At 32.4% G+C, this 72089-nt stretch overlaps 2 protein-coding genes and 1 non-coding gene across 4 annotated transcripts; 2 read left to right on the plus strand and 1 right to left on the minus strand.

Annotated features, from left to right (window-relative positions):
• Positions 1-9853: 9853 nt before the first annotated feature.
• Positions 9854-15471, plus strand: LOC114720838 (ethylene receptor 2). Of its 2 annotated transcripts, XM_028906560.1 has the most exons (4): positions 9854-10451; positions 10861-12749; positions 13471-14025; positions 14813-15471. In XM_028906560.1, the coding sequence occupies exons 2-3, from the start codon at positions 11013-11015 to the stop codon at positions 14005-14007; spliced, it is 2274 nt and encodes a 757-aa protein (XP_028762393.1). In that variant the 5' UTR covers positions 9854-10451; positions 10861-11012; the 3' UTR covers positions 14008-14025; positions 14813-15471. The 2 variants fall into 2 exon arrangements, with proteins under 2 accessions (XP_028762393.1, XP_028762392.1); XM_028906559.1 differs by lacking the exon at positions 14813-15471 and having other exon boundaries at positions 9855-10451; positions 13471-14429.
• A 24496-nt stretch (positions 15472-39967) lies between these two features.
• On the plus strand, positions 39968-40038 carry TRNAG-GCC (transfer RNA glycine (anticodon GCC)). Its single transcript has one exon. It is a non-coding gene; the product is annotated as a tRNA-Gly (tRNA).
• A 24167-nt stretch (positions 40039-64205) lies between these two features.
• LOC114720819 (AT-hook motif nuclear-localized protein 20-like) lies at positions 64206-70531 on the minus strand. Its single transcript, XM_028906538.1, has 2 exons — positions 70453-70531; positions 64206-65662 (listed from the first exon to the last, which is right to left on the minus strand). The coding sequence occupies exons 1-2, from the start codon at positions 70529-70531 to the stop codon at positions 64587-64589; spliced, it is 1155 nt and encodes a 384-aa protein (XP_028762371.1). The 3' UTR covers positions 64206-64586.
• Positions 70532-72089: the final 1558 nt, after the last annotated feature.

A 72089-nucleotide genomic window follows, 5' to 3' on the forward strand; every position in this document is an offset into this window, starting at 1 on the left:
TATTTAATGTAGGACTTAACTGGGAAGTTGATGTTGAAACTACATGTAAGACCTATTTCACAACTTTATTAATTATTTTTTCCAAATTAACCCAATGATATTCCCCTAACAATAATCAAATAGGAAAGGAAAGGAATAAATTAAGAAAGATACTTAAAGTATTTAAAAAAAATCATATTAACTAATTTAACTAATATCATTAATCTATTAAAATTAATTAATTAGGTCTTACATTCAGGATGGGAAGAGTATATAAAAAAGGGGAAAGGTATACTTAACACATTGATCTTACTTCTCAGCGGGACCTAGCACCCATTTTTTCGTTATTTATGTATTAAAATTTAGTTACTTTGTATGAAAATTGTATGTTAACAATTTGATAAAACAACAGGAACTAAAATTGTTAATTTTAACTATTCAAATGAATTAAAGGAAAAATAGCAATTTTAAATAAATAGAGGAAGGGTGAGATTGCACCAAATTTAGAAGATCATGAGTAAAATTTACCACTAAAAAGATTGAGATACTAAGCACATTTAAAAAAGAAAAAAACGGTGTTGGATACTACTTTACTTGGCATATATAAAAATATAACTATTTCTTCAAAATACTACTCCTCCGGTCTTTAATATAGGACCTAATTGTTGAGTTAGTTTTGGTCCTAAATATAAGACCTATTTCTCATATTTATCAATTTTCTCAAAATTACCCTTATAGATACTCCCTTAACCATAATTAAATAGAAGAGGAAGAGAGGATATTAAGAAAGTTGATTATGGTATTTTAGGAAAAATGTGTCACATCTCTTATAATTAACTAACTTACCTAACTTTTTTAACCTAATCAAATTAATTAAATAGGTCTTGTATTAAGGATCGGAGGAGTATTACTTATAGAGAAGACAGCATAGAAAAAGAATTTATCTAAACAATTTACCTAGATAATAAATTTCATACTATTAAAATATTAAAACGAGTAATTAAATAGAGACAAAATAGTAAATAAACAAAAAATATTTTTTTCTTATAAATCACTGCCAGCTAAAACTCATATGCCACAATTTAACTGGTTCAAAACTATTAATTATTATTTTTTAAAATTACTTTTACCATTTTAGACCTAAAGAACCAGTCTAGAATATATTTAAAATATTTTTTTTTACACCAGTTTCATGGACAAGCGGTCTAGAAAATTTCTTTTAGAGCTTATAAATGATGAACTGATTTATTAAAAAGTATTCTATATGTACAAAAATATCACCAGTCACATTTTTGAAATATTTTACTCCGTGACCGCTTTGGAAGGATGGTCTAGATATTTACTTATTTTGTACTCCCTCCGTTCCTTATTATAAGAGACACTTGATGCTTATGCCATGTCCTATATATAAGAGACACTTACAAGTTGTCTCTACTTTTTTGTGTTGATTACTATTTTACCCATATTTATTATCTCCAACTCACACTCTCTCTCCCTCCCACTTCTCTTTCTTTTAATAATTAATTGTTCTCTCTCCTTATTAATGAGGGCATTTTGGAAAAAAATTATACTTTTTATACATTAATTGTTCTTAACTAACTTTAACTATTTTTTTGATCAACGTACTTCGGTTATTTGTCTCTTATAATAAGGAACGGAGGGAGTATTAGTGAAAGCTAATCAATACTCCATTTTTTTTAATGCTGAACAACTAATATGTAGGGTTATGTAGAATTATTCTAGAGGATAATTAATATATAAGATCAAAGGGAAATTTAAGAGTTGAAGCCTTGGGGGGAGTATAATTAATTCCATCCCTAATCAAAAGGGCCTCATTAATCCTTCCTTTCCCTACAGAGATACGGATCATTAAATGAGTTTAATTTGTTTAAAATGATACATTATTTAAGATTTGAACATTTTCCCCTAATTTGGGCAACTTGTCTTAAAGCTTGATTTTTCTCTTTTTTTCTTTTCCAATTTCACAAGACATTTCGTCCAATGATCAAGATCTTCCTGCCAAAGTTTAATTAATTATTGATTAATTATGCTTATCCAGGGTATCTTTTATATATATATATATATATATATATATATATAACCAGTTGCAAGCCAAGATTGGATTCATTGTACATTTCAAAGTTTTATTTGAATCATAGACATAGATCGGATCCACTTTGAATTATTTTAATATTTTTATTCATAATTTAATGTATTTTGTTTTGAAAGAAAAATAATATGAAAAGAATGCCATTTTAACTAACATTAGTTAAATTTGTAGTATTAATGTAGTCGTTAATAGTAATAAATGACTTAAATCTGATTATTAAAGCTCTGTATGGGATGTACTCATGTACGATAATAATACTCATTTAATATATTTTTTTATTGTGGATTTTATTTTTTTATTTATTTTCAATAAATTAAAAATCCTAAAATAATTTATCATGATGCATTCGTCCAAAAAAAATTATTTTTTCTCCACATAAGAAAATTTAGGTGAATTGATTTTTCAAGGCTTAACAGGATCATGATAAGCCTTAAAGCTTAGGATGCTTAGCAAATCCTTAAAAAAATGATACAGCCCCTTATCCTTAATATAAATATTATATAATTAATTTGTAATATTAAAAAAATAGTAAGTTAACCATTTATAATAAATGTATATTGGTTTCGTAAAATAATTTTTCAATCATGCATATTGTAAGATGCAATGTAACTATCTCTTATGAAACCTCCCTTATTAATTATTATGTGTAATTAATATAGATATTTTAAAAACTAAAATAGAAGGGCAAAATAGATTGTTATCTTATATCTAGAATAAAAATAAACTTTTTATCTGCGTTCTATATTTAGGGTGGGAGGTAGTAATAATTTACCTACCAATTAGTACTTGCATGAACAACGTTTAGAATATGAATTACATCTTACTGATTAAATTAAATTTTGTTGAAAAGTTTATTTTAATATTATCTTTTTCTGATAAATTTTATCTTTTCAAAATCGATTCTTTCAGTTTTAATTAATTAATCAACTAAAAATTTGCAAAATTATTCTTTTCTATTATTTTCACCTAAAAATTATCATCAGACATCGTAATTGATAAATTAGGATATTAATTATTTGTTTATCCGAATATTTACCTAGCTGGGCATTGAATCTTCATCAAAAATTAAATTTTCAAAACAATATTTGTGAAGGATTTAATAAAACATGGGTAATTCTTTCACTTTAAACGACACTGGCTAGGTAGGAGAAGTCACATTAGAACGAAGGTCAGGAAAGAGTAGATGCCATACAAGGTGGCATCATATGTGAAATTCAATAGTGTTTCTAATTAATTCATTTTATTCTTATTTTTATGTACTTTTATTATTTAAAAGAATCTTTTAGGAATTAGTGGGTAAAGGATTTTTTCAGATATTTTGAATCATTCAAAGAGCCTTTTAAATTTATGAAAAAAGTGGTGAAAATCTCCCTTTAAAAATTTTATTTACCAGAAGGACCTGATATATTTTTATGTTAGGCATAAGTATTCTCCTAATGGAGACAATCATGTTCGAAGTACTGTCAAATAGGAAGTGTGGACACTTTTCTCAATAGAAATTTCAACCTAATATATTTTTATACATAAAAAGTATCCGTACTTGAATTTAGGCTGTTTGAGCTAATAAAATTTATAATGAAGGACTTTTAACCCTTTCTTCCTTAATTTCTTAATAATTCATCTTATTTTAAATTAAGATATCGTGTAGATATCAAATAGAGTCATTTATGTTTTAGAATTTTAAGATGAATTTTATTTATTTTAGTTGGCCATCAACTAAGTGGGTTTTGTGAGCTTAGGTAGTCAGATTAAGGTTTTATTTAGAATTTTTTGAAGAAAAAAAGCAGAGAACAAAAAATCAGATCAGACACTAAACCAATTGAGGCAGTGATTCAATGATCAATAGGTCAGATTAGAGTCAACTCAAGATCAAACCAGTAATATTAAAATAATATAATTTAATAAAAAATAACAAAATACAATAACATTAGTAATCACTAATAATAAAATACAAGGAAATATAACAAAAGTTTGATTATAACAATAATAAAATACAACAAAATTGAGAATTTTAATTTTTACTATTCCTCAATAACTAAAATCAATAATTATTGATACAAAAATCATCATTAAAATTCATTCAAGTCTATAGTCATTAAGATATTAGGAAGTTGAATGAGCAAAAAAAGGACCAATAACAATATAATTATCCAGACCGGTTCATACTAATTTGATCAGGTTGATAAAAGTTTGACCCTTAAACCAAATAGAACCACAGACCAGTTCTTTTTTTTTTTTGGGCTATGAAAAAGAGTATTACTTAGGTTACAATTATTCATTGCCTATTTGAGATACATATTGTTAATCTGTATTTTGATGCATGAATGAATTTTTTTTTTTGCAAATCAAATTATTGTGTGATTGTGTTCATGGTGGTATACAATTAAAACCTGAATTAAGAGATTAATAACTTATCATGGTGTCATTCTTATAATTAGGAATTTAAATACAAGTTTTCTTAAAATCCTAATTCTTTTATTAACAATCTTACTTGTTTTTGAGTGTGACTTTCAAATTTATTTTTTTGGATTCCTGAAATAGGTTACCAGATGAGTCTACATCATTATTTATCCAAAATTAAAAGAAGAATTTAATCTAAAAAAATTATGTATGTATATATATATATATGTATATAAATGCAACTGACCTTTAAAAAAAGTAGCAAAAATAGTATTTCACAACCAAACTCTGTGTGACCCAATGTCAAAAACAATGGGAAGCTGGATTCCCATATCCCTAGTTTTGAATTGGAAAAGGCATTGGTCCCCCACTCACACAAAAACCAAAAGAAAAAAAGGTACTACCAAACAGAAAGTTGACCAGCAAATGAAAACACCTTAAGAGAATGAATTGCATGCTTCCTATAAATTGAAAAGTTAACAGTGTTATGATTAAGAGTTATTTATTAGAAAAATAGCAAAAAAAGACCTTAGAAAGTAAAAAATTACCTATAGTGACCTGTTTATAAAAAATTGTTATTATTTGCTTATCAATTATTGTCAAAACTAATACTAATATTGTAATGGGTCCTTATTTGCAATTTTTTTATTTTTAAAGTCTTTTTTTACTATTTTTCCTATTTATTATTTTTGATAGATTAAAAAAAACTCAATAAATTACTTAATTTTAATAAATGTGATATGATTTTCTTAAAATACTCTTATGTAACATTATATTATATATAGGTTTATTAGTTAGATCCATTAATTTAAGAAAATCATAATTATAAGAGATAAAACAGACTAAGATATTATATTTAGAATCAAAATCAACTCTCTAACTTGCTTGTATGTTTAGGATGAGAGGAGCATTTTATAACTTATTAATAATGTCTTTCCTAAATATAAGATTTATTTTTATAGTGTAAATTATACTATAAATGAGTCTTATATTTAGGATCGGATGAGTAATATTTTTATTGACTTTAAATTATATGGTGTTTTTGTGAATATCAAATATTTATTACGAAATTTAAATATATAATTAGAGATGTAATAATAAGAATAGGGAAATAAGTATTACTCTTCCGGTCCTTAATATTGGACTTATTTAACTAATTTGATTAGATTAAGAAAGTTAAATAAGTTAGTTAATTATAAAAAATATGACATATTTTTTCTAAAATATCATAATTATTTTTCTTAATATCTTCTTTCACTCTTCTACTTGATTATGGTTGAGGGAGATTCATAGGAGTAATTTAGGAAAAATTGATAAATACAAGAAAGATGTTTTATATTTAGGATCAAAATTAACTTAACAGTTAGGTCTTATATTAAGAACCGGAGGAGTATTAAATAATGATGACAAACACATGATAGATATTGCATATCTTAATTTGATACACGCACCATGAAAAGTAATCCATTTTCATAGATTAAGCCAACCATAGGCCTGCCTGTTTTAAAGGTAGGAATGCCTATTTAGATTCAAGTTTCAAGTACTTGTCCTATCTTGTATTTTTTTTCTTTTTTGAAATAGGTATGTCACCATTTGATCTATCTTCTCCCACCTCAATCCTATTCCATTTAGGAATTTTTATTCTTTAAAAGAGTTTTCTTTATTTTGATAAAAAAATGTTAGAAACACTATATAAATAAAACCAAAGAGATTATATAGCATATGATAATCGATAATGTCATCTTAGATTCGATCACTATCAAGTCCAGACAAAGAAAATTCTCTTAAATACACCATTCCGTTCTTATTATAAAAACCTTCTAACCATTACCAATAAAAATCGTTAAAAAGTATTAAATTTATCATAAAATTCAAGTAATGATACAATTAACTTGACTCAAGTATTTTTCTAATTAAAAATTAAATGCGGGCCACTAATGATGGAGCATTTGTAGTCTGAGATTGTAACTGAGAGGAAAAACTGGATTAAACCAGGCAGCTTCCTGTGTGATTTCTAGGGAAGAGTGAAGAGATAGATGATCATGACTCTTGGTCCCAATGGAAGGTTCCAATTTGTTTCTCATGTCTCACAATATAGTTTTTTTTTTTTAACAAACTCACAATATAGTTTTGAGAAATTAAAGACACATCTAATGACTCCAATTTTATAAAATTTTGATAAAAAAATAAAAAGCTCAAATTATCATTTCTAATGCTCTTTAAGGATCTTAACTTGTCACAAGTGAACAAAAATATCCTTGATTATTTTCCCACGTAATGTTATGATCCCAAAAAGAAAAAAGGCTTGGGGGGGGGGGAAGATCTATTTATCAGCTCTATTGTCACATTTTCATTCAATTAATTATTTTTAGTTAATATTATAATTATAACATCACTGATCAAACCAAAGGGAGAGAATGAGTTAAACATCTGGGCTAACTCTATGGAGATATTCATTAAATTAAGAAAAAAATATATAAAAATTTTCTTCTGTCGAAATTCTATATTTTATTTTGAAAAATGACACGATCCTTATGAATTTTACCCAAATTAAACAAAATGTTCCTTCTATGATTGTGGGTTCAGCTGAAAAACTAATACTTTATATATAAATGTTCATATATTATAAGTGTTCCTTCTACTTTAAAGCATATATGAATATAATAAGAATTTTGGAGTAATTAAAAAAGGTACCCATAAAAGTAATCTCAATTTAAAAAAAAAATAAAAAGAAAACATAAATAAAAAACAAGGACGTAAAGTTTTGTACAGTTTAAAGCATGAAATCACAACCTAAAAATCATATGCTATGGAGTGGGAAAGATAATTAGAAAGAAGGAAAATTTAATTTGAAGTGACCATATAAGATGTCTAACTCACATGAAGAATAATATTTCGTCTTGAATTAAATAACTAATTTATAGAAATTAAAAAAATTAATAAAGTTAATTATTTATAAAAAAATCTGCGTTGATTTTTGTAAGATAATATCATTAATGATTATTTGCATTGGAACTGCTCGTTAATAGAAAATTTATTTATTTTACCCAAAAAAAAGAGACAGAAACTTATTTAATATGTACAATTAATAGAAACAGAATAAAAAAATTCTGTTAATTAACTCTTATATTAAAAACATGAAAAGCTTTCTTTAATTTATGTCTTGACATACATTACCACTAGATTATCATGAGGAGAGATACATTTGTTAGATGCACCCATAAAAATATTATAGTTTTTTGTTTTTATTATATATTTTATGTGATTTGATTTTTTAATTTTTAAAATAATTTTAAAATTTAAGTTAATTAATAGAGATGTATTTGGTTTGGTTCAAAGATCTTAGGTTATAATATATTAAAGTTTAACATATAGTTAAGGTTAAATCATACAAAAATTATAACGTTGATATTTTTGTAAGTGGATTGCGGGTCATACACTTAAAAGAATTTGAAACAAGGGCTTGTACTATTTTCATGACAAAAATATTACTCCATGGCAAAAAGAATTACTCTTGACCTGAAAATTGGTAATAATTTTTGTTATAAATTTTGAATTTTTTTCCACATAAAACATATTATATTCAAATTTTTAATTTTTATTTTATTAACAGAATATAACACATTAAGAAAAATTATTCATCTGTATGTATTTTTTTTCAATATATAACTATATTCTCGAAAAACTTATTAAATTTGAAGGCAGCATGGATGATTCTTAACAATTAACGGGATTATTATTCCTTTTTTGGAATCAAAAGATTAATGATCAGCCATGATGCATAGATGCAAGGCATGGATAATGGGCATGACCCCAAATGATAGTTGAATTGTAAGAAAACACACACACACACGCACATATTGTGTATTTATTCAACAAATTAATTGATCAATGGTTAATATTATTATTAGTTCTTACAATTTGATAATTTTAATTTTAGCCTCTATAGTTTTAAATAATGATTTTAATTCCCATAGTTCTATGAGAATTTTATTTGAGTTAATGCCGTTAAGTATATGAATTTAAACTAAAACTCATTTGGTTATTATATTTTTAGTGAGTTTTAATTTTCTTCTTTATATCTGAAGTTAAAGTATGGGGACAAAAAAAAGCATGATTTTAAACAACAGGCGCCAGCACTAAAACTTGACCAAACTGCAAGGATAAACAATAATACTCCTCTGGTCCTTATTATAAGACCCAATTTAACTTTTTATTTGGTCCTAATTATAAGACCCAATCCATTTTCTCTTTTATATTTATGCATTTTTTCCCAAGATAATCCTTTTAATAATGATAGTTTTAGCCAATATACTTAATTAGCAAGGATATTTTAGGAATAACAACACTTATTTATTATAATAACCAACTTAACTTACTTCCTTAATCTCCTCAAATAAGTCATTGGGTCTTATAATTAGGACCGAGGAGTATTAACTTTTGATGAAAATGAATACTATAAAAAAATTAGTTTTCAATGATTATTTTACAATACTGTAAAAAATTAGTTAAGTTAATTATTTATAATAAATATATGTTGTTTTTTTTTTAATATTCTTATTAATCATGTGTATTGCTAAAACTATGTTTGATGAAACATTTAATAGATGCAATTACTATAAAGACTACCTTAACAAAATAGATAAATATGATAGATAAAGTGAACTGATGTATTATATTTAGAACTAAATTGAATATCAAATTAGTTTTTATACTAAGAAACGGAGATATATAAGAGTAAATTGAGAATTAGATTCGTTTATTAATTATATTAGTATTACTAATATTTTTTTAAGAAAATAGTTTGAGTTTGTTTAGATGTGTATGTGCATGTGCATATACTCTCTCTGTCCCTTTTTATAAGATTTAATTTTTTGAATGGATTTATTTCTTTTTATAAGATTTATTTTGAGTTTTTCTGAACATTTAATGCATTATTATCTACTTTATCTTTAGTTTAATTGATTAAATACATTCTCTTTTTTTATTTGCCTCACTATTACTCTCTTACATTTACTCATTTATATATAGAGATATATTTAAAAAATTATATTTATTACATATTAATTATTTAAATTAATTTTAACTACTTTCTTAAACCGCATAATTTAATTAAAAAAATTTTATAATAAAAAACGGAGTAGAATATGTATAATTGTGTGTACATATATGTAAAAGATTTCTGACACATTATTCAAAGCTTAATCCAGCATACAATGGATATTTATTTATTAGTGTGACGGGGACGTTTGATTCAAAAGCGTCTAAGTTCTCTTCATGTAAGGATGTGGGTCCCTTCTCTCTCATCCGTCCTTTATTTTTCCCCTGCTACTCAAAAACAACGGCGCTCTCTCTCCCTCCCTCTCTCTGTGCCCCCTCTTCTCTCTCTCTTTCCGTTTATGGTTTTCGGTTTCGTATTTCGAAATCGATACAATAGAATAATACGACCAACTGGTAGCAGCAAGCAATAATAATGTAGAAAAAGTTGCGAAAAGAAATTCTGTAATCCGCTCACCAAATAGCAAGAGAGAGAAGAAGCCTGGTGTAGTGGTGCGGTGGTGGTGCTCGAAAAAGTCGAGCCCAGAACCAGAAGTGCTTCCGCACCAAAAGCTTCGAACGCGGTTCGTGCTCCCAGCTGTGGTTTGCAACGTTTTACGCGCTCGTGGAAGCCGGATTCGTGCTTAGTTTGATGAGTTTTCCTTAATCGGTATTGGGATTTGTTTCTTGTGCAAGTGGGCTCATTTCTGTTCTTCCCAATGAAGGAGGTGGTGCAGGATGATATGGGGTTACACTGGTATTTGAAGCTTGCTCTGTTGTAAAATATTAGAATAATGGGCTGTTTGTAATGCATATTGATTCTTGAACAAAGGTTTTAGTCTTCTGGGTCAAGAATAAGATCTGATGAAGACGGAGTATTGATTGCAATCTAGGTTTTGCTTCCTACTTGGCGCTTTTTCTGCAGGTACATTTGGTCTGCATTACTGGTTTTCTGTTTTCTATTTTTCTTCTTTTAGTATACGTTGGTGGACTTCGATTCTTTAAATAATATTTCTGCTGGTATGGGGTGGGGGAAAGCAACGCTTGGGTTTTTATTATTTAACTGTTTTCTTTATCAATTTTTTTAATATATATATTTTGGTTGTGGAAAATGTCTTCTTCATTGGGGCTGTTATTCACTAGTTTATTCTATTCCACCCCCAAAGGGTATGTGAATTGAAAAAGGTTTAAACCTTACAACTAAACGTACGGCAGTGGAGAGGAATAGTTTTGGTCTTTTCATTAAGCCTATTGTTTTGTTGGATCTCATATTGTTATGTTGCATTCGATTCAGATCTTACTCATTTTTCAATCCTGTTGAACTGTTTTAACAGGACATAAGCATAAATCACTGAGGTGTTCCGGAGTTGCATGCAGAAATTTTTGTGATCTTTTTTTGGCTTTTGATAACGTTATTGTTCAAGGGGTGTGAGCTGCTATGTTGTATCTTTGGATGGATTAAAGAAAAGAAAAACGTATTGGATCAATGTTAAAAACAGTGGCGTCGGGACTTTCAATTTTTTTCCTCCTCAAATGTGTATCTGCAACAGACAATGAATTTCCCAGATGTAACTGTGATGATGAGGCCAGCTTGTGGACTATTGAGAGTATTCTGGAGTGCCAGAGAGTCAGCGATTTGTTGATTGCGGTGGCCTACTTCTCCATACCCATTGAGCTGCTTTGTTTTATCAGTTGCGCGAATGTCCCATTCAAATGGGTTCTCGTTCAGTTTATTGCCTTCATTGTACTATGTGGATTGACACATTTGCTGAATGCATGGACTTATGGTCGTCATTCTTTCCAACTTATGGTGGCACTTACAGTATTCAAAACTCTTACGGCTTTGGTATCATGTGCCACCGCGATTACTCTCATGACTCTCATTCCTTTACTTCTTAAAGTGAAGGTCAGAGAATTAATGCTGAGGAAAAAGACCTCCGAACTTGGACGAGAGGTTGGTCTTATTATGAGGCAGAAGGAAGCTGCAAAACATGTAAGGATGCTCACTCGACAGATTCGCAAGTCTCTTGATAGGCATACTATTTTGTACACCACCCTTGTGGAGCTGTCTGAAACTCTTGGTTTGCAAAATTGTGCAGTCTGGATGCCTAATTTCGATAAAACAGAGATGAACCTCACTCATGAATTGAATGAGAGGAATCTTAGTTCTTCTATACCCATTACAGATCCAGATGTTGTGAGAATTAAGGCAAGCGATGGAGTAAATATTCTTAGCCCTGTCTCAGCACTTGCTGCTGCCAGCAGTGGAAATTCTTCTGAGGTAGGACCAGTGGCTGCAATTCGGATGCCGATGCTTCGGATTTGCAATTTCAAAGGTGGAACACCTGAGTTAAGGCAGGCATGTTATGCAATATTGGTTCTGATTCTTCCCGGTGGAGAGCCAAGATCTTGGGGCAATCAGGAGCTGGAAATAGTTAAAACAGTTGCTGATCAGGTTGCTGTAGCTCTCTCTCATGCTGCAATTCTTGAAGAGTCCCAACTCATGAGAGAGAAATTGGAGGAGCAAAATCGAATTCTACAACAGGCACAAAGAAATGCTTTGATGGCGAGTCAGGCAAGAAACTTATCTCAGAAGGTCATGAGTGATGGAATGAGAAGACCGATGCACTCAATTTTGGGTTTGCTTTCAATTATACAAGATGAGAGTTTGAAAAGTGAACAGAAACTCATTGTGGATTCAATGCTGAGAACCAGCAATGTCCTATCAAACTGGATAAATGATGCCATGAACATTTCAGCGAAGGATGATGGGGGATTTCCATTGGAGATGAGATCTTTTGGGTTACATGCTATAATAAAAGAAGCAGCATGCCTTGCCAAGTGTCTTTGTGTTTATAGGGGCTTTGGTTTTAAAATTGAGTGTGAGAAGTCTTTGCCTGACAATGTTATGGGTGATGAGAGGAGGGTTTTTCAGGTGATTCTACATATGGTTGGGAACTTATTGGATGGAAATAACAGGGGAGGGATTCTTGTACTTCGTGTTCTTGCAGAAAGAGGAAGTCAGGAAAGAAATGACCATGGGTGGACAACTTGGAGACCAAGCTCATCTAGTGGGGATGTACATATTAGATTTGAGATAGGGATCAACAGAAGCAATTATGAATTGGAGAGTTCACGTTCTTTAGGAGTGGGCAGTAGGACATATTCTGGTTGTAGAGATGAGGTCAGGTTGAGCTTCAGCATTTGCAAGAGGATCGTTCAGGTGAGGATCGTGAAATCTTTTGTTTGTTTGTGCATCAGATGATTTTTATTATTACACGAATGCATCTTAGTTCATTTAAATAACACTTCATTATACCTAGCGGAATGCTCATTTTTCCAGTTATTCAGTTGCAATGGACTTAAAACAGCTAAAATCTCTCATGGCCAACTCCTAACGATTTTTAAGGGAGGATATTTGCACACGTTTTTTCCTCACATTTGGAGCAACACTGCAGTTGCTTTATTTTGTTTTGCCTGATTCTAGAGAAGGAAAAATGGAAGCTCAAAGAATTAGTATGTTTTAGGTGTTAGGCATAGTAATTATAATAAATTGAATATGCCATAGTTCTAAGGTCCTTAACTAGCACTTTCACGCATAAAAGGAGTGAGGGTGTGGTTCACCCTTTGTGCAGGAGCTGAAGTTGTTTTATGCACTCGGAGTGTTGATTTGCATGTTATAAGAACAACTCATCTAACAGAAGCATGAGAAGACAATTTTCTATTGTTAGTTTTTATTCACGGGATTTTTTTGATTTGATTGATTATTCTTTCTTTTGACATTCTCTGGGTTGATTTGTACTGATTTTATCTTAATTTGTTCAAGGCGTTTTACATTCCGGTGATGTTCATTTGATGTTAAAACTGTGAAGTGGCAGTTTCTGCGCCATGCATATTTTTCTCCCTTGTCTTGCATTGATTTTGATTTCTTATGCTTTTGGCAGTTGATGCAAGGGAACATATGGTTTGTACCAAATACCTTAGGTTATCCTCAAACCATGGCCCTTGTTCTTCGGTTTCACTTACGACAGTCTATTTCCATTTTCATCTCTGAGCCTGGTGAACCCTCTGAGCGCACAGATTCTAATTCTTTGTTCAGAGGTCTGCAAGTCTTGTTGGCTGACAATGATGATATAAATAGAGCTGTGACCCAAAAGTTGCTTCAGAAGCTAGGTTGTGTCGTAACTTCAGTTTCTTCAGGATTTGAATGCCTTGCTGTCATTGGATCTGCTGGATCTTCTATTCAAGTCGTTCTTTTGGATCTTCATATGCCCGAGTTAGATGGCTTTGAAGTTGCTACAAGGATTCGGAAATTTAGAAGCCGAAATTGGCCAATGATTGTTGCCTTGACTGCAAGTGCCGATGAAGATTTGCATGAAAGACGTATGCAAATTTGTATCAATGGAGTTATAAGAAAGCCCGTTATGTTGAAGGAAATTTCCAGTGAACTTAGGAGGATCCTGACGCATGCACGGAAGTGAAGTCCTGTTAGAGGAGAGGTTGTAAATTTTAAAACCGCAGCATCAACAAGATGAGTTGTTTTGAGCAAGTGTTGGTAGAACTATACACCACCTTTTGCTCATCCCTGCAATACTTCATCCTAGAGATTTTATACCCATAAAATTTTTATGAGGGAGTTATATACAGATTAGTTCAATGTGTTCTCTGTATGTATATCATATATGTAGTTTCAAACATAAAATAGAAGCATCTTCAGGGACATCAATACAGTCAGAATTGAAGGAGGAAAAGGCCAAAAAAATAACACTAGTTCAGGATTACAGGATTAATTCAGATTTATGTTACTCACTTCATGTGCCAACAACATGAACCTTTTATTTGTCAAAACATGATGGTACGGCTATTTTCTTCTTTGTGAGATTTGTTTTCCAGTGGAACAAAATTTTAGGTTTAAATGTGTTCTCAGTATGTATATCATATATGTAGTTTCAAACATAAAATAGAAGCATCATCAGGGACATCTACACAGTCAGAATTGAAGGATGAAAAGACGGAAAAAGAAGAGTAGTTCCGGATTACAGGATTAATTCAGATTTATGTTACTCACTTCATGTGCCCACAATATGAACGTTTTAGTTGTCAAAGCATGATGGTATGGCGATTTTCTTGTTTATGAGATTTGTTTTCCAATGGAACAAAATTTTAGGTTTTAAATGATGAACAAATTAGTTATGCAAAGTGTGAAATAATAATTGAAGTGGATACTTCTAACAGAGACCAATGGCGGACCTAATTTGATAAGCTTCTACTGTCTTCTCGTCACAGGTAGTGTAAGATTCTCTCACTACAAATTGTTTGCCTGGCTTGATTGAGTGCTCCGCTATCCTCCTCTATCACATGCACTCGTTAATGATGAACATTAGTGAGCATGCTGCACAAGGCTTTTACTGTTTTTGTATCTCTGCTGCAACTTTTCTTCTTATTGAGTAATCCGTATGTTTGCAGAAATTCACACTTCCTATGCAGGATCCATATAATTGTATCAAAAGACCTTCACTGATGAGCTGAACTGAAATTTAATTGCATAATCTGAATAAACATTGTCATGCCTGATGAAAAACGCGCACACATGAAAACCAGTGGCATGCTGCACTTGCCCAATGCTTTTACCTTTATTATATTTTTTATTCCTGCTGGAACTTATAACACTTGGGCAATCAGTATATGTAGACTACTCCACAAATTGGTGCATTTGTATGGTTTAAGGATCCTATAGATTTCTTGATCATAAAGTTCTAGGAGAGAGAGAGAGTAACCTAAAGACTGGAGATTTGTATGAGATCTACTTCCTGTTTTCTGTCCGACATAATTTCTCTTTACAAAAACTTCATTATTCACATTTTCGGAGGATCCAATCTCTTGTATTGAACACTAGTGTTGATAAGCTGATTCCATGATCTGAATGAAATATTATTTTGACTGAAGTAGCAGTGGTCCCTCCCTCGGAGGGTTGTCAGTTTCCTCCCCTGTGAAAGTCCCAAATCTATATATCGAGTAAGCCGTACTGTTTGCAATCTGTTTGCCAATCTTAAATAATATAGTTTGTTTTTCAATTGCATGGGGTGCAGAATCTAGTTTTGATATTAAAGCTGTGAACTTAGTGGAGGTACATATGCCAAGTGGGGAAAATTGTGTTGGGTCGAAACACCTAGGGGTGTTTGTATGTTGGGGGGAAAAAAACATGGGGGGCTCATTTTCTTGCTCGCAACCCCCTTTTTTTTTATACAATTTGAACATATACATGCACACAAACATGTCAACACCAGGTTGTGTAGTGCTGATACTATGTCAAACATGTCATCTCAAGTTTTAAACACGCAAGAAAGCTTGCATGAATCTCTGTAGTCTGTACGCATATAGAGCTTCTGTTATTTTCTTGTGTGCCCTTTTGCTTTTTGTTGGAAGTGGGCCCAATAAAGGCCCAATTACAGCAAACCCTAGCTTATTTAGTAACTGCCTGCAATTATATTTTTAGTATTTGCATAATTTTAGGATTAGTTAGATAATTTATCTGATTCATTATCCTATCATTATCCTAGTTTAGATTTGATCAGATTCGGTCAAACTCTTTCTTCCCTCTATATGTATCAATTGATTCCATGAAATAAAACAAGCATTCAGCGCCAAACGCTGTCATGGTATCAGAGCAATCATGACCTTCAAAGCGGCGCTGATGGGTACTCCACGAGCCTTCACTGCCGGCGGTCCGGAAAACACATCCTCGGCTGCGACTGGTGATGGCTTGAACAGTGGGACCAACTCTGCAGTGAATCGACCCTCGAATCAATCTTCATCTCTGAGTTCAGCGTCGGATTCACTATCGCAAATCACCATCTCCCACAGACTCAACGGGAACAACTACCTACAATGGTCCAGGAATGTGCTGATGTTTGTTCGAGGACGACACAAGGAGAAATACCTCACGTGGGATCCCAGACCACCATCAACCGAGGATTCCCAATTCGATACATGGCGGGCTGAAGATAATTTGGTAATGACCTGGTTAGTGCACTCGATGACTCCAGAAATCAGCGAAAATTACCTGCTTGCTAGTTCGGCTCGTGAAATCTGGGAATCGGCCAGGAGAACGTACTCAGTTAAGGAAAATTCTGCCGCTATAATTCAGGTAAAACGACTCCTACGTAGTCTGGTTCAGGGGGAGCAAACCATAACCCAGTACTTCAGTGCACTCATGCGACTCTGGTTGCAAATCGATTTGTATGATGTTCATCAATGGACCTGTCACGCCGATGAAACATACTACAAACAAGTGGTTGATCGGGATCGCTGTTATGACTTTCTATTGGGACTTAACGACACCTATGAGGACATACGAGGCAGAATTATGGGGATAAAGCCTCTCCCTTCGCTTGAAGAAGCCTTTAATATGGTCAAGAACGAGGAGAGTCGTAAGGCATTACTCCAATTAACACCTCGAGCTCTACCTTCCGCTGATGCCTCAGCCATGGTCATCCGTGGCAATCCTGAGAATGAATCTAGAGGAAAGAAATTTCTAATGTGTGATCATTGCAATAAAAATGGTCATACACGAGACACTTGCTGGAAGATTCATGGAAAACCAGCTCATTATAGACACCGAACAAAAGGGGACAGGGACAGTAAAGGTATGACAGTGAGCAACATGCAGGACGGTGAGTTTCTGAACCAGGAAGAGGTTTCTATTCTCCGAAAAATCCTAGACAAATATACACCGGATAAAACAAGTGATAAAACGACCCCTCAAGTTACTCTAGCACATGCAGGTATGATTTTCTTGGCTACTCACAAAATAAAAAATACCTGGGTAGTTGACTCTAGAGCCACAGATCATATAACCGGATTTCGTGAATTGTTCTCTGATTTTAAGCCCGATTCTGAATACTCCCGAGTTCAAGTGGCCAATGATACATATGCAAAGGTCATGGGGTCCGGCACTGTTACTATCTCAGCCTCTATTACATTATATAATGTTCTTTTTGTACCTGAGATCAAGTGTAATTTAATGTCTGTTAAAAGTGTCACTTGCCAATTAAATTTCCGTGCAATATTTGACAAATTTCACTGTGATTTTCAGGACTTAGCCTTGGGGAGGGTGATTGGCAAAGCTAAGGAGTGTCATGGACTCTACTATCTAGAAGGCGACTCTAAGACTTCTGTGGTTGATTCTTCTGTTTCAAGTTCAGTTTTTTCTGCCATGTCTCATGATGACATAATGCTATGGCATTCTAGGTTAGGTTATCCAAATCTTAGTTACATGAAAATTCTGTTTCCCAACTCCATCAATAAAGATTTTCAGTTTCATTGTGATACTTGTCATCGAGCAAAGCAAACTCGCTCATCTTATTTGCCAACTCCGTACATACCTACACATCCTTTTGCCCTGATTCACAGTGATGTTTGGGGTCCATCTAGGACTGAAAATATCTCTAATGCAAAATGGTTTGTTACATTCATTGATGATCATACTCGCCTAACATGGGTATTTTTAATGAAAGAAAAATCAAAGGTCTTCTCTATCTTCAAGAACTTTCATGCTTTTATTCAAAATCAATTTCAAACTTCAATAAAAATTCTTCGAAGTGATAATGGCAGAGAATATATTAATATGGATTTTCAAAAATTTCTTGCTGAAAATGGAATTCACCATCAAACTTCTTGTGTGCATACACCACAACAAAATGGTGTAGCAGAACGGAAAAATAGACACCTTTTAGAAGTGGCAAGGGCTCTTTTGATTGATAAAAATGTTCCTATCAAATTTTGGGGAGATGCCATTCTTACTTTGCGTATTTGATCAACAGAATGCCTTCCAAAGTACTAAAATTTCAGACTCCTGTTCAAAAATTCTTAGAGCATTATCCTCATTCTCATCTTCTCAACTCTCTTCCCAAACGTGTATTTGGATGCACAGTTTATGTTTTTGATAATCAGGGAGGAAAACTAGGCTCTAGATCTGAAAAATGTGTTTTTCTGGGTTATTCCTCCACTAAAAAGGGGTATAAATGTTATTCTCCTGCTTCCAAACGTTTTTATATCACTCTTAATGTTAAATTTGTGGAATCTCTTCCTTTTTACTCCAAATCACCCATTCAGGGGGAGAGTGATAGAGAATGGCTAATTTGTGTTGGTGATGAGGGTCATATCAGTGAAACCAATTGCGAAAATCAATCATTACCTAGCTATGGCCCCCAAACAGCACCTTTGTCCACTATCCCAGTCGACACTAATCAACTTTCCACCTATGATGAGCCGGTTCAGTCTATCCTCACCATTGACCAGCCTAATGTTGAACCTGAACAGTCTATCACCGATTCTGTACAGCCACCTTCAAACCTTGACAATAGACCTCCCCATGATCCTAGACTTGAGTCTCAAGTTCATGAAACAGAAGAGGGGACAACAGTTAACAGAGAAGAGTCCATTGCACCACCAAGGCCGAGTCATGAAACTCAACCTGAGTCTATTTCCAAAGATCTACAGTGGCCCATTGCACTAAGAAAAGGAAAGAGAAGTTGTACCAGGTATCCTATTAACAGGTATGTCTCCTATGACAAGCTCAACCCATCCTTTAAGGCATTTGTTGCCAATATTGACAAAGAAGAAATCCCGAGGTGTTTTGATGAAGCTATTTGTGACTTGAATTGGAAGTCAGCCATTGAGGACGAACTGAATGCCCTAGCTAAGAATCAGACTTGGAAAATAGTGGATTTGCCCCAAGGAAAGCCTGTTGTTAGTAGCAAATGGGGCTTTACAAAGAAGTACAATCCAGACGGAAGCATTAATAAGTATAAGGCAAGACTGGTAGCTAGAGGTTTTACACAAACTTACGGTATTGACTATCTTGAAACGTTTGCTCCTGTTGCTAAGTTCAATACTATAAATGTTCTATTATCTCTTGCTGCCAATCTAGATTGGCCATTACATCAATTAGATGTTAAAAATGCCTTCTTAAATGGGGACCTAGATGAGGAAGTGTATATGGAAATACCACCAGGATTACAGAACTCTGAAAATCAGAATAAGGTGTGCAGGCTTTATAAATCCTTGTATGGAACAATCCCCGAGAGCATGGTTTGAAAAATTTACATGTGCCATTAAAAAATTCGGTTACACACAATGCCAAACAGATCATACCTTGTTTATAAAGCACTCTAATCATAAAATTACTGTGCTAATAGTCTATGTGGATGACATAGTATTAACAGGGAATGACGTTGAAGAAATTGCAGAACTGAAACAGAGGTTAGCAGCAGAATTCGAGATAAAAGATCTTGGGAATCTGAGATATTTCCTAGGACTAGAGATTGCTAGATCACCTAAAGGTATTAGTGTGTCACAAAGAAAATACACTATGGACCTTTTAAAGGAGACAGGGTTGTTAGGAGCTAGACCAGCTGAGACTCCTATGGAACTAAACTATAAACTCGAGATTACACCAGATGGGAAGGCTACCAACAAGGAGCGTTACCAAAAATTGGTGGGCAAACTCATATACCTATCCCATACCAGACCGGATATCTCTTATGCAGTAGGGGTTGTGAGTCAATTTAGTAGTAAACCTCAAAAAGAGCACATGGAAGCCATATACCGAATCCTCAGGTACCTGAAAAATACACCTGGGAAAGGATTATTCTTTGCTAAGGGGAATAAAAAGCATGTGGAAATATATACAGATGGAAAAAGGGTGAACCCTGGTACAAAAGAAGACAATGATATTGAAGTATATACTGATGCTGATTGGGCAGGTGCAATCAATGACAGACGCTCTACTACGGGCTACTGTACTTTTGTGTGGGGCAACCTAGTAACATGGAGGAGTAAGAAACAACCTGTTGTATCTAGAAGTTCTGCAGAGGCAGAATATAGAGCTTTAGCTCTTGGAATCTGTGAAGGAATGTGGGTTGTACGGCTACTGCAGGAACTTGGGTTAGAGACTACACCAATAAAAATGTGGTGTGATAGCATGGCTGCATTGAAAATAGCCAATAATCCTGTGCAGCATGACAGGACAAAACATGTCGAGATTGATCGTCATTTTATCAAAGAAAAGATTGAGGCTAAGGTGATTGACTTGGCCTACATTCCTACCGGAAGACAAATTGCAGACATGATGACAAAGCCACTGGTTCGGGCAAAGTTTGATGAACTCACAAGCAAGCTGGGAATGATCAATATCTATTCGCCAGCTTGAGGGGGAGTGTTGGAAGTGGGCCCAATAAAGGCCCAATTACAGCAAACCCTAGCTTATTTAGTAACTGCCTGCAATTATATTTTTAGTATCTGCATAATTTTAGGATTAGTTAGATAATTTATCTGATTCATTATCCTATTATTATCCTAGTTTAGATTTGATCAGATTCGGTCAAACTCTTTCTTCCCTCTATATGTATCAATTGATTCCATGAAATAAAACAAGCATTCAGCACCAAACGCTGTCACTTTTAATTAATTCTCCACGGTTCCAACAGCCATGGCCCATGTTTCCTTTCAATCAATACACTCACCTACTACCTAGCTATTTTCTTTCATAGAACCTCTTAAAAACCAATTTGATTTATTAAAAAAAAAAGAAGAAGATCAGCTTCATTATTAAATGATCTTTCATGTCTGTGTTCTTTCATAGTTGACTTAGTTCGCTTATTTTCACACTATATATATGAATGATTTTCAAATTAGATTGATCATTGAATCAGTGAAAATATTATCTTACAACAAATTGTTCTCCCAAGTCCTGACCTAATCATGAGCACTCCTTTATCGTCTTCTATCACATGCACTTATTATTGATGAAATCTAGTGATGATACTGCAAAATGTTCTCAACTCCAACTGGTACTGTATTTCAGCTTCAACTTCAGCATTTGGGTAATCATTGTATGTAGATTATTGCAGAAGATCAATGCACATGTATGGTGTAAGGATCCTCTATAATTATTGATTGTGAAGTTCTTGTAGAGATCCACATAGTGACATACGGATTATTTTGTGTGTAAGCATTAAAATTTAACTTGGAATAACTAGTCAGACTAGTAAATTGGTAAATTAATTCCTTAGCTGATTCGATCAATAATTTTGGACAACTTGACCGTTGGACTTTATATTATTTCCCTTCCCTTATGAAGCTTGAAATGACATCATTTTGAGTTGGGGGGAGCAATCTTTCATGTGTGTTTTATTGACTCTGTTTTGTTAGATTATTTGACGTTGATACATGAATGCTTCATATATTTTTTGATTATTGCTTTTTTTTATTATTTAAACATTAACTCTTTTTTAGGTTATATGTGAATATATTTGTATATTTTAATTATAATTGAATTGACTGCTGTTCAACCATGGTTAAACTACTAATCCTTCCATCAATGTCTTGATTGGTTTGATGACTGGTAATGTTGCATGCATATATGTGTGCACTTGTATGACTTCTAATACAGGGCTATGTAATGACTAGTAGATTTTTTATGCAAATCTCTTAAACCGTAGTTCCTACTCCTTTTAGCAGGATCATATAAAAATCCATGGCGAGCAAACCGACTTCAGCACAATGGTTAGCTTCTCTAAATTATTATTAGAGGTATTGATTCAATAAGACATATACTACATTTAGTGCTTAATATAAGGGTTGGATAGTTAATTTATGAATGTTCAAAAATTAATTAAGTTAATTATTTATAATAAATGGGTATTGTCACCTCTTAAATATTTTTATTAATCATGTGCACTGGAACAATCTTAATTTAATGAAAACCTCTTAACATTTGCAATTGCGGTAGGGATTATTTTGGGGTCATATAGATAAAAATAAGAAACAAAATGAAAAAGAGTTTTATATTTAAAATCAAATTAAATCTACAACTAGCTCTTACATTAAAGATCAAAAGTAGTATTAAATTTAGAAATCAATAGTGCTCAAGAGTTACAAACAATAAATTATTACAAGTATCTTTATGAAATGATTCAATGGTTCCATCTATTTAGGAGGGGGGGGGGGGAATTAAAGCTGTGAAAGTGTTAATGGTACATATGCATAATTGCAGAGTGAGGAAAGTTGTGTTGGGTTGAAACACTTTGGTGTGTTTGTTTACTGAGATGAAAATTGCAGAGAAGGCTACTTTTATTATTATTGCTATTATTATTTGTTTTGGTTAAGTCTGGAAGTTGGAAGCAAGCGTGCATGAATCTGGGGTACGTCTATATATTTCCTGTCATTTTCAACTGTGCCCTTCTACTTTTGATTTAATCATCCACAAGTACAAATGTAATGCGACACGCCTTCAATAATAAATGTAAAAGTTATTTACATATTTATTATTTTTTTAAAATTAATTTATCTATCTTATTTTTTTTTTTGACCGGAAAATTTATCTATCTTATAAAATGATATGTAATCTCGTGTTTATATAAGAATGTTATAGGAAAACTATGTTACATTCATTACAATTAAATAATTTATTAAGCTTCTTTAATTTACTCAGATTAATTAAGTAATTATATTAAGTGATAGAGGAGTGTTTATTATTGTGACGAGATCTATATGGTTTAATTTAATTTGAATGTGTTAAATTTAAAATCGAAAATTTGCAATCAAATTCAAAAATAATATTCCTCAAGATCTTTGACGTGGGGCACCATAATTTTCCTTTTCCCTGTCGGCTAGGTTTGAGGCTCGGGTTTCTCATGTTGGGCTGCCCAGGAAAATAAATACTGGGCCTCCACAAGTCAGGAAGCCCAAATCCTATCACTTGGGCCTTTGTTATTAGCCCACTATCGGAGCCGACTAACCATTGCTCGTGGGGTTTTCCTCACGAAGTTATCCCTTTTGGGTTCGATATTCTTTTCTTATTTTCATATTCCTTTAACATTTTCTCAAACTTTTCAACAAAGTTTAAATAAATTTGCATGATTTTGAAAAATTAGTGTAACTGAAAAAAAATTAGTGTAATTTTATGTTACTATATGTTATATATTTATTATCTCTCCAGTATAAGGAAATAATATATTTTTTATTTTAAAAGATAGTAATTTCAAAAATTCAATCCATTGAATTACAAAGATAGTTGCAACGACTGTAGAATTTTTTTTTGGTCACATGAGTTGTTAAATTTGATACTATAATAGTAACTATATATATATATATTATATAAAGTAATATATCATAAAAATCATAAATTTTAATGAAAGAATATATTTGAAAGAGTGAAGCAATCGTTAAAATAATTAAATAGATTACATAATTACTTTTTAAATTTTTAATGCGATTTATATATAGTAATATATGTATCAAAATTACAAATTACAGACATATATTTCCTAGTTTTAAGTTTATCTTTGAATTGTTCCACTGAATTGCTTTGAATATATATTATATTATTTTGGTGGGAAAATTCAATAAAAATAATTAAAAATAAATTAAATTATAAAGTAATTTTTATTTTTAGAGATAAAAATAAAACATATATTATTTTATATAATTAAACAATGAATGTAATATTCTCAGAAATTGTTAACACAGTTCTAGAGTTACATCTCAATCATTCATTTATAAAAATTTTATTTTCAGCTGAATTGAGATTTGAATAAAAAATTAAAAAAATCATAGAAACATGAATATTAATATTAAAATTATAATGGAAAAATTATCTTGATTGATATATACAAAATAACAACTATAAATTCTTTTGAGTATAAATATGTAGAGTTGTATCCTTAAAATAATTGCAATGTCAAACATTTGAACAATTAATTATGGATTTGTTAGGTCTATTAATTAATTATCTAAGGACCTAGACATGTGTTCACCTTAATGTATGCCACTTTATTATTATTTATAAGTCGCTTATATTTCAAGCATTCAAGCCAAAAAATGTATTAAATTAATAATTTTTTTAATTTGTCTTTATTAAAGTTAACAGGTATAAAATTGAAAAAGTTCATTTATTATCTCACAAGTGATTTATATTTAGAAACAAACTTTTTTCCTACGAGTTTAGAAACAAATTTTTCCTTTGTGAGTGGCTTATAAATAGAAACCAAGTGGCACTGTTTAAATGCAATTTGTGACATCCTAATTTTTTTATCCCTAGGATTTAAGTAAATATTTATTAAGATTAAACTAACAAAGCTTAAATATATATAAACAATTAAAATAATTATGATCATATGTATGTGTGTAAATTGATAAATATATATATGGATACATGAATAACATAACAACATTAAGAAATCTCACATTAACTAAATGATGGGAAAATAGGGCTCTAAGAGCCTATATATAAGTGGTAGTAGGATAGATTAAGAATAGGGAAAATGACCCTAAGAAAAAAAAACTGAAAATTACCGAATCCTGAATTAAGTTTGGTAACAACACTTTATTTGATATTGACAACACCGAGTTTGCAAATAACAACAAATTTTTGTTGACATTCTTTATTTGGCATTTAGTAATTTTTAACTTCTTTTTTTTGTCATTTTTCTTTAAGAATAAGCTAAATAATTCTCGTACAAAACTAAGACAATCTCAGTAAAGTGTTATTTACGAGTTTGTGAAATGTTGGATTAGGCTGAAATTTGATCAACCTATTTGTAACTACAAGCTCGTCAATTTCAGCAATTGGATTGTCAATTTGATCTTTGCAATGTGAGTTATTAAGTACTAAACTCGTTTTCCCACCTAGGTTTTGCAAATGGAATTCTAAATAGTAAATTATCATTTTAAGATTTGTTTGTTATTGGATTGGGCCACAATTTGGCGAATTGATTCATGACATCTAAGACGCTAAATTCAATGATAGGATCAATGATTAGACTCCTTTTGTAAGAATAATTTAACTCGTATTGAATCTGTTTTTCTGAGTTTTTCAAGGATAGAACATAAGCTATGAATTGGGAGTTTTCTATCTAGGTTATGAATTTAGCAATTCTAATGACATAATTTAATAATTAAAGGATAATATAAGTTGAGGGAGCCTAGGAATTGGATCTAAATCCTCATATATATGTTCTTACTCTAAACCTTAGAAAAATCCTTTCCAGCTAGAATTTTGAGTACTAGTTGAAGGTCTTAGAGGGACAGTTAGAGGTTAGAACTTTGTGAGTAGTTTACTTTAATACTGTAGAGATAATGTTTCAGTTTTATTTGTAGATATACACTCTAGTATGGTATTTTCAAGTATGAGTCTCGTTTGTATTTTACTGCTAGTTAGGAGGAGACCAGATAACTAAATTTTCATTTGTTGCATGTTCTCATATCTATTGGAGAGTGGTTTTTATAATTGAATTCTTTTATTTGGAGTTTTTATTTACGTAACTATCTTGTGGGATACTTTTTTTTGTGAAGGAAACTAAATAAAGTGAGTTGGAAAATAATTGATCTAAGAAATATGATGTGTGAGTTAAAGTTTTGATGAGCTATATTCCTGCATATGTGTATATCTACTTGAATATTTTGAATTATGTGCATTTTGGATGAGTTGTGGAGGAGATAACTAGAGTTACTGAGATCTATATATTTGCCACATGGTATTGGCCTCCATACTGAGCTCAATGATTGGCCACTATTATCTCACTAGTTCTATGAGAGACTACGATGCCCTACTAGTTCTTCAGGAGAGACTCATGGTCCACCAAATACTCTGTAGTCTTTGGCCAATCCACATTTCTCATGTTCCATCAACACATTAAAAAGATTATACGATATATCGACTGTGCAAGTAGGCCAACATTTCTATTGGCAAATAGGGGGTTTCCAAGTCCATGCCCAAGTACTTATTACTTCTTGGGAGCTTGTGAGAGTAACTAGTCAAATAGAAAGAATTTAGCCCATGAGTCTAATTGGCAGAAATAAGGAGGATATAAAGATGGATTTGGGTTCAAGCATTGCATATGATATAGAATTTTCATTGATATTTACGTATACTTCAAATTAATCAAAAATACATTTTCTCCTATGATATTATCAATTGCATGAGGCTGGTGGAAATATCTAACTTATATGGTCATTATGAGTTTAGCTGTTAAATAAACGTGTACTGATTGTTATTAACTTTGTATATCCTACTTGACACCTCGCTAGCACGGTTGGGATATAAAACGTTATTTTTAGAAGTGAATATAAAAAAATGTAAGTTTATTGATTTATTTAAGAAGGTTCTTTCTCAATTAACGATGTGTCAATACACACAAGTAAAAGTTGTATGGAAATTTTCACTAAATCCATTGCTTTCAAACCAAGATCTTGGGTAGACCCAAAACAGATCGCCTTTGAACGAATTAGATAATTAAATTAAGTTGTAATTATCATCAAATAATATGCAATTGAATTTTTTGGACACAAAAATAATATGTAATTGATGTGCAAGCCAAAAAAATGTAATTGATGATTAATAGATTAATTAGGTGTATGACAGTAGCAGGGTCAAAATTATTTTTTCTATTCTTCCGACTCTATTTATATTTATAAGCTATATTGAATTTTAACTAATTTGGATAAGTTGGTTTCAATATATAAGTTTAAATGAAATAATTTTCTAAATTGAAAATACTTGAACTTCATATCTTAATTAAGATAAATAAATGTTAAACCGCTTAAAAATCAACCATTGTTGATCGGGATAAAATTTTTAAATTGAATTCTTAGCAAGTTTTACTTTTCTGAACAATATGTTTTTATCATATTTTTGTTGAGGCTATCTCACCTGAGTTCCAATGTTTTTTTTCCCCATTTTTATTGTTAGTTGTTAAGGTTTTTCTTTTTTTAAAGTTCTTTGCATTTCAAATGTGTGTTTGGTTGTGTTGATAATATATATTATTTTGTTCCTCTTTGATGATCTGATATCTCTTTGAGATCTGGGTTTTTAATTTTAAAAACAACACTATAAATTGGGTCTCATAATAAGATCGTGAAATAATGCAAGTTTTATATGTAATTATTGTCGAGAAGAATTTTACATCTATGTGATCTGGCTTGATTCAACTAGGATTATTTAGAGACCAATGTGATTCTCAAAAGTTAGAGAATAATACCTTTGGGATCATTATTAGAGAGATTAAGAAGCTAAATAAATTATTTTATTACATCATATATTACATGATCTCTCTGAAATATCTAACAAATAATAAAATAAAACAAGATGAAATAAAATAAATTTGGTTCAAGTTGTGTTATGAGACACTGTTCTTAAGAGTTATTTCACCACCATAAGTGAATTTAAATGTGGCACTTCTCTAAATTAAATGAACCCTTCTTGCCAGAAGCAGGAGCATAGAATAGCAAAATTATAAAATGTAAGCGAACAAAAAATGAAATAAAAGGAAAAAGTAGAGCTCGAAAACTCAAGAGCTTGGTGTGTGTTGGCTAGCACTAAGCACTACATATTTATAGGTAATAGTTGTTGGAAATTGTGTGGGTGTGTCAAAAAGGACAAGTTCCACGTTGCTCAAGAGAGTGAAAGCACAAGTCCATAAATACTAGCTTGTGCTCTTGGGCTAGTGAATGGGCCTAGAGGAGAAGGAAGATCTTGTGCACACGACTATGGGCCACTGGAGGCAAACGCAGTGGAAATCCGACGATTCCCCCTGTGCACGAATTAAAGGTGGATAAGGCACCCTTTTAATAAGATGTTTTTACAAAATCTGAAATTAATTTTTAATAATTTCAGAGCTTACCTGAAAACATGATTTGTTGCCTTTGAATTTTTGAACTCCTCATAAACGTAAAGGCTTCAATGCTACCTGAACGGATTATCCTTAATTACAGAAACGGTTTTGTTTTAAACTGATATTAACGTGCCTTAATCACCCAATGTTCAGAAACCGCTGCATTAAGCACTTTCATTGTTGCAACATTTGAAACGGCAAAATTAATCACATTTAAACATGATTAATCAATGTTCAACAGTGCAGTTGGTTGAGGCCCATATAAGGTGCTTCAAGGTAGAGGCTTAGGCATCCTGCACTTGAGCTTTCCTGTACCTCTTTCCCTCCTTTGGAATTTTCTCTGCCTAGCTGAGTTTATATTTTTCCTTCTAATTTTGTTTACCCTCTTCTTGTAGGAGGAGTCTGTTTAATCATTTTCTTAAGGATAGCATTTGTAGGACATGACTCAAACTAATCATTTTCTGCAGGTGCTGCCGCCAATAATCTTAAGAGTTACTCGTGGAATAATCGCGTAACACTACTACTTAGAATGACCATGATGGTGCCTCAGTCACTGTTGTTTCAACAGCAGTCCCTATTCCTAGACCGTTCCTTGACACTTCAAAAATAAAGACATTTGATGGAAGGAACTTCAGGTGGCAGCAGGAGAGAGTTCACTCTATTCTTGACATGCATGGAGTAGCTGCTGATCTTACTTAGTCCGAACCAACTCCAGATGCTGATCAAGCCCACAAAGATATTTGGATGCATGCTAATAAGGTTTGTAGACACAATCTTGTTAGCACTTTATCTAGAGATCTGTTTGATGTGTACTATGTATACAAGGAAGCACATATGATATGAGAATCTCTTATCCTCAAGTACACTGCCGAGGATGCTGGGAAACAGAAGTTTGTGGTGGGAAACTTCTACAAATGGGAGATGATCGAGGAGAAAGATATCAAGCTTCAAATCATTGAGTACTACAAGTTGCTGGAGGAGCTTTGTGCTGAGAAGATTAACCTGCCAAATGAGTTTGTAGCTGGCGTAGTGATCGAGAAGCTGCTAGAAATATGGAGTGACTACAAACAATAATTAAAGAACAAGTAGAAGCAGTTGTCCCTGTCATATCTTATTACCCACATATAATTAAAGACACAAACAGAAAGGCCATACAAGTTGTGAAGGGAAAGGAAATATCTGTCAAAGCAAACCTTGTGAAATCAAAACTGCGCTTAAAGAGGTATGATCACAAAAACAAGAATAATAAAAATAAGAGATCTGATTACAAATCCAAGGATTCTAACCCCAGGTTTAGAAAGAAAGGCACTTGTTTTGTTTGTGAAAAGCCGAGGCACTATGCAGTGCAATGCAGGAAAATGGCTACTCTAAAGGGTGATAATCCTCCTAAGCCAATTTTGTTGAAGGAGATGATGGCAATGATGTTGAAGTCATAGCTGCAGTGGTCTCTCAAGCCCTCATTGTGCCTGATGTAAAGAAATGGGTAGTGGGTTCAGGAGCTACTAAGCACATCTGTGCAAATAAAGAGATGTTTACCTCTTTTGAATAAGGGGAAGATGACATCTACCTTACTAACTCCCGAACTGCTAAGGTTCAGGGACAAGAAAAATGGTGCTTAAACTCATATTAAGAAAAACCCTGGCACTAAACGACATGCTTATGTCGTAGATGTTAGGGCAAACTTAGTCTCTGTGGCGCTGCTTGGGAAAGCTGGGGTTAGAGTGTCCTTTGAGTCTAACAAAGTTGTCATGACTAAGAATAATGTTCTCATTGGGAAGGGATGTTTTAATCAGGGTCTGTTTGTTTTGAGTATTGCTGAAATTAATGAAAATGCATCTTATTCTACTTACTTGATTGACTCTCTTGATTTGGGGCATGCTAGATTAGGACATGTTAATAAATCATATATTAAAAGATTGCAGAATCTTGGTCTAATTTCTGAACTGAAAAATGATACTGAAAACAAATGTGAAGTATATGCGGAGACTAAATTAACCAAGAGGGCACATTTTTCTACATAAAGAGAAACTGAACTACAGTCCTTAATTCACACCGATTTAGGAGATTTAAAACAAGTTGAAGCTAAAGGAGGTAAAAGATACTATATTACCTTTATAGATGATTTTTCTAGATATACTAAGGTATATTTGTTAAGGAATAAAAATGAAGCATTTGAAAAGTTTCTTTTGTCTAAAACAGAAGTGGAAAATCAACTTAATAAAAGAATTAAAAGGGTTAGGTCAGATAGAGGAGGGGAATATTTAGCTTTAAATGAGTTTTGTAAAAAAGAGTGAATAATTCATGAGGTAACTCCTCCTTATTCACCTAAGTCTAATGGTGTTGTAGAAAGGAAAAATAGAACTTTAAAGGAAATGATGAATGCTATGCCTGTGAGTTCTACTACAACTAATAACTTGTGGGGAGAGGCCTTGTTTGCTTTTTTTTGCAAAATAGAATACCTCATAAGAAAACTAAAAAGACACCCTATGAGTTGTGGAAATGATTTTTGCCTAATCTCAAATACTTAAAAGTGTGGGGTGTCTTGTAAAAGTCTTATTACCTGATTCTGAAAAGAGAAAAATAGGTTCAAAAACTTCTAATTGCATGTTTATTGGTTATGCTCAACAAAGTGCTGCTTATCATTTTTTGGTTTTGAAAAGCGATTTTTTGGATCACAATACAATTGTTCAAACAAAAGATGCAGAATTTTTTGAGAATATATTTCCTTTGAAAGTTGAGCATGTTCCTAAAAGAATTGAAAATTCTTCCTTTGGAAAAACTTAAAATGATGATTTGAGTGAGAATTTAAGGAGAAGTAAAAGGCAAAGAAAAGAAACCTCTTTTGGAGATGATTTTTATACCTAGATGATACAAGGTGAACCAAAAAAATTTTATGAAGCAATTTCTTCTCTAGATTCTCAATTTTGGAAAGAAACTATTAAAGCTGAAATAGATTCTTTAAATCAAAATAAAACATGGGTTTTGGTTGACTTGCTCCTAGGAGCAAAACCTATTGGGTGCAAATGGGTTTTTAGGAAAAAATATTTTCTAGATGGGTCAATTGATAAATATAAGACTAGATTGGCAAGCAAAGGTTTTACTGAAAAGAAAACATTGACTATTTCAATACCTTTTCTCTCGTGACTAGGATTTCTTCTGTGAGAATCCTGATTGCTTTAGCTTCAATCCACAAGCTTTTTATTCACTAAATGGATGCTAAAACAGCCTTAATGGTGATTTAGAAGAAGAAATTTATATGACCCAACCTGAGGGGTGTATAGTTCCTAGACAAGAAAACAAAGTTTGCAAAATTGTTAAGTCTTTATATGGTTTGAAACAAGCATCTAAACAATGGCATGAAAAGCTAGACCAAGTTTTGTTGAGTGGTGGCTTCTCTACTATTGAGTTAGAATGTTGTGTTTATACAAAACTTGTAAATTGTGATTGTGTGATTATTTGCTTACATGTGGATGATATGCTTATTTTCAGTACTAGCATGAATGTTGTGTGTGAGACAAATGTTTTCTTGCTTCAAATTTTGACATGAAAGATTTGAGTGAAGAAAATGTTATATTGGGCATTAAAATCATAAGGAATGAACGTGGTATCCTACTTTCAAGAACACTACGTTGAGAAAATCATGAGAAAGTTTGAATATTATGATGTTCCTCCTGTTAGCACTCCTATGATTCCAATATGCATTTAACAAAACATAAAGGATATCCAGTTGCTCAATCTAGATATGCATAGATTATTGGGAGTTTGTTGCATTTAATGAACTATACCAGGCCGGACATAGCCTATGCTGTGTGTAGGTTGAAGATACACTCACTGCCCAAGCAGTGAACATTGGGAGGCTCTGTTGAGGGTATTGAGTTACTTGAGAGGTACCATGAACTATGATAAACTATATAGTGGATTTCTCACTGTATTAGAAGAATACAATGATGCTAGCTAGGTTTCAGACTTACATGAGACAAAATCCACTAGTGGCTATATTTTTAATCTTGGTGGTGGTGTAATAACATTGAAGTCAACCAAACAAACTATACTAACGAAATACTTGAGGGATTCTGAAGTTATTGCAATAGAGTTAGCTGGTTCTGAGGCTGAGTGGTTGAAAAAATTCTTAGCGAACATTCCACTAGATAAAAAAACCAACACTATCAGTGTCTCTACACTGTGATAGCCAATCGGCGATAGCTATAGCTAAAAATAAAACCTTTAATGGTAAAAGTAGCATATTCGATCGAGATATAATATTATAAGGTACCTGCTAAATGTAAGACCCTTAACCTCAAAACATTATAACCCGTCATAAAACCACTACTATGGTAGAAAAGGAAAGCTGTTAAAATGAGCTACCATAGTAGAAGGAAAATTTCATGTTTTTAGAAATTGACAATTCAAACTCGGGTCAACCCGTAATCCGTTGCATGCAACTAAAATCAATTATTCATATCTACTGGGCCTCCGAGCCTTCGGCCCGGGTAACAAAACACATCACATCAGCCCATCTAAAAGATTCCCAACAAAGTAATCTAAAGTTTCATAAGACACTAACAATGGCCTCCGGCCAACCAAAAATAATGAGATACATTCCCTCCAGTTTACAACAAGGCCGGGTAATCAAATATTTCAAAAGCAGTCCTAAGTGTGGCAATATATACTAGCCATACATATACAAATGCTAGAGACCTAAAGCTAACCAAGCTCAAGCCTCTGCGTCTCTTCCCAAAGGCCCACGCCCGGAACCTTCACTTGAAAACATTGTAAACCACGGGGTGAGACAAAGTCCCAGTAACCAACCTTTCCAATACTAGGTACTACTAAATAGGTACTCGTGAGGTGTCAAGTGGGGCAGTTCACAAGTAATATAATAACAAGATAGCCACAATAAATCATGCGAGTGAAATGATGCAAATTCCATTAACCAAATCCCTCACTTTGGGGGATTTTCAGGAGCCGAAGCCGGCCTATCCCTCACTATGGGGGACGTAAGGAGCCATAAAAGACCTATCCCTCACTATGGGAGACGTAGGGAGCCAAAAGGCCTATCCCTCACTATGGGGGACGTACTAAGTCAACCTTCATGCATTAATGGAGGCCTTACCACGTGGTAGTAACAGACAAAACTCTCACCAATTCCCAATTAATGCATCATGCTCAAATCATAATCAAAGAGTAATAATCATTTCACAATTAACCTCATTCAGTGGCATATCTTTCACAATTCCAAAATTCATTCATCATTAGTCGAAACCCCACAATACGGTTTTTCCTTTTTATACACAACATACAGTTTGAATATAATTACTACTTAGAGCACAAAACATAAATCTACTCACAATACCATAGAAGCAAGTACTAAGGATTGGAAAGTGGTTACCTCTCGCCTGAGCAAGGAATAACAAACCGACAATGTGGCCCCGTGCACCACCACGACTCACAACCGGTCTACACAAGCACACAAACACACAACTATCATATATTAGCTTTTAAACTAATAATGTGGCCAAAACAACACTTGGGGACACAAAATTCCTATCTCCCATCAAAACTCTACCCAACTTCAAGGGTATATCTATCAAGGCAACACTCTAAAGTCATACCAATCCATTAAAACCTTAATTCCTTTCCAAACATCAATTAAAATTCACAACCTCAAGGACCCACTATGGAATTCTACACCCAAACATCCCATTTGAGCAATAAAGGTTTCAACAACAATTCTAAACCGATTAAACATCCAATTTAATCCTCCTTAACATAACCCAATTCACAAAACTCAAAATCAATCTCTACATTATCATCCTCAATCCCAAATCACCTATTTCCATAAACCCTAACTCCAAAAACTCAAGATTCTTTAAATCCAAGGAAACTACACCGATTAAATACTTAAACTAACCCAAAGCAATCAATTAAACTCAAAACAATCGGTCAAAAACCTCAGTTCCATCACAACCTAGAAAATCCTAGGGTTCCACCACAAATCCTCAAAAATTCCAAGAAATTCCAAGAAAGAAAGAAGATTAGAGGTTAAAATCACTTACTTGAGGTAATGGATCCTTAGAAATGTCTTTCCCAAGCCTCAAAACTGAAACCCTAGCAGAGCTCCTCTCTCCTCCTTTAGATTTTCTAATTTTCGCACAACTGAACCCTCCAGCGGCTATATAGATTCGGGACTTTTCGCCGCGGCGAACCCCAATCTTTGCCATGGCGAACTAATCCTGAGAGGGATTACTCGCCTGAAAACCCGACTTCGCCGCGGCGAAAGCTTCCCGAGAGGAAACTCTCGCTCGCCCAGAAGAACTTCGCCGCGGCATGCCCTTACCTTTGTCGCGGCGAAACCTTCCCGAAAGGGAAGCCTCGCTTACCTGAACAACTTCGCCGCGGCGTATCTATGACTTCGCCGCGGCCAAACCTTCCAGAGAAGACACTCCCCTCTAAAACTCCCAGTGCGCCGCGGCGAACATACCCTGAGAGGGGTACGTTCACCTATTCCTCCAACAAACCTCAAATCCAACCCAAACACCAAGATCAAGATTAAATCACTAATCTATCCTCAAAATCAACCCAAAAGAGGCTATTAAAACCCGATAAGACTTAGGATGTTACACTAAAAGATGGAGTAATCTCAATCGATTATGTGAGGTTAGAAGTAAACCTAGCGAATTCGTTAACAAAACCTCTAAGGAGGAAACAAATTTATGAAATATCGAGGGGAATGGGACTAAAGCCAATTCGAAATTAACAGCAATGACAACCCAACCTTTGTGATTGGTGATCCCATGAAGAAGGTTCAATGAGTAAGAACAAATTGTTTGTTAGTTCTACTAGTACTAAATAAATAGTTAGTCCCTTCCTATGGTGTGTGAGAAAGTGCTAGAATGCATTTTGGTGAGGCTGAGCAGAAGCTCTTAATGATTTTATAGTCCTACGAGACGGTATGCTCATTACAGGTACACTTAATGAAATCACGTCTACTGATGTAGAGTGGGGCCGCTCCTATGAGATTGTGGTGAGATCTCTAGAGCATTCATTATGCACCAAGCACATGCATGGCCGTCTTAAAGCGTAAAAATGCTGCTAACAGCAGAAATGTAGGGGGTATAACCTAACTAATGATGCCTCTAGTATAAGCCCAAGAGGTGTAAGTTCATAGTCTATAGGACCACTAACTGTTATTAGTCTAGGTCTAGTTCATAGTTCAAAAGACCACTAGATACAACAGTTATATCCATGTGTGAAACTCATTAAATGGAATCCCTTTTGACGCATTTGGGGGATTGTTGGAAATTGTATGGGTGTGTCAAAAAGGACAAGTTCCACATTGCTCAAGAGAGTGAAAACACAAGTCCATAAATACTAGCTTGTGTTCTTGGGCTAGTAAATGGGCCTAGAGGAGAAGGAGGATCTTGTGCGCACGACTATGGGCCACTGGAGGCAAACGCAGTGGAAATTCGGCTATTCCGTGCATGAATTAAAGGTGGATAAGGCACCCTTTTAATCAGATGTTTTTACAAAATCTGAAATTAATTTTTAATAATTTCAGAGCTTACCTGAAAACATGATTTGTTGCCTTTGAATTTTTGAACTCCTCAGAAACGTAAAGGCTTCAATGCTACCTGAACGGCTTATCCTTAATTATAGAAATGGTTTTGTTTTAAACTGATATTAACGTGTCTTAATCACCTAATATTCAGAAACCGCTGCATTAAGCACCTTCATTGTTGCAACGTTTGAAACGGAAAAATTAATCACATTTAAACATGATTAATCAATGTTCAACAGCGTAGTTGGTTGAGGCCCATATAAAGTGCTTCGAGGTAGAGGCTTAGGCATCCTACACTTGAGCTTTCCTGCTCCTCTTTCCTTCCTCTGGAATTTTCTCTGCCTAGTTGAATTTATATTTTTCCTTCGGATGTTCTGTTTACCTTGTTATTGCAGAAGGAGTTTGTTAAATCTTGGGGAGTGCTACTTCCTCGTCTACTGATGGTGGTGGAATAACTCTTAAGGATAGTGTTCGTAGGACGTGACCCGAACTAATCATTTTTTGCAAGTGCTGCCACCAACAATAGTCACTTGAATTTTTTGAGAATTAGTCAATGTAGTACTTTACTAGCTCACGTCTACACGAACCTACGTGTTAGATGAAGTGATTTTTTCAATGTGGGACTCTTTTTTTTTTTTTTATGACATGCCTATATCAAAAGCACAATATATATTAGTTTATAAGCGAAGAAAATTAGTTTGTGGGAAAATAATAAATATAAATATTTTAAGTTAATTTATTTAGCATTAAAAACAAAATTTACAAATCTTTATTTTTGGTTGAAGGCTTTCAAAACCATCAAGAAGAGAATGAATCGAGAGCCTTACCTATATAACTATTGCTCGACTGCGTTTGCCTCCTCTACCCCTACAAGGTGGCTCAAGAAAATATTAGCCAAGTTACTGTATAGAATGGGAAAATATGCATCAAGAAAATATTTCCAAACGGAATAATCATCATCACTACCAAGTTCATATTATAACTCAATCCCTTTTTTTTTTTCACCTTCACTACTAGAAAAGACACTTTTTACCTCAGTCTTAAAGGATTTCTCACGTTTGTTTCAAAGGGGATATTAAAAGAGGAAACGTAGTAAGCACCTTCATTGTTGCAATGTTTGAAATGGCAAAATTGATCACATTTAAACATGATTAATCAATGTTCAACAGTGTAGTTGGTTAAGGCCCATATAAGGTGCTTCGAGGTAGAGGCTTAGGCATCCTTCACTTGAGCTTTCCTGCTCCTCTTTCCTTCCTCTGGAATTTTCTCTGCCTAGCTGAGTTTATATTTTTCCTTCGGATGTTCTGTTTACCTTGTTATTGCAGGAGGAGTTTGTTTAATCTTGGGGAGTGCTACTTCCTCGTCTACCGATGGTGGTGGAATAACTCTTAAGGATAGTGTTCGTAGGACGTGACCCGAACTAATCATTTTTTGCAAGTGCTGCCACCAACAATAGTCACTTGAATGTTTTGAGAATTAGTCGATGTAGTACTTTACTAGCTCACGTCTACACAAACCTACGTGTTAGATGAAGTGATTTTTTCAATGTGGGACTCTTTTTCTTGATGACACGCCCACATCAAAAGCACAATATATATTAGTTTATAAGCGAAGAAAATTAGTTTGTGGGAAAATAATAAATATAAATATTTTTAAGTTAATTTATTTAGCATTAAAAACAAAATTTACAGATCTTTATTTTTGGTTGAAGGCTTTCAAAACCATCAAGAAGAGAATGAATCGAGAGCCTTACCTACATAACTATTGCTCGACTGCGTTTGCCTCCTCTACCCCTACAAGGTGGCTCAAGAAAATATTAGCCAAGTTACTGTATAGAATGGGAAAATATGCATCAAGAAAATATTTCCAAACGGAATAATCATCATCACTACCAAGTTCATATTATAACTCAATCCCTTTTTTTTTTTTCACCTTCACTACTACAAAAGACACTTTTTACCTCTGTCTTAGAGGATTTCTCACGTTTGTTTCAAAGGGGACATTAAAAGAGGAAACGTAGTAAGTGTGGGCCATGTCACGTCTGTCAGCAATAGACGTGAATTTGAGTAATATTCATGTCTGTTCAAAATAGACATGAATATGGTAAATATTCGTGTCTATTCTAGCAAGACCAATCATGAATATGTTACTATTCATAGATGTTTTGGACAAAACAGACGTGAATATGACATATGTTCATGTCTATTTTGGGTAAAACAAAGGAGAATAGTGACACTTTCTCCTCTATTTCACTAGAACAGACATGAATCTTTTTTAAAAAAATAAAAATAAAATTGACAAAATACATTGCTAACATAAAATTGACTTGCAAGTGTAGCAACTATAAATAGTTCCAGCAAACAATCACATACAAACACCATAATGACAAAAGCACGATACCGTTATCCATAATTTTGAAAGCTAACCAATCCTAAATTAAAAAAACATAACGGCCAAAAAAAAAAGTTTAACATATTCAAAGCTAAAGCATAACTACATGATGTTGTTGTATGAATCTTGTCTTGACCATAATTTTTCAAGCACTTGTTGTCCTAAAAGATCTCGAACAAAATCAATATCACGAACAGTGTATGGCTTGTCATTATCGAAAATATGAAAAAGAGAAATTAGCACATTTAAATTCATGAAGAGAATAAAATAGGCAACAATTGAATTGACAAATTCAACTACCACAATAACTAAATTATTTGCACTAACATTTTCAAATTTTGTAGTATGACCACATTCAATAATTTCATACATGAAACGGATAACATAATGCCCGCACTTCGTTGACCCTTTTTGCTGGCGCATTGCAAATCAATGAAAATGAGACAGATGAATAAAGGGGTGTGTGTGTGTAAATTTTAGTTTAGAATATTTAAGTTTGGCCGTATCCAAGTCATTGGGCCACCTTTGCCTTCATGCTTCCCACCCGTTATATAATAGGTTTTCAAAGTCCTATTATTACAAGAAAATCACAACATATGAAAACAATTTATTCAAGTTAAAAGTATATTCAAGATGCACCATCTCATCTGTTTATAGAAACAGATGAGAACCATCTCGTTTATTTTATGTGAAACATACGAGAATATGTATATACTATATATCCTTGTCTGTTTCTTTGAAACAGAAGAGAATATGGATTATTCTTCTCTCTTTTGCAAATCAGACGTTAAGTGGGGAGGTTTAAAAAGTTATTTTGTTGCAGTATTTTTTATATTATTATCATTTATAATTTAGTTATGACTCATCCTACGTGGTTCCAACTCAGCTCCACATGTTTATTTTTAAAAATAAAATTTAAACAAAAGAATGAATGACTCCAGGTGAAGGAATGGAGTTCTAGTAGTTGGTGATGGCAATGAGCTTCAAAGCTTCCGCTAAACTCTTTATATATGTATGAAAAGAAAAGGATCACGCATAGTAAATATTCATTTTTTGACTTGTAAATTTATACTACTTGAGTAGTAAATAATGTTAAATATCTTTTTAGCTGTAAATTTATGTTGTGTGAATAATAAATACTTATAATTTAACAGATAAATGTAAATTATGTGAGTAATAAATTTCATGAATTATATTTCCTAATAATAATTTGTAAATTTAATTATTTCGTATAATTTTCCTACAACAATACTTATTTTTGTAAAATCTTAGCCGAGCCATGAAGGGCTTTATGTTCTAGTAATTTGAATTATTTTATTATAATTAGTTTTCCTCATTATAGTAAAAAAATTTAATTATCAATATAAACATAAAATTATAAGAAACCAGCATTATTTCAATGAAACACATAAAAAAATATTTTGGCCAAAACACTCACACAAACTTTGAGAAATGATCGATAAACAATAACTTCAATTCCACCTTGTGTGCGTGTGCGCGTGCGTAAAAATGATTTTTTACCACTTAAATATTGATCACAAAAAAAAGGATAGAACTTATTATTGTAATATTTTCAGCGATATTTTTGGGTTAATACGAAAGAAATTTATTATCAAACTTCAAACAAAATTTTTGACCAAAAAAATTTAAACAAAATTAAAATTATCTTCACAGATATTTATGGGAATTATTTTCAGATTCTTCATGTCGGTTTTTCAAACGAAAAAAAGTAAAAAACTAGAGAACTGAAAAACTGTCTTCCGTTATGAACAGCGTAGTAGCTAGTGACATTTGTTGGCATTACGGAAGGCAACAAAGGCACCAGTGGTCTAGTGGTAGAATAGTACCCTGCCACGGTACAGACCCGGGTTCGATTCCCGGCTGGTGCATTCCAAAATGCTTTACGCCTTTTACTTTGGTCGTCTGTGCTTTTTTTTTTTTTTTTTTCCCTTCCCTAATTTTCCTTGGGCCCTGTACGTAGGTAGTTAGTTGGCCGAATCTGTCAGATGGTGATCATAACATAACTTCCTACAACTCTTGTAAATGTATTATGTTAATAATACTCCTTTGGATTTTTCAAGGAGCTTGTTAGTTAATAATCATTAATTTGAATTTGTTTTATCATTTAATGTATTTTTTTATTTTTATCCCTAATTAATTATATATCGATTTCATATCTTTTTTTTTCCATCCAATCTCTTTTTTCATTCATTCTCTTTACCTCTTATCCTCTCCATGAATAAAGACGTTTCAGGAAATAAGTTATATTTTTATATATTTATTTTCTTTAATCAATTTTAACTAACTTTTTGAGTTGCATAATTTATTTATTTGATGTTTATATTTTGAAAATGAATAATCTTGTAACTAAATACGTTGACCAATGAATAATGAATATATTGTGTGTACATTTGTATATAATATACTATCAAGATGTATGCGTCACCTTCCACGCTAGCATTGATAAACAAGTCTGACTTTAAAAAAATAAAAAAGAAAATTAGACCACCAATTGTTTATGTTTGCAAAGAGAAGACTAAGGTCCCTTGATTATTGTCATATCAAAAGTCTCCAACATAATCAGCTCCCAAATGCATAGCACATATATACCAACACTGCGAGGGCCAGTAAAATGGGTTAGCCTTGGACCTTGAGTGAGTCTATAAGGTTGAGCTTTTGCTAATATGATTTTTTCTATTAACAAAATTGAGTTTAACAGAAGAGACTAGTTTGTTAATCCTTCACAATGTGACAAACCAAGATTCAGATTCTCGTTGGAAAAGTGCTTTAGATTTAGTGTCCTATAATATATCGAATATGATTGCTCTTTCTAATCAACTAAACCATTTGAGCTACTCCATGCATCCACACGGTTTCTTATTACCATTTCTAGAGCAAGGCTTATAGTTTAAACCTTATAAGTTAAATTTAAAGAAAAAAGTCAAAAGAGTTGCAATTAGGTGCTCAACAATACTTAAATATTTAGTCTAAAATAATGGATAATACCACATCCGCTCCTTTAAATTATAAATTAGATTTTATATTAAAAACTAGTTGAGTCACACGCAGGGAGAGGAGGATGGAGCAAGTTGAGAACCTTATAAGCATTTAGCCACATTTAACGGCAGCCTCTTGTTGACTTGATTAATTTATTTTTACTTTATGTATGCCTAACAAAGCCCATATTTTCAACAAACACATATTATATTGCAATATCTTATTGAGATTTGCCAGTAAATTTTGTCGGTAGATTACGTTTTGTTTATTTTGAAATATAATATTCACGTCAAATCAGAGATAATTACATATATTTATACATATATATATTGTGTGCTATGACATGTGTGAAATTCATTTCATATTCTCATTTACTTTTGAAATCTACGTTAACTTCTTATAAAATGAAGAATGAGTTACATAAATCTCTCTTAGGTTTTCCTTGGTGATAGATTTTATATCTCTGAGTTTCATAACTTTCAAGAAACTCAATTGATATGATGATGTTTATGTTATTTATGCTTTGCATAGCACATCTTTCAACAACTCTGCAGATACTGGGATGTTATACTTTATTGTAGGAAAAAGTTTTTATAATTACATTACTATAAAAAAGTCCATTTTCGTCCCCCATACTTGTCCATTAAGCTAAACTAGAAAAGTATAGGGCCTAATACACCAAATGAGTATGTAAGGCAAATACTTGTTTATTGGCCCTGAACAGAAGAGTATGAGGCCCCATACTCATTTGGTTCATGAGGCTACATTTTTTTAAAAAAAAAATTCAGGCAAAACCTATCAGCTTCCTCCTTCTTCCCTCAGCTCACATTCTCTCCCCCTTTTCTCGTTCCCTCAATTCGCATCACCGCCATCCTCGCTCCCTCAACTAGCTTTGTTCTCTCCCATTTCTTCCTTGTTAGCTCGCTATTTTGCCTCTTTTCCTCAGCTTCCCCTTCCCCTTTTATCATTCTTTGTGCCGTCGCTTGCGCTAGCCCTGATAAGAGGGTTGTCATCGTTGCTGCAGGTCACCATAGCTTCAAGCTCATCGTTGCTTGCGTCAGCTCTCTGTTGTTTGTGCTGCATTGTTGCTATGGGTAGCTTGCAGGTCTTTTATGTCACACCTTACTTCTAGGATACCTTAGAGTTCATTTAGAACCATTTCTGACTACATTGGATGATTTTATGCTCAAAATTTATATTCTAGATGTTACTTTTCGTAAAATAACTATTCACTGTACAATTTTCACATTATAGGTCTAATTTTGAAAAATCATAACTAATTCTAGAAAAATATTATGGAGGTTTTCTAAAATTCCACAGAAAGATCTTTCAATGCTCTTTAAGGAAAAATATCTAATTGGACTTATCTTTAGCCAAGTCGTACGGTTTAATCAATAAAGATTACTATGCATTTGGTAAGATCTGGAATTTCTAGATCCTGTGCCTCAACTTTGAAAATTCATATCTCCATGTGTACACATCCAATTGAGGTGATGTACCTCTCATTTTAAATCTTGAGATGTGTACTATAAGTCTGTCAAATTTTGTGGCTTCACTCGTTCATTTCGTTGGTCAAATTGGAGCTTGAATCTAACTGTTTCAGAACCTATGTTTATCCCTTAACCACTCTTTACTTTAATTCTTTTTATTTCTTTGGCAACTTGGGTTTGCTCTTTCCCATTCATGCTCATACACTTTCATTCATACCATAAACATTATAATTAATTACATGGAATCATTGACATCCAAAAACATAATTTACAAAATGTGAGAATTATACATCAAACATTAACCTCATTCATTAACATCAATAATTCTCCACTTTCTTCTCCTTGCTTCTCATGCCATTATTGCCTTCCATTGATTGACCTAAATGGTTGGTTAGGGAGAGAGGTGAGATTCGGGAGAATTTCAATAGCAAAAACTACTATATTAATTATGCTAGATGGATGTTAATGTCCTATACACAACTTGTTTATTCTCTTGTTAATTAGTGACATAGTAACATGCTCAAAGCTATATTCTTGATGCATGGCCATGGAGACATAATCTACTCATCATAAATAGAAATTACAGCAGCCAAAACATATCATAATAACATTCAAATAACATGTACACAGCAACATATAAGCATACAACATCAAGCAATGACAATAGGTAAGTTTACTACCTTAGACTTAAAGCTTTCCTCTTACTTTTCCTTTGATTTTCTTGACTTCCCAACCATACGGGCTTTCAGTCATCATTAATAAACATCCTCTTAGATGTTCTAAGATCTTAAACATAATCACATTGATCATACAATCTATTAAGACTAAGAAATTATATAAAGTTTAAGACTAGCTCTCTTAAACTTAACATTTTTTCTCAATTTTTGGATTAATGTTCTAGCTTTGTAAAAATTGTTCCCTTAGGCCAATCCTACAAAATTTTTCCCAAAGAATCCAAATATGAGTTTGGATTCATGAAAATCCAGCTCCTTCACCAAAAATCAGTTTGGCTGAATAGGGGGTTCATTAACTCCAAAAATCTCAACTTTAATTTTAATGCTTCTAATGCTTGTTCTTAAGGTTTACTCTACACCATTTTTCATTTTAAACACAATGGAAGCATCAAAACTATAAAAATTTCATCCTAGGTTACAGATCTTAGCTTGGCCAAACAGCATCCTTCAAGAAACAAACATGAAATCTTTTAAACAACAACTCAAAACCACTTAAAACAACTTTGAATCAATGGGTTTTAACTAGACATAATATCAAAACTTCCTTCCCCTTACCCTATAAATTTCATCCAGCAACATTAAAGAGGAAAGAACAGATTTTTCTACCATCAAACTCAAGAAAACAAAGCAAGAAACAACATAGATCAACTTACTGACCTTAGATCTAAGCTTGGTTGATCAAAGGTTGTAGCTTCCTTGATTATGCTTCAAGAATCCAAATGGCAAGAGTTTCCCCTCTTGTTCTCCATCTTGGCCGAAATGAAGGGGGAGGGAGTGTCTATTTATAGCTAAAACTTTGGCTTAAATAAACCAAAATGCCCTTGATTGCTAATAAAAAGAGTAAGGGTAAATTTAGAAGTTCAAGTGAACTTTTGCATAATCATTACATCACCTTCATGTATCATCCTTACATCATCTTTTTAAAAGGTGCAAAGTGTCACAAATTTGGTGGAGGAGAAGGGAGATTGAATCTTAGCTATTAGATCAAAATTTAATCTTTAAGTTTCCTTCTAATTTCTTTGGCCCATGTTTCTCCAGCTTTATTGATGGCCTTCTAGAGCTCAAAAAATTCTCCTATCTACTTCATAAATTTCCTTTTACTCTAAATAATATCTATAAATTTTCTTAGGCCACAACACTTTCTTTAAACCTTGCATAAAAATCATTTACTAAAATACCTTTTTATCGGTATAATTGACTTTTTAATTTATTAAAGCCATTCCACTAGCATTTTGGTTGCAGGAATAATTTTATGAATTAATACAATATTTCAACCATTTAACCTCATTTTTTGCGTACATTTTTTAGGTCTCTTGGTATTTTAAATAATTACCTCAAACAGTATATTTTTTTGCTGGCCATAACTTTATAAATTCCATTTAAGCTGCCTCAAGGGTATTTTTGTTATTTCTCTTCACAAAAGAGTCTTAGAATATATGTCCTATTTTTTGGAATTTTCTTATAATTTTTTGTATACTTTTCATTTTTACCCCTGTTAGTCGTAACTTTCTGAATTTACAATTTAGTCCTTACTTCGACTTAACTTCATACAACCATCCCTTTGAGGTTTCTAACTTAACCCTTGGCCTGTTTCTACTCTCTTTTCTCTTTCTAGGCCCTTGAAACTTTATTGGAGCCTCTAGCTTTGATTATACTTGAGCTCTTGAAAACTTTTACTTTACAGTTTAATTCTTGAAACTGTTTTGACTTTCTTTCTCATCTTTAGAACTTCTGCTAAAAAGAAGCTTAGTAATCTACCTTCTTTAGGCTACTTCTAGGGCTCTTAGGCCTAAAAATTGAGATGTGACATTCTATCTCATGGGTTAGCTTGACTTTCCTTCACATAGGTATGATTAAAGGTGGTTTATAAGTTACTCCTCCGGTCCTTATTATAAGACTCAATTTGACTTTTTATTTGGTCCTAATTATAAGACCCAATCCATTTTATCTTTTATATTTATGTATTTTTTTCCAAGATAATCCTTCTAATAATGATAGTTTTAGCCAATATATTTAATTAGCAAGGATATTTTAGGAATGACAACACTTATTTATTATAAATAACCAACTTAACTTACTTCCTTAATTTTTTCAAATAAGTCAATTGGGTCTTATAATTAGGACCGGAGGAGTATTTTGTTACTCTTGGACTTGTTAGAATCAATAGTTTATGAAATATGATTGAAGATGAATTTTTGAGACTTTATTGTGTTGCACTTTTAGTGTTGATGAAATGTCAGTTGTTATAATTTGTGAATTTGAGATTGAATGGGTGTGGCAGGTAGTTTATTTGTTACTATTTAACTTGTTAGAATTAGTAGCCATGGGTTATGATGAAAAATTATTTCTTGAGATTTTATTATTGTACTTAAGGTGTTTGATGAAATGCCTATGTGTATATGAGCTATGAATTTGAGCCAAAAACAATGGTTAGATTGAATAAATTGGTGAGTTGTATAATTATTTTCTCATAGTGGGAACAATGATTTAACTTGTGTTGCTGCTCTTGGACTTGTTAGAATTAGTTCAAAGGTAGATTTTTGATATTTTATTGTTGCACTTTAAAGGTTTGTTGAAATTGAGCTGAACTTGTTTATTGTTGAAATTTTTGGATATATTACTTTTAAGGAGAAACTCTGTCAAAAAATTTTCAAAACTTGTAAGGCATGGTTTATAAGTAAGTTTGAATTGTTGTAAGGCATAGTTTTGTTTGATTGTTTCAACTAGTTTTGAAATGCTTTAATTTTCTTTGAAATATCAGAACATCATTATTTAATTTTATTTTAAGCTTTTCATTTTATTATTTAAACTAGTTTTTAGTTTTTTCCATTTTATTATACTAAAAATTTCATTGAAGTTTGTATATTATATATGATAATGAAAAAATAGCATATTTGTCATAACATTTGCATTAAACTTCGGATTATGTGTATATGATTTTTTTCAAAACATTTAAATTAATCAAAATGACTTCTCTCTTCCTTTCTCCTTCATCACTAAGCTGAATTCAATTAAAATATCATTGATATTATTTTTAAATTAAATTATTCAAAATTACTTATATAGTAACAGAATGGATCGTAGTTGGATAAGTGTTTTGAGAACGAATGAAGAATATGAAAAAAGGGTAGAACAAGTTATTAAATTTGCTAAAAGAAATATTTATAACAAAAAAAGAAAGTGTTTTTGCCCCTATATTAATTTTTTAAATGAGAGATAACTCACTATTGATACATGAGATTGAAAGGCTCAGATATGTTTAGTTAAAGTTACTTGTGTTATATGATTATGTTAGGGAGTTTAGATTTTTTTTTTACTTAACTAAGTTAATTAGGATGTTATTTTGATAAGTTATTGTTTAGGGTGTTATTATGATTCTATTTGTATGGAAACTATAATGAATGACACTACTACCAAAAAGAGAATTAATGGCGGTTAAAAAGGGCTTTTGACAATGATTTTAGTGCCAACGTCTATGCCATTAACATTGTAAGCAAAGGATTTCACAGTGGTTAAAAATCACCACGGAAAGAAATTTTCATGTCGATTATTAGTAAAAACATGCCTGAAAAGGTCTAACATTATGACATTTAAGGGCTGCCTTTCAACGGTAGTTCTTAAAGGAATTGCCATTAATAATATTTTCCACGGTGGCTATATATATAACTGCTGTGTATATAACTGTAGTGACAAGTTTATTTTTTTTTAATATACTTTTTTTAATTTGTATAAAATCTCCTCTGTTGAACAAAAACCAAAATAGACTAATTCCAGCCACAAGCCATTTACCAAAATTTTCAGTTCAACTATTGAATTAAAACCACTTAATGGTAAACAATCAATTGAATACTATAACACAAATCTAATACTAAGGTAACCAAAATTTCCAATCAAAATTCAACTAAAACCTAATCAACAGCTTAACCAATCTCTAATTCAACTAGCCTAATCAATAATCAACAAAAAAAATATTGAAAAAATAGTGAACTAATAAAACGACAATTTTTCCATTCACCAAAATTTTGATAGTTTCACTAAACTCATTATTCAACCTACAAACTCAACTAATGTTTGAGCCACATCTCTCATTGTGTTGATCTCATCGGGTTGATATGCATTGGTACTATCAAATGGCTGCAAATTAGAAGGAACAAAATTATTATCCAAGAAAAAAATGTGAATAAAATTGAAGAATCACAAAATAATTGTATAACTTATATTTTACCTCGTTTAGTTTCTCAGTGACCATTATCTCAATGATATCACTAATATAGCAGGTCACATAATATCTGCACTCAATAGTCCCAGATTGACATCTATACCAACAAAATGAAAAAAAAATAAAACTTAGAAAATATTTAACTTTATACTTAATGAATTTGAAAACATAAAACTTAATTCAAAATAACTTATTTTTGAGAAAATCCATGTTGGCAGCAGATGATCAGTTGAGGTAGACAGCTTTTTCTCTTTGGTTTTAGCACTAAATCCTTGAAAAGCCCTATCAATAATTGGAAAGAAAACTAACATTATAGCATTCTATTTTAAACTTTATAACTAATAAATTTATAATCATAAACTCACGTCTTGACAACTTCCTTAGTTTTGTCAGTTGGCTTTGCAAGTAGAGAATCAAAAGAGTATACGGTGTTTTCATTGGGAGAAAAAGCAAGAAATAGTCTAGTGAAAACTACAAGATACAAATTATGTTAATTGTAATTAATTATATATATTTTTGGGTGCCAAATACAAAATTACTTACTTTTCAACGTAAGGTGCAAGATATATTATCTTTTTGCTCTGGGTCATTGTTCTCATTATATACACTGACCTTACTTCTAGGCTATTTGATGTTTTCTACACTCTTTTGTGGACACATAAAGCCATGTAAGCCCTTCTTTCCTTCTCCCCAGTATTTATGATTGAAGTGCCTATTCATCAAATGAGAAAGAGGTTAGTGCCATGAATATAGCATAAAGTATGAAAATGAAATTGTAACTTATAAAATCACCAATTGCATAAAAACTGCATCCAACTTCTTGAAATTTAGAAACTCGATGAGGTGTTTCTTGTCCATAGTGAAGTCATAAATAATATCTGCACCACAACTCCCAATGGCATATTAAATATAAGTGTGCCATCTAGTCCATCCACCATAAAATGAAGCAACAACATACTTTAGAATCTCGAGGCAACATTTTCATCAAGACATTTAAGCTTAGGAAGTGCCTTCTTCATTTCTGGCTTGTTTGTTGTTGCCTTCGTTGCCATTGGTTTCCTGACAAGTTTTTTTAGCCATAAAATGAAATTTTCTTTGGCTTGGGCCAATATTCGGACCTCGTCAATGGGGTTGGGCATTGCTATACCTTCCTGACCATTTCGGACTTTATCCACTATCACTCTCACTTAATCTTTTGGAATTTTTTTGCCATGGATTCTTTGGGGCATGTCTTTGAGTAAACTCAGGAAACCTTTCAACTTCACCCTCATATTCTTTGCTAATTCTCCTAACTTTTGTCCAACTACAATTTATTATTCTACATAGTCAAGAAATATAGTTGTCAAGCTCAATTTTAGCTAATTCATTCAAATATTCAAATAAATCAAATAATTAAGTATTAATCAATAAATAAACTTGACTAATACTTGACTACAAATTAAAGGGAATGACTTTTTATTTTATAAAAATTTCAGAAGAGTTTCCCCTTAAATAACAAATCCCAAATAATTTAGACAATGGACAAATCAAACCAATCAACCAACCAACAATATAAAAAACATACACAAGGCAAAGTTGAACAACTATAAGCAACAAAACTAAAGGAACTATCTAAAACCAATAAATAAATATTGTTAAAGCTAAATTCTAAATCCAAAATGGGAATACAAGTGATATCCATTTCACTTGAAATTTTAAACAACACTTCAGCATCAATCAAAGTTCATAATAGAAAAAAGAAAATTGGCCAAACACTCAACAAATTAATCATAACAAAAATTTGAAATAAATATAAAAAGATTAACAAAAAAAATCACAAACCTAAAAATTAAACAACTTTGAAGTTTCAATATGTAACTAATGCCATGTATACCAAGTAATTGCGGTTTTCATATTCCAAATGTCACAAGCCAACCCCCAAGCATGTAGGATACTTAAAACAAACAATGCAAAACATTCCAAATGTAAAATCAAGCAACCTGTTTGATATATAACAAGTTTTTATTATCAAAACATCCAAAACAATCAGAAAAAAGGATGAGAATAAAGGAAGAGGAAACTCACAGTGTGGGAACATGAAAAGGAGGCAATGAACGGTGGCAAAATGATGAAACCACCATGGTGACGAAAAACTCATAAACGGACGGCCAAAAACAACATAGAAGGGTGGCATTTGACCTAAAAACACCTTCTCAGAGAGTCTAAGTGGTGGGGAAGGGGGTACCACAACGACTATGCAAAATGAACTAAACTCGTAATAGGGTTATTTTAAAATGCTTTGTCAAACTTTTTAATGGTTGTTTTTAATAAAACCGCCATTACTTTTAATAGCAGTTTCATAAATAATCGCCATTAAGCAATCTTATCATGACGTTTTATTAAATACCATGGTAAGTGCAAGCGTCAATTTACATTGTTTATGAGAGAGCGCACTTTTAACGATGGTTTTCTAAACAACTGTTGTGAAAAGTGCCACCCCACATAATTATAAAATTGCCACCGCTTTTTTTTTCATGACATTTTTTATTTTCACCGCCGTAAAATGGCATCATTAATTGCCTCTGCTCAATTGCTGCTGCTGTTGTGGTTTGTTTTGTTTCAATTTCAATTGTAGGGTTCAAATAAAAACGAGTATATAAAAATTGACAAATTTTATTTTTTAAGAAAAATAATATACTCATCTATTGATAAATTCCTATTTTAATATATTAATTGATATCTTTTTGGGAATATTTATCAATCAAAGTAGGACAATTTGTATTGATTATAGATATTTTGAATTAAAGACTGATTGCATAAAATTGGAGATTTAAAAGGAAATCTTATCATATTTTTTGTCTCCTTTTAAATAATTGATTTTAGGCTTTATGATAGTATCTCAATTTATCTTTTGCAAGCCTTAGAAAAGGAAATAAAGATAAAAAGAAAGCTGAAAGGAAGGGGGAAAAAAGGAAATTGGAGAGGCAACCAACTTAGACATCAAGGCATCAGATTATTATATTACTTATATATTTATTGATTATTAATTTGGGCTGGAGAGAGAACACGCACCCATACGCAAGACGCATACCACCAATTTCTTGAATTTTTCATTCACACCATTTTTCATCTCTTTCCTTCGGCCAGTAACGCGACTCAACCCTTCTCTACCTCCAGCATCAGCACGCAAATTACCCCATTGTTTTTTTATTTCTCCTAATCTCCACACTCAGCCTCCATGAATTCTCATTGCTTCAAATGTTTTGTGGATGTTTCTAGAGCCATGAGAGGCTAATCTCATTGTGCTTCTTGGAGATGGGGGAGTAGCTTGAGCTTGGAGCTTTAACTAGGGGATTATTTAGTTTTCTAATTAATTTTCTCTCGGACTTCATCAGATTTTTTCTGTGTTAAAAATATTCTTATCTGATTTGAAAACTGAGATTATGTGTTATAATCTCTGTTAATTGGATTTTTACAGTTTAATTTGAGTTGTATTACTTGGTATTTGAATTTATATATGTTTCCTTTGCATTCATTAAAATTATTTTATCTGGTGTGTTTTTGGATTTTATGATTGAGATGCATTACAATTGAGTGTCTCCATGAGCATTCTTTGAAAGAAAAACAAGTTTTATTAACTCAATTTAAATTACACATCAAGTGATTTTTAAAGGTGGTTTAATGATTTGATTACTATCTAGCATTTAGAAGAATCAAGTTTTAAGTTTACTTGATCCAAACCGTGTTTGGAGTTACTTTTTTTAACTTGGTAGCATTATTTTACTCTCATATTTTTATTAAGCAACGATAGCTACATTCCATTTTCAAGATGTATTCTTATCATTGATTTTCTAAAATGCAAATTTGCATTTTTTATTCTCTCTTTATTAAAAATATAAAAAAAAAGTAGCTTAGATTTATTTCTTTATTTTCATACTCAGTTTTATAAATAAAAAAATTCCTTTTTCAAATCTCTCCTTTTTAATATTTTTGTCACTTAATTAACTTAGAAATCAATAAAAGACTCCTCAAGAGATACAACCTGAGTTATGCTTTACTGCATAAGTTGGTTTTATTTTTGATTTAATCCAAAGTGACTAAAAAAATTCAAATTATCTGTTCAGCAGAAGAGATGAGTATGAGGGCTCCATACTCGTCTGTTCCTTGGAGAACAAAGGAGTATGCATCCTCATATTCGTCTGTTCCCATGCAAACATACAAGTATGCTACCTCATACTTGTCTGTTCTTCAAGGAACAAACGAGTATATAACCCTTATACTCGTCTGTTCAGCTGAACAATTAAAATATGTCAACTTTTAACAGACGAATATATATCTACTATTTACATCTCTTGTGTCAACATCCCCTTTGAAACAGATTAAAGAAAGCCTCCAGAATAGATAAAAATCATCTTTTTAGTAGTTTTAGTGAAAAAAATTTAACAAACAGGATTGGATTTTTTTCCTATCAATTTCAAAGATAGAAGAGATAGTAAATAATGAAGTTTTTCCCCCATCAATTTTAAGGATAGACGAGAGAGTGTTTATGTTTTACTTTAACAAAATTTAAGGAAAATCTGTAGACTTTATTCAATTTAATTTATCAGGATGAGGATGTTCACTGTTTATTATGAAGAAAAGTATAGACAAGTCGGGTTTCAAGAGCTCACCCAAATCAGGATGCACCTCTAGACTCAAAGAATACTTACAGATATACTAATAGATTGCCCACCAACAAGATTTCAGGTATAGCATGTGTTTAGTATGTTATTTTTTCACCCCATTCTGAAATGAGCTCACGTTGAACAACAATTTTTATATGGTGGAGCTAGGGAATTTTTATTCGCATCATTGTGAACATGTAGTTTCCTATAGCTTTTACATACACAAACAAATATATATTTGCAATATAAATTGAAATGACTTGTCTATTTACAGGAGTTTAAATTTAAAGCATGTCGTATTACATACGTTTTAAACAGTACATAACTTTGTTCATTTTTATATTAATAATATTGATATTGTGAGGATATTGATAATGATCACCATCTAGACTTTACAATGCAATCTTATCATAAAGAGAGAAAAAAAACATAAAAGAGAGACATATTGAGATTGATTTGAATATAAACAGCAAAGAAAAGAACGAACAAAACACCATGTTAGCAAAAGCAAAAGCAAAATGGCATAATCCTACTTGAGGATTAACCTTTTCTAGATCTCTTTAGCTTTCTTGATTTGACTGATTCACTTGTTTAATTAATTGCTAATAGTTCTGAAAACTAAAACATGTTTTTAGAAAAAATCACAAGAGAAAATACCGGGAAAAGTTAATAAATTCAAAGGAACATAAGGGAAGAATGAGATGAATGATGATTTCTCTCTCGTGAAAAGAATAGATGAAATATGTGAAACAGAGGAGCGAGTTAATTCATAAAATGTCTCAATTTTTTTTTTGGTTGCGAGAATTCATGTATAAAAATATAATACTCCCTTCATTTCTAAATGTATTAACTTGATGATTGATTCATAGAGATTATAAAAATTAATTAAGTTAATAATATTTGTAAAAAAATGTGGGTTGCTTTTCTAAAATATTTTTTTAATCATTTGCATTTGAAGCTGCCTCCATTGATATAAACACCTTTAGGCTCTGTTTGGATGACATTGCAAACCATGGTTTGGAAGACCAAACCATGGTTTGCACATAAAATCATCCAAACAGGCAAGCATTTTGGTGAAACCGTGGTCCAGGTTGAAACCATGGTTTTCACTGGTGAAACCGTGGTTTCATCAGAAGCAAGAATTTGTCGTTTCTGGCTGAAATAATTGAAGGCAACGGCATTGACCCAAAAATACCCTTCATTTGTAGTGCTGGCCGACACGTTCGCTCTGCTCTACTCACGCATTCACTCTTCGCTCTGCTCGCAGATTCACTCACTCAGGAACCTCGCCTCTTTCTCTGCTCGCGCTTCGCTCTTCTGGAGTGGTTCTCTCTAAATTTCAATCGCTGAAATAAAACCTCTCGCTCTTGAACTTAGCAAGTTTCCCTTAAGCGCCATTAATTCAGTTCAATCTTCAATTCGCATACAGCTCTTCGTTGCTTCTTCATTCATATTCTGTGTGATTGAGAGAGAGAGAGAGAGAGAGAGATCGCTGGGCATGAGCTTGAGGTACGTGTGGAGGATAGTGTACCGAACAGGGATGCGCGCCTGGCAGGGAATGAAAGATCAGGGCTCCAAGTGCGGCGACTCCGCCATCAAATCTCTCCGTGATTCTGCTTCTTCTTCTTCCTCCAAGCAAGTCAGGCTCTTCTCTAATGCCTTCGATTCTCCCGCCTTCAAGGCTTCCAACTCTAACAAACTCAAGTAGGCCGAAGAGTCCCTCAGAACCATCATGTATTTGAGCTGCTGGGCCCTAATTGATATTCAATCCTTTTTCTTTTTCTATTTCTCTTTTAGTGTTTTGTGAGATCTTGTAAATTCAAGAATATGTATCATAGTATCATCAGTAATTGAGTGGTAATGGAAACACCGTATATGCTGGATTAGTTGATTAATTTTTGCAACTAGTGTTGCGCTTGAGAAACGAATGTGATATATTTAATATTTTAAAATATTTTTTAATCTATTAAAAATATTTATAAATGTTAGATGTATCTATAAAAATATTATAGGATATTGAATATATCAAAAAATTATTTTATTAACAATTTTATTTCTTCAAATCAAAATATATTATAAAAATATCTCTTATATAATCATTATATTAACTTATATCCTTTTTGGTAATTTCTATATATAAAAAGTGCTTCTGGTAATAACTATCTAAACACTCTCACTTTTTAGAATCACTTTTTCACAAAATCTATTCTTCACAAAATCTATTTTTTTCAGAATCTATTCTCAAGAATCACTTTTTCAAACCACGGTTTGGTTTCATCTAAACACACCCTTAATATATGAAGTCAATATGGATAGGTAGTTTGGGGAAAAAATATAAATGGATAAAGTAGCATCTAGCATCTTAATGTTATTTTTCGGTTGCATCTAGTACTCTAATTTCATTTATGGTGCATCATATATTCTAATGTTACTTTTATGGTGCTTATAACATCCTAATATTACTTATAATGTATCTAATACTTTAAACCATAGGTAAGATTAGGGTAAAAATAACATTAAGAGATGCTAGATGCATAAAAAATAACACACAAGAATACTGGATGCATCATAAATAAGATTAGAATGTTAGATAAATGCTACCAGGAAATAACATCAAAATACTGGATGTTACCTTACCTAATATAAATTTGAGAGATAAATTAGATTAATACGGTTTTATATTTAGATTAAAACAAACTCTTCAACTAACTTTTATATTTAAAATTGAAAAAATTACTGAGTCGTGTGTGTTTGTGTAAGTGGTGCCTACACAAAGTTGGAAAAAAAATTATCTCAACAAAATATCATCTGACACTAATATAACATGGGAAAACATTTAGGTTAAACAGAATATTCACTGGCTTGTGGACAAGTCATTATATTATATTACATATATTATATTGTCACACGCACACGCACGCACACGCACGCACACTAAAGCATGTACTCTAATTCAATTCTCACTCACTTTCTGTAAATAAGTTATTACAATGGGTGGTGGACATTTCATGATTTCATTAATACAGAGCTTAGTGGGTTTCCCATTAATTAATTAATTATTAAATAATGAAGCAAAAGGAGAACAATATTGTTAATTTAATATTAGCCGTACATGGGAAGGCATTTTTAAAATAGTGTGAGTAATTATTGGCTTTAAAAGCGGGCGATTATCACTGCTTTAACTGTAGCTTTGGAATGTTGTATCCAAGTTGATAACATATTTTGCATTTAATTTAATTAATTAATGAAGGATTAGAGACTATGACATGTGAATCCACGTGAACATGGCCCCACTCCATATATTTACCACTCTGACTAAAAATATAAGTATCAAATAACTAACTTACATTAAAAAGTTAGTTAAAATTAGTTAAAAATAATAAATATATAAAAAGTGTATTTTATTTTCCAAAACACCTTTTATTTATGGAAAGGCTAAGGGGGAAAGAAAACGGGTAGAAAAAATGAGAGAAAATAAATAAATAAAAAGATGAAAGATACATATAATTAATTTTGGATAGAAATAAAAAAAATTAAATGATCAAACAAATATGCTTCTAAAAAAATCAAACCCTTTCAAAAATTTAATACTTATATTTTAAACTCCAGTGAGTACATAGATACACACTCTCTCACATATGCTTTAGGATGGCTTGATCTCTAAAGGGATTAGCAATACGTTGGCAAAAAAAAAAAAAAGCATTTCTTTTTAAAGGATTGGTGTTACGTTTATGTGATAAATTCAATTAAGTAAAGTGCTAATTATCTTTAATCAACTTTTAGAAAACCTATGGTGTTAAAGAAATTTTGACTATAAAATACCAAACATTTAATTCTATGTAAAACATTGACTTAGGAATGGTTGAATTTTAGATGGCAAAATTATCCCCTACACAAGATGTTGAGATTAAATTGTATAAGTCCTCTTAACTAGGTTCTTACACACACACATATGTAAGAATTGTATAAGTTACTAGAGTTTTTACCAGTCGCATTAACCTAAAATAAGTTTTGTTCACACACGTGGGTTTACCCTCCCAACACCAAAACTTGTTTGTCGTTATAATAGGAGATCATGTGATAGCTAATGCTAAGATCAAATGAACTTTTAGGGATAATTTAATTAATCAATGAGTTTCATCATGTGATAACCATTTTACCAACTCATAATAAATTAGTGTGTTAGAAAGAATAGCATCGTTGTTTTTTTTTATAAAAAAAAATCAATAATAGCATCATTTTACACAGTTTTAGTTAAAATAAAAAATAAAACTTCATATTAATCTCTTACAAATAATAAAGTTTTAACTCACTTAAATTTTTGCGTTTTTAGCTTGTATTGTATATATTTTTTGCTCAAAATAAACTTGTATTGTATATATTTTCCTTGAATTTTGCCTAGATTTTCAAATTAATGTTGCTAATTTCTCCCTAATTAACTCCCTCATACGGTAACTTAATAACAATATTGCATACTAGAAAGGGGGCTACATTTAAGATATTTTTTCAAATGAGATAACTAAATATCTAGAATATATGTATATGATATCTAATATACAAAAGCGGAAGGAAATAGTGGTAGCTGCAATCACATTACAAAATTACTAGTGGTTCACATTTAATTTCTGCAGATGATGGGAAATTTGGAAAGCTCCTGGGGGAGGCAACGAATTGAACCAAGTGAGAAGTCAAAGAAAGCTTTCATCTTCTGCTTAATCTTTCTACCTGGCATAAGTGGAGATAAGAAAGGCACTGCCCATTTGTCCATTTTTTAGTGGTCCAAATTAAAGATGAAATGAGTGGATGGGGTACACTGAACATTGTCATTATTATATATGTCGCGACTTTCGAGGAAATTCTATTTGTTTATTATTTTTATTTTAATATATATGTGATGGATTTGTTGGTGATAGTTTAAATTGATTCAATGCCCATACCTAATGAAGAATAATTATACATGCACATACCTTCAAGGTACAATTATATGTCTCTTTCAATAGCTTTTAAGCAGAATAAAGAAAAAAATTTTATCTAAAATTTTAACAACTTTTAAATTCTATTCCTATTTAATCCATATACTTTTCATAAAAATAATAATATAAAAAATAAAAAATAAAATAATATATTCATTTTAGAAATATAATGAAATTATTTATATCAAAATCTATGTAGTAAGCACCACCCATGCACATCCTTCTCCCAAAACATTCATTACCATTTCCATAAGAGGTTTTTAGTACAGTAGTTCTATCATCAAAACTTTCACTCCCAAAAAAAAAACATATAATTATATATGGAGTTTTTTTTTAATCAGAATTTTCGATGGAGTTACCAACAAGTTAAGCATAGCTGCCTACGATATTTGGTAGTGTTTGGAGGGTTGATACCACTCACTTAGGAGGTCTCTAGGTGCATTATTAACTAATAAAGCAATTTAATTCATTGGAGCTAAGAAGACCAGTGGATTCCCCCATTGGATGTCCATTATTCTTGCATTTCATTCCATTCACTTTATCGAACAAAGAAAACCCATAAACGAGTAGTTTAATTAGTTTAGCTTAGCCTAGATTACTAGTTTACTTCATATAGTCCTGTGTTTAATTTGTAATTGTCACTTAGTTAATTAAAAACTTAAATAATTGGCTCTACAACGTGATCAACCAGGATTACCATTACTATATTACATTGTCAGTCTAGTATTATTTGATAGTTCCCACGACATGATCACTTGTCATATATCCACCCAAGCAAGTCGCATACCCGCACCTAGCCTATGCTGGGAAATAAATGCCACTATTGCACTCATGATCCCTAATGAAGAGGGATGGAAACCCTTGAAAAGCCCTTGATCGAGCCGTAAGCCGCTTGATCGAGCCGTCCTAGTAAATATTCTATTTTATCCATAATATACGAAGTTGGTTAACTTTTTCTCATATACCAAGAAATGAAATTTAGTCATTAAATTTGTTCTAAAATGATAGAGTTTTATTATTTTACCCCTAAAAAGTGATAAAGTTATATTTAATATTACACATTTATTATCTCTCATCTATCTCATCTCTCTCTTATATTTAACAGGGGCAAAAGTGAAAAAAAAATCATATTATTGATTATCTTGACAATATCTTATAATTTGAACCACAATTTTCTTGTAACCATTGCTTTATATTATGGACCAGAAGGAATAAGCGCATCTTTATTACACCATTCACAAAGGAGAAACCCTAACCAAAAAATCAGAAACCCTAATGACCAAACTTCCCCAGCACTTTGTACTTTAAGCTTAAATTATTTTTCATATTACATTTTTAATAAAATATTATTAAATTGCCCAAATTAAATTTTAGATGATACAGATAAGATGTATAAAAGGTTCACCATATCCATTTTATTGAGGATGAAGGATCAATGGGCATGTGTTGTTGTCTATCAATTTCTCACTTACCGGCTTGCTATATATGTATTTACAATTTTAGATCTTTGATATTATAAATTATAAATATATGTAGAATGTGTTAATCATTTTTTTATTAATTATTATTAGTTACTATCTCTACTTCAAATAGAAGGCGCTTTTAATTAAAACACACCACCCAAGGTGAATAAATAGACTGTGGTCTTACATTATCAACAATATGCTAGGGATAAGTTGCAAAGAAAATTATAAATTTAAAAGATAAAGTAAATTATGGTCTTGTATTTAATATCAAAATAACCTACTTAACTTACATTTACATTTATAATTAGATATGAGTACTTATTAACTAAGTCATTTAACAAGTTAATTGACATGAAAATTTCATTTTCTCTGTCGGTTTCCTTATCATAATTGATATACTCCTTTGGTGCTAAATATAATATTCATTTTATATTGTAAATTACACTCTAAAGAGTCTTATATTTAGGACTGGAGGAATAAAAATGGACTTTTTACCTTGTTCTTGTATCAACATAAAATGTGGACAAAACTATATTGGTTGATTACATGTCTCTATTAAAACTGGCTTTAAAAGCCTTCCCTGATCCACGTTAAAAGCTTTTTCATAGAAGTCAAGAATACTAGATTTTAACCAGGTTATATGATATCAGAAAGTTACATATACATTATTGGCAATAAAAAAAGAAAACATATATACTATCTTTGATCCTTAATATAAAAACTAATTAAAAATTCAATTGGTTTCAAATATAAGATCATAATCCATTTTGCCTCATATATATATCCATTTTACTTTCAGTTAATCTGTATGGTAAAGGCAAGAATTGTTTCAATACACAGTATTAGTAAACATATTTTTAAAAAGGCAATGCCTATTTATTACAAATAACTAACTTAACTAATTTTTTTAATATTTATAAATTAGTTAATTAATTTTATATTAAGTACTGGAGGTAGTATATTATATACATTCTAAACATCCTAAGCTCTTGATTAATTATAAATATGACCATTTATTTCTCAAATACCATACAGTGCACAAAACTCACTTTTACAAATAAATCAATAACATAACTCCAAATCTCTTAAGGAATAATAATAATGACAATAACATTATTATCATTATAATAATAATAATAATAATGCTGAATTTATGTTCAGACAATCATAAATTAATTCATTTTTCATATACAAAACCCTTAAAATAATAAAATGTTAAATTAGGATTTTTCATATATTTATTTTATAAACCAATAAAAATGATTGATGGGAAACAAAACCCAATTATGAAGATCGAATCAATTTGCCTAATGTGGCTGTAAAAATCAAATCAAGTTGCCCAATAGGGCTGCAAATCAAATTTTGAAAGTGACTTTTCTATGCTTAGAAGTTCAAAATTTGTACTGCTAAAAGCATTTCCATTACATGTGGCTTGTTAAATCATGTATCCATTGGATAATCTTTTTGGGTCAATAGTAATTAACCCAAATGTCTGGGAATAATTTATTTCTCCCTAAAACTAGTAATTTAACTATTTGGGGCTTTGTCAAATCCAATCAACTATAGTATTGATTAATTAATATTATATATATAATTTAACTTCTTTACAAAATGGATTCCTTTAGAATGTTTCATACATCTTGAAATATCCATTTTCTCCATTAAGAGATCAAGTTACTCTTGCCTTTAATTACTTCTTATTAACTTAACATTAAAGATAAAAAAAATTAATTGTTCACACGCACACACAAAAGTATTCATCTTTGATTTTCGAGAAGGACTTTTGGTGCCGATCGAAGTAGGCAATTTTCGGTTCTTCAAAATGTGCTCTGCTTCAAAAAGTATGATAACCAAATAGCTTAAAATGCAAAAAATGGTACTTTTGACATCTCAAAAATTGAATCCAAAACAAATTGTGTCTTCAGTCTTATTTAAGAACTGCTTTAATTTGTCATTTGTTATAATGCCACGTCTTTTTGTTTGGGCGAATGCCATGTCATCTAATGCAAATTGTATTTTACTTATTAGTGTGACAGATGATATATAGTTCGACAAGAAAAAGGAACAAATCAAAATATATAGTGTTACAATATTTCTAAATAAATTAGCCTAAAAATCTACCAATTGCCTTGTGACAGATGATATATAGTTCGACAAGAAAAAGGAACAAATCAAAATATATAGTGTTACAATATTTCTAAATAAATTAGCCTAAAAATCTACCAATTGCCTTGAATTAACTAAGTCTTGTGATAGCTAGACTGAAAATATTTATTATTTAATTGATACCCTTAATTTAAACTTTCTTTATTGGTAAAGTTTGATTAAAAGTTAAGGGAGATCAAGTCAAAATAAAGAACGGATTAATTGTCATTGAATATAGAATCGTCATATTTTTTTAAAAAATATTTGAAAGGTCGACCAAACATTTTATAATGCACAAATTTCTTATATAAGTAACAGGATCTGCCACATGGCAAATTTCAAATAAAACAATTCTAAACACTTCAAATCACTTAAATATTGAACCAACATAATTCAACAAGATTTTAAGGGCTTTGTCTTCTTGCTGATCTACATATATATATATATATATATATATATATATACTCCTCCGGTCCTTAATATAGGACCTAATTATTAAGTTAATTTTGGTCATAAATATAAGACTTATTTCCCATATTTATCAATTTTTTTAAATTACTTCTATGGATACTCCCTCAACCATAATCAAGTAAGTGAGGAAGAAAGGATATTAAGAAAGATGATTATAGTGTTTTAGAAAAAACATATCATATTTCTTATAATTATCGAACTTACCTAACTTCCTTAATCTAATCAAATTAGTTAAATAGGTCTTATATTAAAGACCGAGGAGTGTGTGTGTGTGTCTGTGTAAGGCTTACAGATCAGTTCCAACTTCCAAATAAAAAAAATTCGTGCTCCTTCATGTTACTTTATAACGGGACAATTTTAATCTGTTTAGTAGATCACTTACACAAAAGGTCAAAATTTTGATTAATTAATTATGTTTAATTTCTATCCCTCAAATATCTGAATTATCCAATGTTCTTGGTCTTCTTAATTTATTTGTTTTTAAAATGGTAATTAATGTTAAAGCTTTTATATACATATTTTCCATGTTATGACCCGTAATTACTCCATTCTCGCCTCATTCTTACCACTCTTGCTATCCTCTATTTTTGACCAAATTTAAGTTAATCACATGTGACTGGCTAATATATTAAATTATTAATATTATTACAAAGGTCGTCTTCCAGCGTTATCCGATCTAATTGAGAGTCCTTCACCCAAAAAAAAAAAAAAAGATCTAATTGAGAGTACCTCTCACAAGTAATTCTATTTATTCACAAGGTTTTAAGAGCTTTAAGTTCACGAGAACAGATATTTGTAGTCAATTAAAATGGTTAATGATCTAATTATTTTCTTTCATTAAAGACTTAAAAAAATTTTGTAGGATTAGAAGTATCCTTCACTGATAAAATCTACTAATCTCCCCAAAGACATAAAAAGCAAAAAGTAAAGCCCCGTCCAACTAGCTTTGCTCTATATGAGTTGAGAATTAAACATTCAAACTTACTTGAGAGAGATAAGAGTCTTTGCCTTTTCACTATGTACAAATCAAATCATAATATACATGTTTCTCTATGTTCATAAGATTTGAATCCTCATCCTGCTTATTTATAAAATATTAAGTCCTCTTTATTCTACTTAATCACATTTTGTGTGGGTGAATAGCAGGGTATGGGGTCTCTAGGGCTTCCCTCTAATATTCTGAATTCCTCCAATTTTGATTCATCTTATTTTAACGAATCATTAAAAAAAATTAAAATTGCACCAGTAAGATATTAAAATATCACTAATTTTATCTAGAATCTATTAATAAAAAAAATAAAAGGTTGAGTTATCATAAAATCCATTAAAAACTATCAAAAAGTGGCACATTAATTAAAGATCTCCCAATCCGTGTATAAATCTACTCCAGCTCTATTGCTACTTTAATTTCCCCCCTTTTCATGGGTTGAACGAACATCTAAACCAGCAAAGTTATCAAGTAATGAACCTTGAATCAGCTCAAAAGGATAAGATATATATATATATATATATGCAGGAAAGAAAAACCACAATAATAATAACACTAATATTATAAAATGAGCCATGAAAAAACATTATTGGAGTCATATATATATATCCATTCTTTATTTGAACAACAGAAACTTTGAACCAGGCACATGCTTCCAATTACAACTTCTCTCTCTCTTCCCCCCCCCCCTCTCTCCCTCTCCTTGGAAACACCAAACTTTCAATAAAATTAAAGTTATATATATGTGTGTCTATGTATATGTAACGCTGGACCAAAAGCTTCGTCAGTACATGAACCTTTTCTGCATCAATATATATGGTATAACCTGGTTAATTACATAGATCGAAAATCCCCCATTCTCTCACAACACGAAGCTTTCTGATTACACATTCATATATATGTGGGTGTGTGTCTTCCTGGGACTTTGCTTATTTCTTCCCTACAACACGTGGGTCTCTGCTATCGCAGAACTGTCTCGTTTCTGCCATTTTGATCACATCATCACATCCAAATACAATGAAGAGATAAGCATATCCATAACACATATATGTGTGCGTAGATATATATATATATATATATAGAGAGAGAGAGAGAGAGAGACAGAGAGAGCTGGAGTTGAAGAAGCGGAGAGAAAAAGTGATCAGTGTGAGATGCTTCAGCAGAGTTACAGTACTCTAGTCTAATTAGAATGTCACTTTGGTATCCTATTCATGCGACAAACCGAATGCCTCTTTAATTAAAATAATAACGTACAGTAGTGAAAGAAACCCATTTTCATATATGCCCAGTTAGTTTTTTTCCTTTAATTAACCTACATGAAACACAACAATAAGCAGCTAAAATATTAAGGATGTCTCTCTCTGATTACAATTTTGTTTCACGTCTTGGAATATAATGTCAACAAAATTCCTTTGAATTGTTTGTGTATCCTTAATCTATATATTCAGTGTTTCTCTCTCAATAGAGACTGCAAAATTTCTGTGAAAGAAGCCCTAATTGTACAGTCCTATATTGGAAGACATGATGGAAAAATTTGCAAATGATGTTCCCACAAAAAACCCTAATAATAGTAGCATTGAATCAAATTCCAATATCATCAATGGAAGAAACCAATTGAATGGAGGGAAGAGAGAGAAATTAAACTGTGTGTAATAATCACTAATAAGCATCCAACAATAGTGAATTACCTAGCTTGAAATTTAAACCCAGAGTATATTTAATTACCATACCTTCCAATTGGTCTAAGTAATGATGATCATCCCATCAAGTCATATTCTCAAACAGATCCAAGAAATTGTACAAAAAGTGTTCATTATAAAACCTAAGAACAAACAAATTATAAACTTTCAGGTAATTAAGAAAACACCAAATACATCTGCCACCAATAAATTATTCAGAGAGATATATATATATATATATATATAGTAAATTAAACAAAAGACATAAAGACTCGGATCATCGTCGTCGTTGTCGTCATTTTCTTTTAATTTATTCAAAACGCAGAGAAGCAAAAGGAGAAAGATATATAGTTCACAATTCTCCATGGACATAAATATGGATTATGAACACATGCTCTCCTGGATCTTCTTCATCATATAGAACTACTTCTTCTGATCTTCTTCACACCTAATTCTATAGTAATCTAATTATTATATGATTATCTTCCCTCAATTCTATTTAACCATTCAATAATCATATTCCTACCCCTTCAAACCACAGAAAATCAAAGCATCAACAGATAATTAACTCATTGATTGATTAGATCTGATCAAATTCTGTCTAAGACTCATCTTTTTATTAATTTAATTCTCTAAAAAGGTTGCCTTCCATGAGCTGCCCAAGCAAGAGCTTCATGATGATGACCTACCTGCCCACCACCACCACCATTGGGAAGCAGATTTGGTGGCAGATTATACAAAGGAAGTGATGAAGGATCTGGAATCCCTCCTTGCAAGTGGCCCCCACTGCTTCCGATCCCCGGCTGTGCCTGCGGGGAAGACCCTCCGCCTCCGCTTCCACCGCCTTGCCCAGCGGCGCTGCCGCCCTCGTCTTCATCATCAAGAGGTAGTCTCTCATAAGTTGCATTTGCAAAAGTTGCAGCAATGACCATCACTGGTCCTGCTGCCACTAGTGACCCCACCACGCTTCCACCGACAACCTGGCCTTGTCCTCCGGCGAGGTAAATTGTTAGTCCCGTGGATCCCGGTGGTGCCGGTCCGGGCAAGAAGGCTCCGGTTAGGGATAGAATCTCAAACCTTCCATGGAGAGCCACAAGAGCTCCCGGAGCTGCAGGTTGGCGAAGAGTGACGTTAGCGACGGAGCCACTTCCACTAAGCACACAAACCCCACGTTGACGGCGGCGAGCGAACTGAGCTACGCTTTCTGCTACATCGGCTCCGCCGGCGACCTCCATGACGTGGCTTCGTAGAGCATTTGGGCTGTCTCGGGTCACAAAGATGGGCGGTTTTGGTTTGTTCTTGGAACCAGGTGGTCGGCCTCGAGGTCTGCGAGTTCCGACTTCAACTGCACCTTCTTTGGGTTCGTCTCTATCATCGTCTTCGTCTCTGTTATTGCCGCCACTGTTCTTGCCGCTGCTTTCGTTGATAGAGAGGTCGGTGTTGTGCCGTTTGTTCACCGACGGTGAATTGGCCGCCGGGTCAACCCCCGGCAACCCCACCTGACCGGTCCACCAAGGATTAGCCAGAATTGCTAGTTGAAGAGAGAGGTTATAATTGAAAGAAACAAAGAAGAAAGAAGGAGAAGAAGATGGATCAGCACAGAAAATAAGATCGACACCCAGAAAGAGAAACCGATCGATCCCAAATGGTGATGAACTAGTCGACGGATCTAAGTTAAATAACTTTGCCCGTGTTTTTCGATGTAATTCTCAGAAAAGTTATCAGATGGAACCAAAAGTCAAACAGGTAGAGGTGAGCGACACCGAGCTAGGGCTCTTCTTCTCTCTTGTGTAACCTAACCCGAGAGAGAGAGAGAGAAGAGACGAGAGAATTAGATTCAATTGTTTGCTGAAAGGGAATCAAATTAATGAAAGCAGTGAGTGTGCGAGAGAAGAATATGAGAGAGAAACGAGACAATGAACAACAAATGTGTTTGTTCCCTTTTAATTAATTAATTTGTTTATTTAATAAATCATCCCCTTTTTTTCCTGTCTATCTTCTACTAATTAGTGATCTCCCTTAGTGGACACAACATGGAACAGATGCGAAACCCCCTTCACAGAATCAAAGCATAACTTAAGACAACAAGTAAGAAGCCATCGAAAAAGAAAGAAGAGATTGAAAAAAAAAAACAGAGAATAATTAATTAATTAATCAAACCAAAGCTCACCTTGTGAGACTTGAACTTGAACATATTAGACACTAAAAAGCAGCACACAGTAAATTAAAAAGCACGGCAGGGAAAGTTAATGTGGGACTTGGTTTTTGGTGTAAGCACTTAATTGGCTGTGATATATTTACATTCTCAGCTGTTCTAAGTTAGTTAGTTATATATATATATATATATATATATAAAATATGGTATAATCTTAAAAAGTGAAAACGAAATACAAAGACAATTACTGGGTCGGTAGAGGACAAAAATTTAAACCTTGTATTATATAAGTATCCATCGATTACCAAGAGAAAAAAAACTCTGCACACATGACTCTCTTCGCCCCCAACAGTTGATAATGAATTTCCACTACGCTATCTCTCTCTGAAAGTTATCTATCAGTAATATTCAACTAGTAATTCTTCATTCCTAAATACCGGAGCTGGTCAAGAGGTTTAATTTAGCTTCAAATAGCATGATATTTTGATCTAATTAATTGGTCTACCAAATTTATAATATGCTGACTAACGTACAGAATATCTCTATTAATTGCACTTATTAAATGATTTCTATGAGGGGGTAAATTTCCAATACAGATTATTAATTAAGGGATAATTAAAAAAATCAATACACATTTTTTGTAAATAAATAAGTTAATTAATTTTTAAATTTTTTATAAATTAGTTATTTATTTCTTATATTCAATATTGAATGAATATTGTATCTAATTGATTTCCTCCCACTATTTAAAAGTTTTTCAAATAATCTTAGTTTGTATCAATGCACATTTGCATTCAAATAACGTCTATTCATGATGGCCAAAAAAAAAAAAATCGATTCAAACGTTACTACCAATAAATGTCTTTTATTCCCTTACAATTTTTTAACTTTAGTTGCTTAAGTATGTACTCTCTCTCGGAGGAGAACAGATAACTAAGTTATTAAATTTGTTTTAAAATAAAAATTATTTTTTAAAGTTATCTTTATTTAAAATCATGAATTATATCAAATTGTAAAATTATTGCATCAAAATTTAAATCAGTGTAATTTTCTTAAAAAATGTCTCACAATAAACCCCAAGCAACGTAAATAAATTCAATTAATGGGGTGATATCAAAATAGAAACAAAAAAACTATTCTTTTAAAGGGTCTTGGAAATTAGGGTTTTTGGAGTAGCGTGCGCGTGTAGCTAGGTGGCGAGCACGTCGTTCTCTCTGGTCCCAAGGTATGAACGAGGGAAAGATAAACGAAGCTTTTTTTTGGGGGGGGGGGGGGGGGGGTTGTGTGTGTGTGTGTGTGTGTGTGTGTGTGAGAGAGAGAGAGAGAGAGAGAGAGAGAGAGAGAGAGAGAGAGAGAGCATTTTGAAGCCACTACGTGTCTGTTGGTCAATTGTTCTATTTATTACTACTTTCTAACGTGTTCAATTAGCTAATCACAATCAGTTTTATACATTTCAACTCTTTGGTAGGCGATCAGGTATTTAGATATTATATTATGTGTTGGTTACACAAATATCTAAATTTTAAATTACATGCAAATATTCATAAAATCTTAAGTAAATGGAAAATAAATAAAGTAGTTGGACCTAATGATAGTCCTATTGAAATTTGAAAATATGAGTGAAGAGGGTGCGTTGTGACTTTCTAAGCTATTCAATGAGATTTTGCACTCTAAAAAATGCTTGACGATTGGAAGCAAGGTACTTTAGTACATATTTACATGAATAAATAAAGGGGACAATTAGAATTGTGCAAGCTATTGAGGAATTAAACTCATAAGCCAAACTATGAAGTTATAGGAAAAGGTGATTGAACACAACTTAAGATTGGAGACTTATATTTTTTAAAACCAATTTGGGTTCATGCTTGGAAGGTCTACAACAGAAGTGATATATTTACTAGTATTAATGAAAAAATACCAGAACAAATGAAGAGTTGCATATAGTTTTTATTGATTTGGAAAAACACTCATGATGCTCGAGACGTTCTTTGGAAAGCTGGCATGTATAGGGATAACAACTAGTTTTAGAACACTTAGATGTGAGATAAAGTACTTTCCTATAAGGATTGGCCTACTCTAAGGATCACCTTTAAACCCTTATTTGTTTAACTTAGTCTTAAACATTCTAATTAAGCTTATCAAACAAGAAATCCCTGAGTGCATGTTTGTTAACGATATAGTTCTTATGGCTAAGTCAAAAAAAGAGATTAAGTCTATGCTTGAGTTATGGATTAGAAAGACCCCAGAGTTGGAGGGTTTTTGTCTAAATAAAAGCAAGACACAATATGTGTTTTGCAATTTTGATAAAAGACAAGTTAGAAGTGATATGAAATTTAACTTGGGAGATCAAATCATTTCACAATGGGCAAAGTTTATATTTGGGATCAATTATACAAAAGGATGATGAAATTGATGGATATTTTGATCATAGAATTCAAGCTAGGTGATTTAAATGGAGAAAACTTATCAGAGTTATTTGTGATTGAAAGATATCTAATAAGGTGAAAGGGAAGGTTTATTGCACTGTTATAAGAGTAGAAATACTATATGGTAGTGAATACTGGACTTTTAAAGAAATAACATGGGCATAAAGTGGGAGTAGCCGACATGAGAATGCTAAGATGGATATGTGCTCATACAAGAAAGATGAAATTTGTAATGAATATATACATGAAAAAGTTAGAGTGGCTTCTATTAAAAGAAGACGGTAGAAAATCGTTTGAGATGGTTTAGTCTCATTTAAAGAAGGCCTATGAACGCGCTAGTGAGGGGAGTTGATTAAATAGTATGTAGTCCTTTGAAAAGAAGTAGAAGAAGGTGAAAGAGAATACCTAATAAAATTATTGAATGATATCTTTTGTTTACCAATCTATCCAAATGTTTGGTGGTTAATAAAACTCAATGATATCATATAATTCATATAGCTGATAAAGCTCTGTTATTGTATGCAATATTCATAAAAGTGCATTTTTTATCACTAACTTTACACGATATTTTATTTTGGTCTATGGTTTTCAAGTGCACCTTTACGATGCGCAATCTTAACACTGTTAGTCTTAAAAGATAAGTCCATAGTTTTGAATATTCAAGCGCATCCATCAAAAGAAATTCACCAGAAGCCCATTGACTCCTATTCCAAATAAAAATTTTCAATTGGTTTTTGAGTCTCTGTGACAACCAATATTAACAAGATTGATCATTATTATTTCTGAAAAATTTGACAAACTTCCACACTGATCGTGACGTACACAACCATTGTAGAATAATGTTTTTCTACACTTGCTGAACAACCAGCGTAGTACTTTCTATCCTGCTTGTAATTAGAACAAGTGTTAAAGGGTCTTTTTAATAGATGTAAAAAGGCCTTTATGCACTAGGGTGCCCGAAGTTAAATTAAGGGAAAATCCCATATAATTAAGCGTTCTGAATTCTAAAATCTCAAATAAGTTATTCTACTTTTACAAAGGACAAATAACACTACAAAAAAAAAAGATTTTAGGCGATGACTTTCAACGACGACAAAAAAAGTCGCGGCTCAAAGTGGACTTTCAGCGGCGACAAAAATGTCGCGCTGAAAGTGAACTTTGAGCGGTGAATTTTTTTGTCACCGCTGAAAGTATACCTTTGAGCGGAAGGTGATGTAATCACTAGTGTCCTCGCTGAAGGTCTGACTTTCAGTGGCAACTTTATAATGTTGCCGCTAAAAGTGTATATTTTTTATTTTACAATAGTAATAAACAAATTCAATCCGGCTCAGTGACAAGAAGATTGGACACGAAAGGAGGTGGTCACGAGTTCGAACCTTGGAGAAGACACATTTAAGGTGAAAATATTTGGACGATGACGTGGCGAGAAGGAGTGATGTGGCAATGACGTGGAGGTGGCTAGTGATGACGTGGCACCTGGTCGGTGATGAGGTGGAGGTGACTAGTGATGATGTGGCGGCCGGCAACGATGACGTGGTGTTGGTAAAGTCAATTCTTCTTAGGCATCATTTTCAGGGGCGACAAAAAAGTTGCCGTTGAACATCCTTTGGTGGCGACAATCTGAAAATTCTTTGAGCGGCGACATTCTTGTCGCCGTTGAAAGTGTCTTTCAGTGGCGACAAATATCACCGCTGAAACTTCTAAAAGTCACCGCTAGTTGCCACTGAAAGTCAGACCTTCAGCCATGGCTGCTACGGCAACGACTTTTCAGCGGCGACAAGTTGCCACTGAAAACTTTCAGTAGCAACTTTATACTTTCAGCGGTGACTTTTGTCACCGTGAAAGTCAATTTTTTTGTAGTGTAAGTCTATAAGTATTAAATTAGAATTTGCAAATTTTTATAAATTACCTCTATACCCTTCCTATCATGCCTATCACCCCCTCTCTTCCCCCCTCTTTCCTCCAATATTCCATCACCGTAGACTCTGTTTGCCATTCTTAACTAGCAATCTGAGTAGACCCTAAAAAATCCATCTGCCGTGAATTTTGCCATAGAAGTAGGCACAACAACGCAAATAGCCGCTAAGTGGAAAACACGGGAGAAGAGGAACTAAATGCGAAGGTCTCAAATACTTCGAAAAGGAACTCAAATAACTCGGTGAAAAGCTCTAGCAGATTGTCAGAAGACAGAGGAAAACAAACCTAAAGAGACTTTTGTGTAGTTCTCAAACCCGTTGAAAGTGTTGTTAATCATATTATTATGCAATGGAATGGCTTTTATGGTTGAATGACAAGAAAACATTAGGTGATGGTTTAATCGTAATGTTAACTTGCCATTTGAATATATGTAATATAGCTTCTGCCATAGGCCTATTGGTTTTTGGTAAATATTATCACTTTAGTGGTCAATTCTATTATATATGTAGTAAATTATAGAAGTTATTGTTATCATGTTTACTATGATGTTCTTCAGATGCACTTATATGCTAATTTGTCAACACATTTTAATCCTTGTTTAATTCCCTTAATAGGCTAGACTTGGTGGAAATTGACCATGGGAATGGTATAAAAATCATCAAATGCCTAAGACCATGGGTTGCAAAAAGCATTATTAAAACGATTACTTAAATTACGTAAATTGTCGTTCTCATTACTTGTTTTGTAAAATACTATGCGAATGACTAAAAATATGTTACAAAAATTGTTATACATTTGGTAACTTTTATTGCACACGTTGTTGTTTCGTTACATGTTTAGTTAAATTATCTGCAAATAGACTAAAATTGGACACTACAAAAAAATAGTAGATTACCAGCAGTCCATTTCTAGTGGTTAAAAAAACCGCTACAAAAGTAGACATTTCTAGCAATTATACCACAAATTGCAAGAAATTTGCAGCACTTTGACTAGAAAGTGTGCGGGATCCATACATTTCTAGCAGTTTTGAACCAACCACTAGAAAGTGACTGCCACAACTATTGGTGTTATTTGGCGTGAAGTTGGCGCCATATTTCCAGCTATTAATTTCTAGTAGTTTTGTCACTAGAACCGCTAGAGAATGCAAATCGTCATTGCATTTTCTAACAGTTCCATAACAACTAGAAATTTTAACTAATTTTCTAGCATTTTACATTGAAACTGCTAGAAATGTTTTATTTTTCCCGAGGCCTGACACGTGGCCGCATGCTGGTGGCGGTAGACTGGCAACGTTACAAATTTTTAGCGGTTTTCATATAACCGCAAGAAAATCGTAGCCTATATATACCCTCATCCACCTTAGTTGCACACTTTTGGCAAATTGTGAAGTGAAGCTCTGCTGAATTCTCTCAACAAAGTATATCTAGATCCGAATCCAAATCCAGATCCGGATAGTATTTTATATTTTCAAGTAAGAATTAAGATACAGTCACACACTTATAGAATATCAAGACAAAAACTCACAAGTGATAGATTTCAATCAGAGAAAAGACCTTGAAGGTGAAAGAAAATACCAACGGCCTCTTAGAATTAGAAGAAGAGAAAAAAAATTTACAAATGCTTACTAATTTTGGAGA

This window comes from Neltuma alba, unplaced genomic scaffold, assembly GCF_004799145.2.
Source record: "Neltuma alba isolate B1F8T4 unplaced genomic scaffold, ASM479914v2 tig00012000_pilon, whole genome shotgun sequence".
Lineage (NCBI taxonomy): Eukaryota > Viridiplantae > Streptophyta > Magnoliopsida > Fabales > Fabaceae > Neltuma > Neltuma alba.

Bases quoted from the DNA above. Each gene is read 5' to 3' on its own strand.
- LOC114720838 (XM_028906560.1), top strand. From the start codon at position 11,013: ATGTTAAAAACAGTGGCGTCGGGACTTTCAATTTTTTTCCTCCTCAAA. The intron at 12,750-13,470 runs GTGAGGATCGTG...TGCTTTTGGCAG, and splicing joins TTTGCAAGAGGATCGTTCAG to TTGATGCAAGGGAACATATG.
- LOC114720819 (XM_028906538.1), bottom strand. From the start codon at position 70,531: ATGGCAAACAGAGTCTACGGTGATGGAATATTGGAGGAAAGAGGGGGG. The intron at 65,663-70,452 runs GTATAGAGGTAA...AACTTTTCTGAG, and splicing joins TGATAGGCATGATAGGAAGG to AATTACATCGAAAAACACGG.